The following is a 72089-nucleotide window of genomic DNA, read 5'->3' as shown; positions in this document are numbered from 1 at the left end:
GGCGGCTCGTTTCCGCAAAGTGGTGAAGCAACCGCAGACCGTGTCGGCGTAAGTTCTCTTTCTCTGTGTACTCTCTTTCTTTCTTTTCTTTGGTGGTTCTTGAACCTTTGTCTTCTTCTCCAATGATCAGGGCTCCACTGTCACTTGAGCGGGCGGCTGCCGGCTCCGTCGTTGAGTCGCCAAGGGGCTCTAGGAGCACCACCCGCCGCGTGGACCCCCGCGCCGTCCTCCAGGAGGCGACGGAAAGGAACGCGCGGGAGGCGCGGGAGGAGCGGGAGGCACGGGAGGCGGAGGCACGGAAGGCGGGCGCCGCCCAGGCGGCACGGGAGGAGGAGGCGGCGAAGGCACTCGCCGAGGCCGCAGCTAGGGCCCAGGCAGAGGCTGAGGCGGCGGCGGCGGCGGGGGAGGTGTTGATGGTCACCCCGCTGCGCGCCATGGCGCCTGGGGACATGGAGCCCTCGCCAGGGGGAGCCAGCGGCGACCAACCAGGGCTGGGGGGAAGCGGCGACGACGTCATCATCTTGGAGAAGGCGCCGGAGCCGACCCCGCCAACTGGGGCGACCCAAGGCGGCAGCCTGATGCGCCGCCTGCGTAGTCGGCGGAGGGCGAGCCGGCCGCGGGGGCTGAGGTGGCGGTCCGGGTACCGCCGAGCCGGCGCGCGGGGAAGGCCGCGTCGGAGCCACAGCCGGCCATGGGCTCCAGCTCGTCGGCCCGAGACGCGGAGGCGGCCAGCGCTACCTCAGGGTGGACGCCAGGCGGAGGGACAACCGTAGTGAACGTGGCTACACAAGACGTCCGGACCCGGCTCCAAAGCCAAGCCGCGGCACTGAGGCAGTTCACCGACGAGTTCCTCGCAACTCGGGCGGCCCGGCGTACGGCGAAGACTCGGCTGGACCCAGCGTACGGCAAAGACTCGGCGGAGGAGATCGACTCCAGCGACGAGGGTGAAGAGGAGGAGGAGGAAGGTGAGGACACCGAGCCGGCTGGTGGAGCAGCCGACCAGCCTCAGCCTGACCGCACCTCCAGCACCACGTCGCGCGCGAGTGCGTCGCCTGCCGTAGGTGGTGGCCAAGCCGAGACCCGCTAGGCGGCCACTCCTTCAGCCAGCCATTTTTTGCTTTTCACCGACCAATTTGGCCTCCATGTTGCGCCCTTAGTCCGCCATTTTTTGCTTTTCCTGTCTTGTTACTCTTTAGAACAATGTTTGGTTAAATTCTGCACAATTCCACCCACTGGGTGTATTCGAACTTATGTCTGTTGCCGCCTGTTGGGGGCTTTATGTATATATAACTTATGCATTTGGTCTTTCCTTGTACTTTTGCTTTTTGTCCTTCTGCTTTTTCCTTTGCCGCCCTCCCTTGGTTGCCGCCTCCCCAGTCAAACAGTTGCTCTGCAATCTGTAGCTGGGGGAGTGCCTGGCCGATTGGTGAGGGGTAAGTACTTTAGCTCTGCTGGACTAAAGCTAAGTTTTTTAGGAAGCCGGCCAGCCGGCTGCTCTGGTAGCCGGCAGGCATGTTTGGAGGCCGTCTCTTTGCTATATAGATTCGTTGTTCCTTAGCCGTTTTTCGTGTGGGCGTCCTTTCTGTCTTTCCTCTTGCTAGTCGAACAATCAGTTCTTTGAGCTGCGACTTTCAACAAGGGAGGACTCGGGAGCCGGCGCACTACTTTTCTGACTTTAGGAAAAACTTTCAATATAGCTCAAGGCGGCCAGTCCCCGAGGCGACTAGTCGAACCCGGTGCCGGAAAGAAATTCAAAATGTAATAATACATTCATGGATATGACACTCGTCATTCATAGATAAATAAAAGGCAGTCCCCGAGTACTGTTCGGGGGGCCTGTTGGTTTGTACTTAATACAAAAGGGGAGCGTGATACATACTGCTTTTCAGCTGTAAAATCTTCTTAGGAGGTTTGCGTTCCATTGTCGCTCCGACTCCTTGCCGGAGTCGTCTCTCTTGCGTGCTCTTGGTTTTTGCGCGTCGATCAAGTAGTAGGAGTCGTTGCCGAGTGCCTTGCTGACGACGAAGGGGCCTTCCCAAGGGGCCGAGAGCTTGTGCTGGCCGGCTGTTCGCTGGATCAGCCGGAGCACAAGGTCGCCCTCTTGGAAGGATCTTGGCTTGACCTTGCGGTTGTAGTAGCGGCGCAGCCCCTGCTGGTAGATGGCGGACCGGCTGAGGGCTAACAGCCGACCTTCTTCCAGTAGGTCCACGCCGTCTTCTCTTGCTTCTTTGGCTTCCTCCTCCGTGTACATGATGATCCGAGGCGAGTCGAACTCGATGTATGTTGGGATGACAGCCTCGGCACCGTACACGAGGAAGAATGGAGTGAAGCCGGTTGACTTGTTGGGTGTAGTGCGCAGACTCCAGAGGACAGCCGGCAGCTCTTCGAGCCAGCAGCCGGCTGATCGCTCCAGTGTCACAACCAGTCGGGGCTTGATGCCGGAGAGGATGAGTCCATTTGCTCGCTTGACCTGGCCGTTTGACTGCGGGTGGGCAACGGACGCTAAGTCTAGTCAGATGCCCTGCGTCGCGCAGAAACGTGCCAGTGCTCCTTTGGCGAAGTTCGTGCCGTTGTCGGTGATGATGCTGTGCGGCACGCCGTACCGAGTAGTGATATCGGTGATGAATGTTACGGCAGTCGGCCCGTTTAGCTTCTTAATCGGCTTAGCTTCGATCCACTTTGTGAACTTGTCCACTACGACCAGTAGATGTGTCAAGCCGCCGCGGGCTGTCTTGAAAGGGCCCACCATGTCCAGTCCCCAGACGGCAAAAGGCCAAGTAAGGGGAATGGTCTTGAGGGCAGAAGCCGGCAGGTGTTGCTTGGAACTAAAAACTTGGCATCCTCTGCAACTCTTGACTATTTCTTTAGCATCCTCCAAGGCAGTCGGCCAGAAGAAACCGTGGCGGAAAGCCTTGGCCACGAGGGATCTTGAGGCTGCGTGATGGCCGCATTCGCCTTGGTGGATGTCTTTGAGGATTGCCACTCCTTTTTCTGGCTCGACGCAACGCTGGAAGACTCCAGTGACGCTGCGCTTCACAAGCTCTCTGTTGATTATTGTGTATGCTGCGGCTCGTCGTTGCACTAGTCTTGCTGAGATCTCGTCAGCCGGCAGCTCTCTGCTGACTAGGAACTTGAGGATGGGCTGGGCCCATGAGGGAGCTGTGACTTCTTCTTCTGTTAATGTGGCCACCATGACTCGGGTGGGTGGGTTGGGTGTTGCATTGGAGTCGGCCACCGCTTCTTGTGTCATTGCAGTCCCTGGGCCGACTGCTGCAGTCCCCGGGCCGGGTTCTGAAGTCCCCGTGCCACCTGCGGGATTTCTCCAGTCGGATCCGGCTGTTTCTGGCGCAGGCGGTACGAAGATGGAATCTGACTCTGGAGACGGCTTGATGGACGGCTTGAGGAGGCGTTGGAGGGAAACGCCAGTCGGTATGGCTTGTCGGGTGGAGCCGATCCGTGCTAGGGCATCTGCTTGGTCGTTGTCGGCCCTTGGCACGTGAAGGAACTCGCACCCTTCGAAGTATCCGCTTATCTGCTGGACGAGGAAACGATAGCTCGCCATGTTCGCGTCCTTGGCGTCCCAGTCGCCAGATGATTGCTGGACCACCAAGTCTGAGTCGCCGTAGCACAGGATCCGGCGTATACCAAGCCCTTTGGCTAGCCGGAGCCCGTGTACGAGCGCCTCGTACTCGGCGACGTTGTTGGAGGCGGCGAAGTGGATCTGCAGCGTGTACTTGAGCTTGTCGCCTTTGGGAGAGGTGAGGACGATGCCGGCTCCCAAGCCGGTGCGCATCTTGGACCCGTCAAGGTGCATCCGCCAATGGGTAGAGTCGGGAGCCGGCGGTAAGTACTGGGTCTCGGCCCAGTCGACGAGGAAGTCGGCCAATGCTTGCGACTTGATGGCGGTGCGGGGTTGATAGAAGATTGTGTAGGGCGCCAAGGCAATGGCCCATTTGGCCACCCGGCCAGATGCATCTCGGCTGCCTATGATCTCGGCGAGCGGGGCAGTCTTTAGGCGGTCAGCCGTGATGGGGTGCTCTTGAAAGTAGGGCTTCAGTTTCTTGGCAGCGAAGTACACCCCATAGCACATATTTTGGTAGTGCGGGTAGTTTTGCTTTGAGCTGGATAGTACTTCGCTGAGATAGTAAACCGGCCTCTGGACTAGCTGGGCTCGGCCTTCCTCCGGGCGCTGGACCACAACAACAGTGCTGACGACTCGGCTAGTCGCGGAGATCTAGAGGAGCATGGGCTCCTTCTCAGTCGGCGCAGCCAGGACAGGCGGAGTGGTCAACATTTTCTTCAACACATGGAAGGCTTGGTCGGCTTGATCATTCCACTCGAAGTGAGTGGAGTTCTTCATGAGTCGGTACAAGGGGAGAGCCTTTTCTCCTAGTCGGCTGATAAAACGATTCAGGGAGGCTAAGCAGCCAGTGAACTTCTGCACATCTCGCAGTTTGTTGGGAATCTCCATCCTCTCGATGGCCTTGATCTTGATGGGGTTGCACTCAATGCCGCGTTCGGAGACCAGGAAGCCTAGGAGCTGGCCGGCTGGTACTCCGAACACACACTTCTCGGGGTTGAGCTTGATTTGGAATCGGCGCAAGTTGGCAAATGTTTCTTTCAGGTCTTCCAGCAAGGTACCGCGCTTCTCTGTCTTCACCACAATGTCGTCTACGTAGACGTGGGCATTTCTGCCGAGTTGTTTCAAGAGACATTTCTGCATGCAACGTTGAAAGGTGGCACCGGCATTTCTCAGGCCGAATGTCATTGTCAGGTAGCAGAAAGCTCCAAAGGGTGTGATGAAGGCAGTCTTTAGGCGGTCAGCCGGGTCCAACTTGATCTGATGATACCCTGAGTATGCATCCAAAACACTTAACAGCTCGCATCCGGCTGTGGAGTCTATCACTTGGTCAATTCGTGGCAGAGCAAACGGATCCTTTGGGCAGGCCTTGTTCAAACTCGTGTAGTCTATACACATACGCCGCTTGTTATTCTTCTCCAGAACCAGAACTGGGTTGGCAAGCCATTCTGGAAAGAACACTTCCATGATAAAGCCGGCTGCAAGGAGCCGGGCTATCTCTTCTCCCACAATTCTTCGCTTCTCTTCTGACAGTCGGCGGAGGGGTTGCTTGACCGGCTTCGTGTCAGCTCGGACATGTAACTTGTGCTCGGGGAAATCCTTCGGGACACCCGGCATGTCCTTTGGGGACCATGCAAAGATGTCTCGATTCTCACGGAGGAAGTCGACGAGCTCGCCTTCCTATTTACTGTCCAAGTTCACCCCAATGACAGCGAACCTCTCCGGGTGCTCCGGGTCCAGAGGTATCTTCTTCGTCTCTTTTGCAGGCTGGAAGGAGCCCTGCGCATCACAATCCTTGGGGTTGGGGGACAAGGCCGGCTGCTTGCCGGCCATGGCCACAACCCGTTCCAACATCTTCTTCTCTTCTGCCACCACGAGGGACTCGGCCAGCCGGCTACTGGCCATGGCGCACTCGATGGACTTCTTGTAGTCGCCGGCTACCGTGATGATCCCCTTCGAGCTCGGCATCTTCATCTTCAGGTAGGCGTAGTGGGGCACAGCCATGAACTTGGCCAGAGCAGGTCGGCCGAGCAGTGCATGATAGGGGCTCTCCAAATCCACTACCTCGAACCGTATTGCTTCCCGGCGAAAATGATCTTTGTCTCCGAAGAGAACATCCATTTTGATCTTGCCGATTGGAGAGCAAGACAGGCCGGGTACGATACCATGGAAGACGGTGCGGCTCGGCATGAGCTGCTTCGCTTTGATGTTCAGCTTCTCCATAGTATCGCGGTACAGTATGTTGATGCTGCTTCCGCCGTCTATCAGGACGCGGGAAAATCTGGCAGCTCGCCTCTCCATCGCGAGGGTGACGTCCAAGACCATTGCATAGGAGCCGGGCGAAGGCATCACCTCTGGGTGGTCGGCCTGGCTCCAGCTGATTGGCTTTTCTGACCAGTGCATGAACTCGGCGGTGCTAGAGGCGACTGTATTCACTTCTTGGTGCTGTCGGCGTCGGCTGCGCTTGTCGTCGGCTTGACTAGTGAAGACGACGTAGGCGGCGTGCTCTTCGGGGAATTCGTCTTGGATGGCGCCGACTGCCGGCCGAGCCGCCGGCTGCTGGGGGGCTGGAGGCGGCTGGCCGGGAGGCGGAGGCGGCAGCATTCCCTCGCCCTTGGTGATGCGGGTGAGCCAGTGGCATTTCCGGGTTGTGTGGTTGGACGGCTTCCCGCCGCTATGGAACTTGCAGGGGGCATCGAGTGCTTGTTCGTAGGAGAAAGACGGCTGCCAAGGCGGCCGGCCACCCTTCTTCTTGGGAGCGGGCCGATCTTCGGGCTGCTCGTCTTCAACTGTGGCCACCTGCCGACTGGAGGAAGTCGGCATGGGGCCCTTGCGCTTGTGGTCGTTCTGGTAGGGGCGCCGATTAGGGTCGCCAGCCGGTGTCTTGGGAGCCGGAGCAATTACTTTCCCCGAGGCGTCCACTCGGAGCTCGGTCTTCATTGAGGAGTCGGCGGTGGCGTATTTGTCGGCGGTGACCAGCAGCTCATCGAGGGTAGCCGGCTCGTCGCAGAGGAGTCGGTGCTTGAGGACGGTGCCCTCTCGGCACCCGGCGGTGAAGTACTCGATGGCCTGGACCTCATGCACTCCCTCGCAGGAGTTGCGGAGCTCGGCCCATCGCGTGAGGTAGTCGCGGGTCGACTCGTTGGGCCCTTGGACGCAGAGGGAGAGCTGGCGAGGCTTGGGAGGCCGCTTGTAGGTGCTGGTGAAGTTGCAGACGAAAACTTCGGTGAAGTCCAGCCAACTGTTGATGCTGTAGGGCTTGAGGCTGTTGAGCCATGTGCGCGCCGTGCCTTGCAGCATCAGGGGGACGTACTTCACGGCGACGCGCCGATTGCCGTTGGCTATGCTGACGGCCGTAGAGTAGTCGATGAGCCAATCTTCCGGCTTCACCGAGCCGTTGTACTTGGGCGTGTCTCTGGGGAGCGAGAACCCTTTGGGGAAGGGCTCGTCGCGGATGCGGGGGCCAAAGCATGGCGGGCCGACATCATCTTCTTCTTCTAACGCCAAGGATCGAGCAAGGCGGTCGATCCTGTGGCGGGCGTCACTCTCGCCGACTCCTTCTCGGCGGCCGAGTCGGTCGCCAAGAGTCGAGTGTGTGATAGGCGGCGGAGTGAGGCGTCTTTCTCTTCGAGGCGGGGGAGGAGGCAGGTTTCCTTGGTGCTCTACTGCTCGAGGGCGGCCCTCCGCGTCGCGCTCGATGGTGATGCGAGTCCGGCTGCGGCTGGCAGCCGGCTCCTTGTCTTTCTTCTGGCGCGCGCCGCTCGCAGTCGGCGAGCGGGACGTCGCGGCGTGCTCCCGGCGCGGAGGATGACTATCGGCACGGGCGCCGGCTTCGTGCCGTTCTGCAGCCGCGTCGATCAGCTGCTGGATCCGTCTCGTCATGTAGGGGAGCTCATCGGCTCCCAGCCCATTGAGCTCTTCTGCGGCCGCCTGAGCGGCTCGCAGATTCTCGAGCGGGGTGGCGTAAATGGGGCGATCTGCGCCCAGCATGCTGGCGACGGCTGCGCCGCGCTTCTGGACGAAGCCGGCTCGGCTCGGGCCGCTAGGTGGCGGCGTGCCGAAGGCGGCGCGGTCGACTTCGCGCTGGTGGGCCTGGTGAGGCGTCTCATCGAGGCTATCTTCTGGCCCTCCGCGATGAGGGCAAGGCGGCATGCCTCCAGGGTCTCGGCGTCGGCGTCGGCCGGGATGGGGACGGAGAGGTTGTGCATCGCCGCTTGCCGAGCGTCGCGGGCATTCTCGCCCGAGTTGGAGACGTGGCTGATGACCAGCACTTCGGTGACAGCGCTGCTGCCGCTGTCAGCTCGAGGGAGGGGGTCGTCGAAGACCACCACGTCGGAGGGGTAGGCGTCAAGCGATGCGGTGTCGGAGTCGATGAGCATCGGGTCGGTGGAGCCGACAGACTCCATGTCCGCAGCAGGCTCGCTGGAGACGTGAAGTTGGTCGAGGAGGCTGACGAGGCGGCTCTCGGGGTAGTCGGTGCCTGCGTCGGACGCAGGCTCATCGGAGATGCGACTCTCGCCGAGCAGATCGGTGAGGCGGCTCGCTGCGCAGGCGTCGTCAACGCCTTTCAGCGCGTCGAGGCAAACGCCATCGGGCGCAGCAGGCTGGCTGCGCTCGCGAGGGAGGAAGAGGGTTCTTGTCCAGAACAGGTCTCCGGACGACGGTGCACCTGGCCCCACGGTGGGCGCCAAATGTCGGGTGGTTGGTGCGACATATGCCAAGGGATAGCTTATCATTGTGGGAGCCAATAAAACGTCGCCGGTGCCTGGAAACGGGATGAGGCGAAGATATGCACGCCGGCGGATCTTACCTAGGTTCGGGGCTCTCCGAGGAGATAACACCCCTAGTCCTGCTCTGCAGGGTCTCCGCATGATCACTAGATCGATAAAAGGTAGCTACAATCGCTCCTGGAGCTGTTGAGATCAAGGGAGAAGAAGAACAAGGCTAGCTCTTGCTTCTCTCTATCTATGGTGTGTGTGCTATGCTTGGAGGGCAACTCTATGCTCAGAGGCCAACCAAGCTCAGAGGTGAACCCTTTGCATGGGTGCTCCGGGGGGTTTATATAGGCCTACCCCCCGGGGGTACAATGGTAATCCGGCTGGGCTCTGGTCCCAGCCGTCAGTGTCTACGCTCGCCGGTTCTCCGCCGGCTGGTGGGTCCCGCCGGCTGGTGGGTCCCGCCGGCTGCCGGCTACTTGGTCGACAGGCCGGCCCCACCGCCTAGGGTCTTGTCGGCGGCTGCTTACTGTTGCCTCGCCTGTGATGACGAGGGCTTTGTCGAGGTAAGCGTGTCTACAGTGGGCCGCCTCGGGGGCTATCACTGTAGCCTTATCTTGTCTTGTCCCCTTAATGGGGCTCCTACTTCGAGGAAGGGAGTAGCCGGCTTCTGGAGGCCGGCTATGCTCTTGGCCGACTGGGAAAGGCCGGGCCGCCTTCACGCCTCTCTCTGGCTGAAGGGGCCCACCGCCCGCGGGCCGTACGGGAGTCGGTCGTGGGTGATGTCGAGGCTAGCATGGCTACAGTGCAAAGCCGCACGGGAGACGTCCGTCCAGTACGGCCTCCTGTAGCCACACCCGCCTCGGGCTTCGGGGGTAGTGGGCCGCACTGTGGCCACACCCCGTCGTGTCGCCGTTATGTGGGAACAGCTTTGGTGGTTATGGTCTCGGCCGGCTCCTAGGAGTCGGCGTCCTTCTTGGCCGGCTTCTTGGTGTCGGCCTCCCCGTAGTTGTCCTGGGGAGGAGTTGGTGAGGCTGGGTCGCCTTCCGGGAGTCGGCTTCAGAGGTAGCCGGCCAGGGAAGGCGGCCCAATGCTCGGAGTACTTGGAGGCCCGAAGGCCTGATAATTTTTTCAGAAGAACCAGGGGCAGTCGGTTAGGCTACCCGTGGCCATTTACTCCGACAGGATCCAAAAGCAGAGGCACATTTGTGCCCTTGGCTCTAGCGGCCCTGACTTGCCTATCTCTGATGATTTCAGCAAGTTCTTCATCATCAGCTTCGTCTTCTTCAGACGGAACTTGGAAGGTGACCTGCTTCTTGTGAGGACTTGGGCGAGAACCTCGTCCAGCAGTGGTCTTTGTCTTCAGCAGAGATGGTCCTGTTGAAGAGTTTGGAGCAGCTGAGGAACTAGCTGAAGCTCCTGAGGCAATAGAGATGCCTGTAGTCCTTTGGACGTGGCAAGATGCACAGGTGCCGAGGATTTGGTCGGAGCAGCTGAGGACTTATGCGGAGGAGCTGAGGATTTTGGAGGAGTAGGAGCAGCATGAGGAATTGGCCGTGAGGGCTTTGAGGATTCTGGCCGTGAGGGCATTGCTGAGGAACTTGGCCTTAAGGGCATTGAAGGTGAAGCACTTGGCTTACGCGCAGGCTTCTTTGCCATGGATTTCTTCGGCTTGACAGAGGCCTGAGCGGCAGCAGCAGCAGCAGAGTCTTCATTGAATTTCCTCACTGCTTCTCTGGCTTGTCTAGCCAGCTTGGCCTGGCGCTTGGCCCATTCATCAGTATAATCCTCACCACGCTTGAAGCTAGTGAGATCAGCTTCTTGGCCAGGTGCCAATGGAGGTCTTGGGTATGGAGGATTGAGTGCGAATTTCTTCATGTACTTGGGAGTCACATACCTGTACTCCCTCCACTCTCTTGCCCATCTCCTCTCTATCTTCTGAATGCGCACCTTGCGCTGATTTTTATCTTCCTCAGGGGGTGTGCAGTACCCAGCATAGATGTCCTCAGGGATTTCAAATGCAGTGTTGACCTTAGGCCTCTTTCCTCCTTTCTGTGGCTTCTTTCCATCAGCCATTTTCTTCAGATGAGGAATTTGAACAATTGAATTCTCTGAAGAAGTATGCAACTTTTCTTCGAGGAATGCTGCAAATGAGTTAAGTTGATGAGAACCTAGAGATTCAGCAGCAGACATGAGTACATGTGAATAGAGTATAGTTGCGAGGAATTTGGAGAGGTCATATGCGTTCTCAGAAGGTTTTTCAAAAAGAACAAGTTTGAGGAATTTGACCAGATGAGTCTTGAAGAATTTCACTAAGCGTTCTTGTCTTAGGTTCCAGAGTTGTATAGATCGAAGATCCACACAATTGAGGAATCTTGAAGAAAAATGTTGCTTAGAGAAACGAATCAAGAACAGATGACGTGTGAGATGTTTAGTGTGTGAAGAATTTGAAGAACAAACACCTTTGAAGATTTTGCAGAAATCATTTGAATCAAAGAGGGCAGTAAAAGTAACTTTTAATTACCCTGCACAAAGAACACGACGAACTGAGATGTGGAGATGTGAACTTTGTCAGTGCAGATCTTCCACGCCCTAACTTGGCGGAGGAAGACAGCTACGGCGGCGGCGGAGTGAAGAAATCCATGGCCGGCGCGAGTACGGCGGCGAAGAGGTCGAGGCAGTGAAGCTCTTCCTCACCGGCGACGATGAAGTAGCGGCGGCGCTAGGGTTTGAGAAGCTCAAGCTGGAGAGAGGTCGAGCGGAGTAAAGGAAGTGAGGAAGGGGAGAGGGGGTATTTATAGCCACGGTGAAAAACTGTTCGCCCGAAGATTTTCGACGAACGTGCCCCTGACCCTTCTCATTCGCTTGACATGTGTCACCCACGTACTGAGAAGTGGAGATCGTGGGTGAATAGATAAGTATTTCGTGGGATGCGGAATGGTTTGAGCGGTAAGACCGAAAATTTGGATAAGATAAGTTAAAAGTTCCGTTCGCAAATTCTTCAGCTGACAAAGACACAATGAAGATTTTGAATGAGTTTCAAATAGAACGCAGATGAAGAATTTGTGAAAATATTGGGTTGAGTTTAGCATAGAGGGGGACGGGTCCGATCACATTCACTTAGTAGAAAAAGCAACTTGAAGAATTAGCCATAAGTGAATGCTGTAGAGGACATAAACTCATATATATATATATATATATATATATATATGTATAGCCAATGAAGGAAAATGACGGAGAAGGTGAAGACAATGCAAAGTTGAAGAACATGAACAACTGAGGAATTTCAAAAACTGAGGAAAAACTCAAATTGAAGATTTTCAACTTTTGTGGTGGCGTGACCCACCGTATAAGAATGATGATTTCAGACACCGCGTACTTGTCGTAGGGCTTTGAGAATCAAATTATTCATTAATTTCTACACACTTAGAGTGTTATTCTTCATTAATTGAAGAAAAACGTTTCTTCATGTGTTGCACATCTAAGTCATCAATTTTGCATAAGTGTTAGGATGAGTGTCCTTTTCAAAGAACATTCGAAGATTCTAGGATATTTAGCTCACACCGCAACTTGCTAAATCTCTTCTCATCCAAGGGCTTTGTGAAGATATCGGCTAGCTGTACTTCAGTCTTCACATGCTGAATAGAAATGTCGCCCTTCAACACATGATCGCGAAGAAAATGATGACGAATCTGAATGTGCTTTGTCTTCGAGTGCTGAACTGGGTTGTGAGCAATCTTGATGGCACTCTCATTGTCATAGGAGAGAGGCACATTCTTCACGTTGACGCCGTAGTCCTTGAGAGTTTGCTTCATCCACAACAATTGAGCACAGCAAGAACCAGCAGCAATGTACTCAGCTTCAGCAGTAGACAGTGATACGCAGTTCTGTTTCTTCGAGGACCAACAGACCAAAGATAGTCCGAGGAAATGACATGTACCAGATTGTAACGCCCACGATGCGGCTATATCTCCCACGTGTCGAGGCACGACTTAGAGGCATAACCGCATAGTAGTTTTGTCGCAAGAAGGGTCATCTTCACACAATCCCATGTAATGAACAAGAATGGGATAAAGAGTTGGCTTACAATCGCCACTTCACACAATACATAAATATCATCATACATCATCCAAAATACAATCATATAGACCGACTACGGTCAAAATCCAGATGAAAATAAGACAACCCCAAATGCTAGATCCCCGATCGTCCCAACTAGGCTCCACTACTGATCATCAGGAAAAGACACATAGTAACGACCACGTTCCTCGTCGAACTCCCACTTGAGATCGACGCCATCGTCTGCACTGGCATCGTCGGCACCTGCAACTGTTTTTGGTAGAATCTGTGAGTCACGGGGACTCAGCAATCTCACACCCGCGAGATCAAGACTATTTAAGCTTGTAGGACAAGGAGGAGTAGAGAGGTGGAGCTGCAGCGGCAAAAGCATATATGGTGGCTAACTTGCGCATATGAGAGCGAGAAGAGAAGCAAAGGAACGGACGTCATCTAGCAATGACCAAGAAGTGATCCTGAACACCTACTTACGTCAAACATAACACAGACCGTGTTCACTTCCCGGACTCCGCCGAGAAGAGACCATCATGGCTACACACGCAGTTGATGTATTTTAACTTGGGTCAAGTGACAAGTTATCTACAACCGGACATTAACAAATTCCCATCTGCCTCATAACCGCGGGCACGGCTTTCGAAAGATAATACCCTGCAGGGGTGTCCCAACTTAGCCCATCATAAGCTCTCACGGTCAACGAAGGATAAACCTTCTCCCGGAAAGACCCGATCAGTCTCGGAATCCCGGTTTACAAGACATCTCGACAATGGTAAAACAAGACCAGCAAAGCCACCCGAATGTGCCGACAAATCCCGATAGGAGCTGCACATATCACGTTCTCAGGGCACACCGGATGAGACATCCTACGAGTAAAACCAGACCTCGAGTTTCCAGGAGGGGGCCCCGCAGTCTGCTCAGTTCGGACCAACACTCGAAGGAGCACTGGCCCGGGGGGGTTAAAATAAGATGACCCTCGGGCTCGCGAAAACCCGGGGGAAAAGGCTTAGGTGGCAAATGGTAAAACCAAAGTTGGGCCTTGCTGGAGGAGTTTTATTCAAGGCGAACTGTCAAGGGGGTCCCATAAATCACCCGACCGTGTAAGGAATGCAAACTCAAGGAACATAATCCCGGTATAACAGTAACTAGGGCGGCAAGAATGGAACAAAACACCAGGCATAAGGCCGAGCCTTCCACCCTTTACCAAAATATATAGATGCATTAATTAAATAACAGATGTTGTGATATCCCAACATATCCATGTTCCGACATGGAACAACTTCAACTTCACCTGCAACTAGCAACGCTATAAGAGGGGCTGAGCAAAAGCGGTAACTTAGCCAAACAACGGTTTGCTAGGAGAGGATGGTTAGGGGTTGACATGGCTAAAATGGGAGACATGATATAGCAAGTGATAGGTAGCGGAGCATGGCAATAGAGCGAACAACTAGCATAACAAAGATAGAAGTGATTTCGAGGGGTGGTCATCTTGCCTGCAAGGTTCTCAGAGTTGTCGAAAGCTTGATCCTCGTAAGCGTACTCGACAGGTTCCTCATTCACGAACTCATCTCCCGGCTCTACCCAAGACAAGAACACAATCAACAACGAGAAATGCGCAAGCAACATGATGCAAAACATGTATGATATGCGAGATATGATATGCGATGCATATGCGTGCTCCGGAAGGAAAATGATGAACATGGCAGTAACTTGGCAAACCAAGCATGCCACTGGAAAAATGAGGTGATTTCGGTCGAAATCGATATAAAGATCACCGGAATCGGATGCACGGTTTGCAAATGGCAAGCAAAACAAGAATGACACTAATCTGCGATAAACAGCAAGATAGCACTTAAAATACAACAAGTAACAATGCTACAGCACCCCAACATAGCAACAAAGCACATAGCAGTAATCTACAGGAGATGCTTGACAAAAGATGAACACTGAGCTACGGCTAGTTCACAACATATCAAGCTCAAACAAGCATGGCAAAAGTGCAAAAGATTACAGGTTCACAGACTTAGTGAAAAACTGGACATGGCAGAAATCAGCATCAGGTAGCAATGTTTAGAGCACGAAATCAACAAGCTACAGGAACTTAACATAGCAAAACAAGGCATTTTATTGTTCTACTAAATGCACATGAGAAAAGTCCCTTACTTACCATAAGCCAAAAAGGAGCAGAAGATATGATGGCAAGCATGTAAACATAGCAAGTTTCGTTATCAGGTTTCAGACTTAGCAGAAAACAGAGCATGGCAGAAATATTAATATGTAAGCCTCTTTGTAAGCTTTATGCACTCACTACAGAGCAATGCATGACACACCAAGCATACCTACAGCAATATGGCATGTTTATGAAGCTATCCATGGCAAAAACAATTGCATAGCATGTATGGATGAACTACAATAAGCTTGGCAAAAATGCATATCATGTTAAGAATCTGCCAGAAATATTTTATAGCAAAAGTAGAGCAAGATTGAGTCCTGCTATGGTACTCTAAAATTGCAAACAATTGCAGGAATGGATCAATGACAACTATAGCTACAAAACATCCTTACTGAACATCTCCAAAATATGCATGGATCTCTCTGTAGAATCAAGTTTACATGGCAACAAAATTACAGCAGACAAGGACTTAGAGGAATCACCAAGTCCCTGGAATCAGAAATATTACGGGGCCTACTTTGCATGCTTGTGCTAGTCACCACAGAGATCACAAAAATACATGTACTACACCACTGGAAAGATGGCGTGGCATACTTCAAAACACATGTAGAGCTCATGCTCAAAAGATGCACAGAATAAATGATACAAAAATGACAAATCTCCAAGTTCTGTCAAGAACCAGAGAATAACAGCAACTAGCCCTCTTCCAACGAAGATTTGGGCATCAAGATTACCTCTAATGAACATGGTGCAATTGAACAAAATGAAGAGCATCACGAGGCGAACAATTTGACATATTACACGCGCGAATCGGAGCTACATGCACAAAGTTACGGCATCGGGAACAGAGCAAGATGCAAATGGAATTCTGGGACTTGGAAGAAATAACGGGGTGTTCGAGAGAAAGTCAACGGGGCACTGTACCAGATCCCGATCGGATCGAGCCCGAGCTCCTCGAGCTACCGACGGCGACGGCGAGGCAGGGGCCGGCGGGCCTGGCCGGAGGAGAAGAAGGGGCCGAGGAAGGGAGGCAGCGCCGGAGGAGGGGGTCGCCGGCGGGGGCGGCGAGCGCCGGAGGCGCGACGACGGCGATGGCCGAGCGGCGGCAGAGGGCGGCGGCCGCGCCGGCAGGCCAGCGGTCGCGGGAGGCGGCGGCGCGGGGCGATGGCCGGGCGCGCGGGCCGGCTGCGGGCCGGCGGGCCTCGGCGGCGGCGACGGAGGAGGCGCGCCACGCGGCGCTCTGCGGTTCGTCGGTTTCGGCGGCGGACGTGTCCGGCCGACGGCGGACGCGTCCGGCGGCGCGGAGGGGAAAAAATCTAGGGTTCGTCTGCGAATCCGTTTTGGGCTGGGAGACTCCAAATGAGGTGCGGTTTTCGCCCACACGATCGTGCTCGAACGACCTAGAGCATGGAAGAGAGTTTGGTGGGTTTTGGGCTGGTTTTGGAGGGGGTTTTTGCTGGACACCCAGATGGACTTTGCGGATGCCCGGTTAACCGTTGGAGTACCAAACGACCTCCGAATGGAACGAAACTTGACCGGTAGTCTTCGAGTGGTATATTAAGACCACTTGACAAGCCTCGGTCCATTCCAAGAAAGTTTGACACACGCACATGAAAGAAAACAAGAGGGGTGCACCGGAGGAGATAGGAGCGCCGGATTGGAAAACGGACAACGGGGAAAATGCTCGGATGCATGAGACGAACACGTATGCAAATGTAATGCGCATGATGACATGATATGAAAATGCATGACATGACAAAATACAAAACGAAAGACAAAACCCGACAACGGAGGGAAAAACATAACCCATAGCCGGAAATGGCAAGAGTCGGAGTTACAAATATGGCAAGTTACATGCGGGGTGTTACAACTCTCCACCACTACGAGAGGATCTCGTCCCGAGATCTAGGACTGAAAGAACTCCGGATATTCGGAACGGAGATGGTCCTCGTGTTCTCAGGTGGCTTCCCGGTCGGAATGGTGCGACCACTTCACTTTGAGGAATTTGATAGACTTGTTGCGAGTCTTGCGCTCAGTTTCTTCAAGAATAGCAACTGGGTTCTCATGATAAGACAAATCTTCTTGGAGGTCAATCTCTTCGAAGTCGATAGTGCGCTCAGGCGTCTTGAATTACTTGCGGAGCTGTGACACGTGGAACACATCGTGCACGTTCGCGAAGTTGGAAGGAAGCTCAAGTTGATAGGCGAGGTCGCCTCTTTTGCCAATGATCTTGAAAGGACCCACGTATCTAGGGGCAAGCTTCCCTTTGATACCGAAGCGACGAGTGCCTTTCATAGGAGAGACGCGGAGGTAGACATGGTCTCCGATCTCGAAAGCCAAATCACGATGCTTACTATCATAGTAGCTCTTCTGGCGCGATTGCGCGGCTTTGAGATTATCACGGATGAATTTACACATTTCTTCAGCTTCACTGATTAAGTCATTGCCAAGAAGTTGGCCTTCACCAGTCTCTGACCAATTGAGAGGAGTACGACACTTTCTGCCATAGAGAATCTCGAATGGGGCCTTGCCCGAACTCGCTTGGAAGCTGTTGTTGTAGGAGAATTCAGCATAAGGAAGACAATCTTCCCATTTCATGCCAAAGGAAATGACACAAGCCCTGAGCATATCTTCAAGAATTTGATTGACTCGCTCGACTTGGCCACTAGTTTGAGGATGGAAAGCTGTGCTGAAGCGAATGTTTGTGCCCATGGCCTTCTGGAAGGAGTCCCAGAACTTAGAGGTGAAGATGCTTCCACGATCAGAAGAAATCAATTGTGGAATGACGTGCAAGGAGACAATTCTGGAGGTGTAGAGCTCTGCCAGCTGAGCTGCTGTGATGGATTCTTTGATTGGAAGGAAATGAGCTACTTTAGAGAGCTTGTCGATGACAACAAAGATAGCATCATTTCCGCACTTGGACTTTGGAAATCCAGTCACGAAGTTCATTTCGATATGATCAAACTTCCATTCTGGAATAGCGAGAGGTTGGAGGAGACCAGCTGGTCGTTGGTGTTCTGCTTTCACTCTTCTGCAGACATCACATTCATTCACGAATTGAGCAATTTCTCGCTTCATTCGAGTCCACCAATACGACTGCTTGAGGTCATGATACATCTTCGTACTTCCAGGATGAATGGAAAGGAGAGAATAGTGCGCCTCGTTCATTATGACTTTCCTGAGATCACCTTTCGGAACCACAATCCGGTCCTCGAAGTACAAAGTGTCTCTGTCATCAATGCGATAGCACTTGTATTTGGAAAGACCCTTGTCGATACCACGTTTCACCTTCTTCACCATGGCATCAAGGAGTTGTCCCTCACGAATTTGATCTTCCAAAGTAGGAGATACTATGAGGTTGGCAAGAACGCCTTGAGGAACAACTTGGAGATTCAGCTTGCGGAAAGCTTCACAAAGATCCGGTTGGAAAGGCTTGAGAATTAAGCTGTTGCAATAAGCTTTCCTGCTTAAAGCATCTGCAATGACATTAGCCTTGCCTGGAGTATATTCGATACTCGTATTGTACTCTTGGATCATTTCGACCCATCGAGTCTGCCTGAGGTTGAGGTTGGGCTGAGTGAAGATATACTTGAGACTCTTGTGATCAGTGAAAATGTCCACTTGTCTTCCCAACAAGAGATGTCTCCACGTAATCAATGCATGGACAACTTCCGCCAACTCAAGATCGTGAGTGGGGTAGTTCTTCTCGTTGGGCTTCAACTGCCGAGAGGTATAGGCCACAACTTTCTTCTCTTGCATTAACACAGCACCAAGACCTTGGAGAGAAGCATCACAGAAAACTTCATACGGCTTGGATTCATCAGGAGGAGTCAAGATAGGAGCTGTGACTAGTTTCTGTTTGAGAGTGTTGAAAGCAACGTCACACTCAGGAGACCAGACATACTTCACATGCTTCTGTAGGAGGTTAGAAAGAGGCTTTGCAATCTTGGAGAAATTCTCAATGAATCTTCGGCAATAGCTTGCAAGACCCAGAAAACTGCAGAGCTGCTTGACATTTTGAGGAGGTTCCCAATCCATAAATGCGGACACCTTCTCGGGGTTAACAGCGATGCCTTTGGCAGAGATGATGTGACCAAGGAAAAGAACTTCATCGAGCCAAAACTCACATTTGGAGAACTTCGCATAGAATTGATACTCTCTGAGCTTGTCGAGCACCAATCACAAATGTTTGGCATGATCCTGCTTATTCTTGGAGAAGACCAAGATATCATCGAGATACACCAGAACGAATTCATTGGTATAAGGGTTGAAGATGAAATTCATCATCCGAGAGAACACCGGAGGAGCATTGACAAGGCCGAAAGACACGACAGTATATTCATAAGAACCAAAGCTTGTTCTGAATGCTGTCTTGGGAATATCTTCTTCACGAATGCGAATCTGATGATAACCCATATGAAGGTCAAGCTTCGAGAACACTTTAGCACCTTTGAGTTGCTCAAATAGCTCATTGATGTTGGGAAGTGGATACTTGTTCTTGATTGTCTTCTTGTTCAATGGACGGTAGTCGACACAAAGTCGGTCCGTGCCATCCTTCTTCTTGACAAAAAGAACACCACAACCCCATGGAGAAGAACTCGGTCTGATCAAACCCAGACGCTCTTGTTCATCGAGCTGCTTCTTCAATTCCTTCAGCTTGTTAGGTCCAAGCTTGTATGGACGCTTGCAAACAGGTACAGTACCAGGCTCTAGTTCGATAACGAACTCAACTGGCCGGTGCGGAGGCATACCCGGAAGCTCTTCTGGAAAGACATCTTGATACTCGCAAACGACTGGAATTTGAGAGATGGCATCCAATTCGCCCTTCTCATTGAGAGAGAAAAACCGAATGGTTTCGTCACGAGCGACAAAAATAATCACATCCTCAGACGAGTGTGTCAATTGAATTTCCCTGGCTGCACAATCAAGTTGAGCCTTGTGCTTAGAAAGCCAGTCCATCCCGAGAATAAGATCAATATCCGAGTCACCAAGAACAATTGGAGAAGACTGAAATCTATAGTCGCCCATCTTGATGGAGACATCGGGAGCAACCAAACTAGACGACAAAAGCTTACCCGGAGAAACAACTTGCATAACTTTGGATAAAATCTCTGTGTCAACATTGTGCTTCGATGCAAATGGGTATGACAAGAAAGAATGCGAAGCACCAGTATCAAAAGAACTTTTGCAGGAATATCATTAACTGAGAGATTACCCATTATCACATCAGTAGATTCCTCCGCTTGAGCTGCATTCATCATGTTCACCTTAGCAGACTTTGGATTATGCTTGACCACTGCATTGCTGGAAGATCTGACACGAGGAGGAGGAAGACGCCTCTGGTTGAAGCACTTGTTAGCATAGTGACCTTTCTGCTGACATTTGTTGCAAGTCACCTCTGAGAGTGGACGGTGATAAGGAGCATTGGACTTTGGAGCTTGATTCTGAGACTTGTTCTGATAGCCAGAGTTGGAGGAGTTTGAAGAACCATGGCCACCTTTGTTATTCTGCTGGTAAGGCTGACGAAACGGAGGAGGAGGAGGCAACCAGAACTTCTGTTGCTTAGCTGACACAAGTGAGGAAGAAGAAGACTGAACTGCGTCTCTGACTCTCTTCTTAGAAGCCTGACACTTGAGCTGAGCAGCCTCTTGATTCAGTGCCATATTGTAGAATTGATCAAAGTGAGTAGGCTCAACAAGAACGAGAGCTAACTGCATATCCTCTTTAAGGCCACCTCTGAAGTGATAGATCATACTCTTCTCATCAGGAACGTCTTGTTTAGCGAAGCGAGCAAGTTTCTGAAACTGAATGTTGTATTGATACACAGACATGTTTCCTTGCTTGAGATTGCGGAACTCCTCACGCTTGCTCTCAACAACACATTGTGGAATGTGGTGCGCTTTGAAGTCCCGACAGAAGTCAGTCCAAGTGATCACACGACCTCCTCTGGAATCTTTGTATTGTTGAAACCAATCAGCAGCTTGGTCCTTGAGCTGGAAAGAAGCGAACTTGACAAAGTCCTCAGGCCTGACATTGCTACATTCAAAATGCTTGTTGATGTCCACGAGCCAATCATCGGCATCCGTGGGCTCGGCACAGTAGCTGAAAGACTTGGGCTGATTTGCGAGGAACTGGTTGAGAGTGGCAAAGTGAAACTGATTGTTGCCTTGACCTTGATTGCCTTGATTGCCTTGCCCTTGAGTACGTTCTTGCAAGAGTTGCAGAATCATCTGAGCATTGGCATTGGTGGCTGCCATGATTGCTTGCCATGCCTCCGGAGGTGGAGGTGGTGGCTGAGGGTTCGCTTGACTCCCTTCATTGCGATCCGGATTCTGACGCGTTGGCGGAGCCATCCTGAAGAGGGTGACATCCGTTAGCATCTTGATAGATAAAAAGATAAGTAGAATCAACGGACAGAAATTGCAACATATAGTCTTCACAAAAAAACATTCGAACGAAGATGAACGAATGACTTCCGTAGTAAATCATCACACTTCCATAAGTTGAGAAGCCACTTGAAAAAGATATGGAATGATCATATGAATTCGAAGCAATTCGAATACCACAATACAAAATAAAACAAAGTATTGGCTTGCAAAATAAGCCGGAACAAACATATGATAGAGGTTTCGTCCGAAGTTTTCGTGGTGGGGTCCACACGGGCTCAATCGTACAGCACCATCATGTACAAGGCTGTGCACATGACATACGAAGCGTCCCCGTGTCGGCAAAGCCATGGACTCTTTAAGACACAACGAGACCACTGTAAAATCAACCGTATACAGGCGGACCACTAGACGTCGAACCCCAATCTCATATCATGCGTCTGTCGGAAAGATATCCTAAGGCTACTAGAATTCCCACTTATAAACTCCCGAAACTTTCTGGTTATGCAATCTGGTGTAGGGGATACAGGGGACACAAATATATATCACCCAAACTAACAATCCCTAGATCCAGCTGTATCCATCCGTCAACACATAACCAAGAAACCTTCGGAAATCGTTTACCTCAACCTTCGAAAAACATCCGTTATACAAGTTATGGCAATACTCCCGAACTCCCGCCCCAGTACTGGGTGGCGTCGAGGTGATCTCACCAACAACTGCATAAAAGAGATTTCAATGTCGGCGAAACTCAGGTATTCCAGAACTGCAACGATAAAATTGTGCGACAACACCTTGGAGCTCAACTCCCCGGGACACTGCCCCAACCCCTAAATGTCAGGAGGCACCAAGAACAATGTTCTCGTCACAAATCCATCGGAACGATTCCAAGATACCCGCGTGATCCTAAAATTTTTTTTAGTGAAATTTGAGGAGAGAGTAGTCAAAACTTCTACGTCAGGAGACCTCACCAGAGCGACGAAGGGACTGAGGAGTAAAAAGAATCCTACTCTCCGATATATATAATCCTAAGACTCAAAACATTTTTGTTCTAGACTCAACAACGCCAGCGAGTCGATCAAGCAGGGGGCTCCTAAGTCGGGGATGGCTCTGATTACCAACTTGTAACGCCCACGATGCGGCTATATCTCCCTCGTGTCGAGGCACGACTTAGAGGCATAACCGCATAGTAGTTTTGTCGCAAGAAGGGTCATCTTCACACAATCCCATGTAATGAACAAGAATGTGATAAAGAGTTGGCTTACAATCGCCACTTCACACAATACATAAATATCATCATACATCATCCAAAATACAATCATATAGACCGACTACGGTCAAAATCCAGATGAAAAAAAGACAACCCCAAATGCTAGATCCCCGATCGTCCCAACTGGGCTCCACTACTGATCATCAGGAAAAGACACATAGTAACGACCACGTTCCTCGTCGAACTCCCACTTGAGATCGACGCCATCGTCTGCACTGGCATCGTCGGCACCTGCAACTGTTTTTGGTAGAATCTATGAGTCACGGGGACTCAGCAATCTCACACCCGCGAGATCAAGACTATTTAAGCTTGTAGGACAAGGAGGAGTAGAGAGGTGGAGCTGCAGCGGCAAAAGCATATATGGTGGCTAACTTGCGCATATGAGAGCGAGAAGAGAAGCAAAGGAACGGGCGTCATCTAGCAATGACCAAGAAGTGATCCTGAACACCTACTTACGTCAAACATAACACAGACCGTGTTCACTTCCCGGACTCCGCCGAGAAGACCATCACGGCTACACACGCAGTTGATATATTTTAACTTGGGTCAAGTGACAAGTTATCTACAACCGGACATTATCAAATTCCCATCTGCCTCATAACCGCGGGCACGGCTTTCGAAAGATAATACCCTGTAGGGGTGTCCCAACTTAGCCCATCATCAGCTCTCACGGTCAACGAAGGATAAACCTTCTCCCGGAAAGACCCGATCAGTCTCGGAATCCCGGTTTACAAGACATCTCGACAATGGTAAAACAAGACCAGCAAAGCCACCCGAATGTGCCGACAAATCCCGATAGGAGCTGCACATATCTCGTTCTCAGGGCACACCGGATGAGACATCCTACGAGTAAAACCAGACCTCGAGTTTCCAGGAGGGGGCCCCGCAGTCTGCTCAGTTCGGACCAACACTCGAAGGAGCACTGGCCCGGGGGGGGGGTTAAAATAAGATGACCCTCGGGCTCGCGAAAACCCGGGGGAAAAGGCTTAGGTGGCAAATGGTAAAACCAAAGTTGGGCCTTGCTGGAGGAGTTTTATTCAAGGCGAACTGTCAAGGGGGTCCCATAAATCACCCGACCGTGTAAGGAACGCAAACTCAAGGAACATAATCCCGGTATAACAGTAACTAGGGCGGCAAGAGTGGAACAAAACACCAGCCATAAGGCCGAGCCTTCCACCCATTACCAAAATATATAGATGCATTAATTAAATAAGAGATATTGTGATATCCCAACATATCCATGTTCCGACATGGAACAACTTCAACTTCACCTGCAACTAGCAACGCTATAAGAGGGGCTGAGCAAAAGCGGTAACTTAGCCAAACAACGGTTTGCTAGGAGAGGATGGTTAGGGGCTGACATGGCTAAAATGGGAGACATGATATAGCAAGTGATAGGTAGCGGAGCATGGCAATAGATCGAACAACTAGCATAGCAAAGATAGAAGTGATTTCGAGGGGTGGTCATCTTGCCTGCAAGGTTCTCAGAGTTGTCGAAAGCTTGATCCTCGTAAGCGTACTCGACAGGTTCCTCGTTCACGAACTCGTCTCCCGGCTCTACCCAAGACAAGAACACAAACAAACGAAACCACAATCAACAACGAGAAATGCGCAAACAACATGATGCAAAACATGTATGATATGCGATGCATATGCGTGCTCCGGAAGGAAAATGATGAACATGGCAGTAAATTGGCAAACCAAGCATGCCACTGGAAAGATGAGGTGATTTCGGTCGAAATCGATATAAAGATCACCGGAATCGGATGCACGGTTTGCAAATGGCAAGCAAAACAAGAATGACACTAATCTGCGATAAACAGCAAGATAGCACTTAAAATACAACAAGTAACAATGCTACAGCACCCCAACATAGCAACAAAGCACATAGCAGTAATCTACAGGAGATGCTTGACAAAAGATGAACACTGAGCTACGGCTAGTTCACAACATATCAAGCTCAAACAAGCATGGCAAAAGTGCAAAAGATTACAGGTTCACAGACAGTGAAAAACTGGACATGGCAGAAATCAGCATCAGGTAGCAATGTTTAGAGCACGAAATCAACAAGCTACAGGAACTTAAAATAGCAAAACAAGGCATGTTAGTGTTCTACTAAATGCACATGAGAAAAGTCCCTTACTTACCATAAGCCAAAAAGGAGCAGAAGATATGATGGCAAGCATGTAAACATAGCAAGTTTCGTTATCAGGTTTCAGACTTAGCAGAAAACAGAGCATGGCAGAAATATTAATATGTAAGCCTCTTTGTAAGCTTTATGCACTCACTACAGAGCAATGCATGACACACCAAGCATACCTACAGCAATATGGCATGTTTATGAAGCTATCCATGGCAAAAACAATTGCATAGCATGTATGGATGAACTACAATAAGCTTGGCAAAAATGCATATCATGTTAAGAATCTGCCAGAAATATTTTATAGCAAAAGTAGAGCAAGATTGAGTCCTGCTATGGTACTCTAAAATTGCAAACAATTGCAGGAATGGATCAATGACAACTATAGCTACAAAACATCCTTACTGAACATCTCCAAAATATGCATGGATCTCTCTGTAGAATCAAGTTTACATGGCAACAAAATTACAGCAGACAAGGACTTAGAGGAATCACCAAGTCCCTGGAATCAGAAATATTACGGGGCCTACTTTGCATGCTTGTGCTAGTCACCACAGAGATCACAAAAATACATGTACTACACCACTGGAAAGATGGCGTGGCATACTTCAAAACACATGTAGAGCTCATGCTCAAAAGATGCACAGAATAAATGATACAAAAATGACAAATCTCCAAGTTCTGTCAAGAACCAGAGAATAACAGCAACTAGCCCTCTTCCAACGAAGATTTGGGCATCAAGATTACCTCTAATGAACATGGTGCAATTGAACAAAATGAAGAGCATCACGAGGCGAACAATTTGACATATTACACGCGCGAATCGGAGCTACATGCACAAAGTTACGGCATCGGGAACAGAGCAAGATGCAAATGGAATTCTGGGACTTGGAAGAAATAACGGGGTGTTCGAGAGAAAGTCAACGGGGCACTGTACCAGATCCCGATCGGATCGAGCCCGAGCTCCTCGAGCTACCGACGGCGACGGCGAGGCAGGGGCCGGCGGGCCTGGCCGGAGGAGAAGAAGGGGCCGAGGAAGGGAGGCAGCGCCGGAGGAGGGGGTCGCCGGCGGGGGCGGCGAGCGCCGGAGGCGCGACGACGGCGATGGCCGAGCGGCGGCAGAGGGCGGCGGCCGCGCCGGCAGGCCAGCGGTCGCGGGAGGCGGCGGCGCGGGGCGATGGCCGGGCGCGCGGGCCGGCTGCGGGCCGGCGGGCCTCGGCAGCGCCGACGGAGGAGGCGCGCCACGCGGCGCTCTGCGGTTCGTCGGTTTCGGCGGCGGACGTGTCCGGCCGACGGCGGACGCGTCCGGCCGACGGCGGACGCGTCCGGCGGCGCGGAGGGGAAAAAATCTAGGGTTCATCTGCGAATCCGTTTTGGGCTGGGAGACTCCAAATGAGGTGCGGTTTTCGCCCACACGATCGTGCTCGAACGACCTAGAGCATGGAAGAGAGTTTGGTGGGTTTTGGGCTGGTTTTGGAGGGGGGTTTTGCTGGACACCCAAATGGACTTTGCGAATGCCCGGTTAACCGTTGGAGTACCAAACGACCTCCGAATGGAACGAAACTTGACCGGTAGTCTTCGAGTGGTATATTAAGACCACTTGACAAGCCTCGGTCCATTCCGAGAAAGTTTGACACACGCACATGAAAGAAAACAAGAGGGGTGCACCGGAGGAGATAGGAGCGCCGGATTGGAAAACGGACAACGGGGAAAATGCTCGGATGCATGAGACGAACACGTATGCAAATGTAATGCGCATGATGACATGATATGAAAATGCATGACATGACAAAATACAAAACGAAAGACAAAACCCGACAACGGAGGGAAAAACATAACCCATAGCCGGAAATGGCAAGAGTCGGAGTTACAAATATGGCAAGTTACATGCGGGGTGTTACACAGATGTTGACTTGCGATCCACACGAGCACCAGCATAGTCAGAGTCAGAATATCCAATGAGATCAAAAGCCGAGCCCTTGGGGTACCATAATCCAAGTGTTGGTGTGTGAGCTAGATATCGAAGAATATGCTTCACAACCTTATGGTGTGATTCCTTCGGTGTAGCTTGAAATTGGGCACACATGCAAACACTAAGCATTATAGCTCGCCTAGATGCACATAAATACAATAAAGAACCAATCATGGAGCGGTATACCTTTTGATCGAAGTCAATACCATTTTCATCAGCGCACAGATGGCCATTTGTGGGCATCGAATTTTGACGCCTTTGCAATCTTGCATGCCGAATTTCCTCGGTACATCCTTGAGGCATTTCTCCTGAGATATGAATATGCCATTGCACTGTTGACGAATTTGAAGACCTAAGAAGAATTTCTATTCTCCCATCATAGACATTTGATATTCTTCACTCAACATATAGGCAAATTCATCACTATAATGTTGGTCAGTACAGCCAAAGATAGTATCATCAACATATATTTGGCACACAAACAATTCACCATCATAAGATTTAGTGAAAAGAGTAGGGTCGAGTGAACCGTGTTTGAAGCCTTTCTTCATGAGGAATTCCTTCAAAGTATCATACCATGCCCGAGGGGCCTGCTTGAGGCCATAGAGGGCCTTATTGAGTCTGAAGACTTTGTCAGGATGCTTTGGATCTTCAAAACCTGGGGGTTGGGCAACATATACTTCTTCCTCAAGCTTACCATTGAGGAATGCACTTTTCATATCCATTTGATATAAAAGTGATATCATGATGGTTAGCATAAGCAAGTAATATGCGAATAGCTTCATGTCTAGCAACAGGTGCAAAAGTTTCATCGAAATCAATTCCTTCAACATGTGTGTAGCCTTGAGCTACAAGCCGTGCCTTATTCCTCACCACAAGGCCATTTTCATCTTGCTTGTTGCGGTAGATCCACTTTGTGCCAATGATATTGTGCTTGCGAGGATCTGGACGTTTAACCAGTTCCCAGACGTTGTTGAGCTCGAATTGATTTAAGTCTTCTTGCATGGCCTGAATCCACTCAGGCTCCAGAAATGCTTCATCTACCTTAGTGGGCTCTGTGATAGAGACAAAAGCATAGTGCCCACAAAAGTTAGATAAATGTGAAGCTTTTGAGCGTGTGAGAGGACTCGGTGCTTCAATGTCATCGATGATCTTTTCAACTTGCACTTCTTTTGCAACACGAGGATGAGCTGGTTGTCGTCGAGGAATTTGATCAGCATTTTCTTCAGCAGCATTTTCTTCAGTGTTTTCTTCAGGTGCATTAGCTCGACGTTCTTCACGTTCTGGAATGAATTCTTCAGCAGATTGTTTGGTAGGAATGACATCCTCAGTAGCCTTGAACTTGATAGATTCCTCAGGTGCTGGTTCATCTATCACAGAGGGTAGGTGCTCTCTTTGCGAGCCATTAGTTTCATCGAACCGCACATCTATAGTTTCAACAACCTTGTGAAGAACGTTGTTGAAGACTCTGTAGGTGTGCGAGTCCATTCCGTAACCAAGCAACCTTCATGTGCTTTTGGTGCAAATTTAGCATTGTGATGAGGGTCTCTAATCCAACATTTAGCACCGAAGACTTTGAAATAACTGACATTGGGTTTCTTGTCAGTGAGGAGTTCATAGGCAGTCTTCTTGAAGAATTTGTGAAGATATACCCTGTTGATGATGTGGCATGCAGTATAAATTGCCTCAATCCAGAAGTGACGAGGCGTCTTGTACTCATCAAGCATAGTGCGAGCCATCTCAACAAGAGTTCTGTTCTTGCGCTCCACGACGCCATTCTGCTGAGGAGTGTAAGGAGCAGATAACTCATGAGTAATACCAAGTTCATCAAGACCAGAATTCTTGAACTCAGTTCCATTGTCACTTCTGATGTTCTTGATTTTCACACCGAAGTTGGTTGAAGCCCTCGAGGAAAACCGTTTGAAGACTTCCTGCACTTCATGTTTGTAAGTGACAATATGTACCCAAGTGTAACGAGAGTAATCATCAACAATAACAAAGCCATAGAGAGATGCATCATTTGTGACAGCTGAGTAATGGTTAGGACCAAAGAGGTCCATGTGAAGCAATTCGAATGGTCGAGCAGTGGTCATGATAGTCTTCGCTGGATGCTTAGCCTTGGTCATCTTTCCAGCTTCATAGGCTCCGCATAAGTGATCCTTGAGGAATTTGACATTCTGAATGCCAATGACATGCTTCTTCTTCGCAAGCGTGTGCAAATTCCTCATGCGTGCATGACCAAGTCGTCGATGCCATAGCCAGCCTTCTGAAGCTTTTGCAAGTAGGCACACGGCTGGTTACGGTCCTGTAGAGAAATCGACAATATACAAGTCTCCTCTCCTAAAGCCTTCGAAGACTTTGGAATTGTCAGCTTCCATAACCACAACACAACGATACTTGCCAAAGACAACAACCATATCAAGACCGCAAAGCATTGGGACAGACATGAGGTTGTATCCTAAGGACTCGACAAGCATGACTTTTTCCATGTGTCGATCCTTTGTGATCGCAACCTTACCTAGACCCAATTCCTGACTTTTGCCTTTGTCAGCGAAGATGATATGCTTCAGATGCGATGGTGATAAGGGAGCATCCATCAATAGATTCTTGTCACCAGTCATGTGATTTGCACATCCACTATCGAGGACCCACTCAGTGGCTTTGGGTTGATCATCCCGCAGATGAATTAGTGCAGCTTACAAACTTCATATACTTCATAAGTGAAGAATATGACATCACAATTCATCAGACCAATTTCATCAAGCAATGCAACAGTTAAAACAATATGAGGACATGAGAAATGGAAGTTCATTTCTTCATGATTAGCCTATGTCCTTTTAGGCAATCTCAGGTCTCCAGCAAATTCTTCAGACGTTTAAGCACGTCTGGAGACCTGACCCTGCAGAAGAGATTAGTCCTTTTTCTTCACCACCCACATCTGAAGGGGTGGCAAAGAGTTCATCACTCTGCGAGCTCCATATGATAAAGGTGGCATAGAAGCCAATCCATTTCGTTTCACATAAGAGGAGTTAGGGTAAGCATATGAATAAGCATAGAAATTCTTCGAGGACTTATGAACATACTGATTAGAAGAATAATGCTCATATTCATAGCCCTTAGCTCTTCCCTGCGAAACAGAGTTGTTAGCATGATGATGTTCATATGAGGACTTTGATCCTTTTGAGGAATATGATCCACGTGAGGAATTCGATTCGTATGAGGACATGGATCCATAAGAAGAATTTGGTCCATATGAAGAATTTGATCTGGGGTTCCTATTCTTCACATGTGGTGTCATGAGGACATTCACCTGAAGACTTTCAAGGCACCTTTTGGGAACCCAGATTTTCTTCATAGGAGAACCGTTCCTGTAGTTAGTGCCAACATATCTAGCAAATACTTCACCATTCTAATTTTTAAATAGTTTATAGTTGGAGTCAAATGACTCACCAGAAGAATGAGAAGATTCACATGTAAAGCCAGATAAATTAGATGGATCAACTGGAGGTCCCTTTGCAGCAACCCATGAGGTTTTGGGGTACTGCTCAGGCTTCCAATATGTACCATCAGCATTGAGTTTCCTCTCAAAAGCAATACCCTCTTTCCTAGGGTTCCTGTTGAGGATCTGCTTTTTAAGCACATCACAAAGGGTCTGATGCCCTTTGAGGCTTTTGTACATGCCTGTCATGTACAATTCCTTCAGCCCTGCATCGTCAGTGATACTAGCAATGTCCTCAGATGAGGAATTAGTGATAGCAGAGACAATTGAAGAATTTGTAGCATTACAAGCATTTGAACATTCAGGTGAAGAATTAGGAGATTCACGTTCAATTCATTTCAAACATGGAGGAACAAATTCTTCCTGAGCAGAGCTGATTTGTTGAGCAAGTAATGAATCGCGCTCCTTCTGAAGATCTTGATAACTCACTCTTAGCTTCTCAAGATCTTGCTTTCTTTGAAGAAATTCATAAGAAAGCTTCTCATGATCAGATAAGAGAGTGTTATGATGACCTCGAAGGTTGTCAAACCTAGTCTGAAGTCTCTGAAGATTTTCAGTCAAGGTTTTAGTGCGATCCATTTCTTCACCCAACATATCATCACTTTTGTCTAGCATGTTTTGAACCTTTTCAAAAGCCCTTTGTCGTTTCACAACAATCTTAGCAAGTTTAGAGTAGCTGGGCTTGAGGTTTTCATCAGATTCATTCTCACTAGATTCAGAGGAGGTATATTTGAGTACCTTGGCACCCTTTGCCATGAAGCAATAGGTGGGAGCATAGTCATCATTGCCTTCATCAGCCTTGTTGGTGAAGCCATTTTCTTCAGAGTTGAAGATAGACTTGCTGACGAATGCAGTAGCGAGAGCTAGACTCGCTACTCCAGACTCGGACTCCTCAGATGCCTCCTCTTCCTCATGTTCCTCAGATTCAGCTTCAGAGTCCATTTCCTTGCCAATGAATGCCCGAGCCTTCTTGGAGATGCTCTTCTTGTGAGATGAAGACTTTGAGGATTTTGATGATGAAGATTTTGAGGATTTCTTCTTTTTCCTTGCATCATCAGAACTGTAATCATTGTATTTCTTCTTCTTTGATTCCTTTTCCCACCGAGGACAATCTTGAATGTAGTGTCCAGGTTTCTTGCATTTGTGACAAAGCCTCTTCTTGTAGTCACTGGATGAGGAATCATTGCTCCTTGAGGATCTTCCAAAGCGACCACGTCTTGAGAACTTTTGAAATTTCTTCATGAGCAGTGCTAGTTCCTGGCTTAGTTCTGCAGGATCACCAAGGCTGCTGCCAGAGTATTCATCTTCAGACTCAGAAGCTGCCTTGGCCTTCAGTGCAGGTGATCTGCCATAGCTCGAACCATAGAGGTCTCTCTTTTTAGCAAGCTGGGACTCATGAGTATTTAGCCTTTCGAGGATATCAGCGGGATCAAGTGACTTGTAATCAGCACGTTCTTGTATCATCAATGCCAGAGTATCAAATGAGGAATCAAGCGATCTCAACAATTTCTTCCCCACCTCATGGTCGGTGATGTCAGTGGCACCAAGCGCTTGAAGCTCATTTGAGATGTCAGTGAGGCGATCGAAGGTTTGTTGAACATTTTCATTGGTGAGTCTTTTGAAGCGGTTGAAGAGATTGCGAAGAACATCAACTCGAGAGTCATGCTGAGTTGAGACTCCTTCATTCACTTTGGACAGCCTATCCCAGATAAGATTAGCAGTTTCCAAAGCACTCACTCTTCCATACTGTCCTTTGCTCAGATGGCCACATATGATATTCTTCGCTTGAGAATCGAGTTGCTTGAATCTCTTCACATCGGTAGCATTCAGTGAAGGTGAGACAGAGGGAACACCATTTTCCACAACATACCAGAGATCGTTATCAATTGCCTCAAGATGCATTCGCATATTATTCTTCCAGTAGGGGTAGTCCGTCCCATCGAAGGTAGGACACCCAGCAGAGACCTTGATCATAACTGCAGTCGACATTACTAAAACTCTAGGCGGTTAAACCAAAATCACACAGAACAAGGGAGTACCTTGCTCTGATAGCAATTGAAAGTGTGTTATATCGACTAGATGGGGGGGGGTGAACAGGCGATTTTTATGAATTCTTGACTGAGGAATTTGCCGGTGAGGAAATTCCTTAGCGAAGAACTACTTGCAGCGGAATAAGTACTCAAAAATAAGTATAACAGAATACAAGCATGGTTATCATGATGAAATGAAGACAAGCATAGAGTACAGAAAGCGTAATCACAGGATAACACAGGATGAAGACAAACAGATTGAAGAAATTGAACTGAGGAAATTGAGAAAGTCTTCAGTCAAAGTCTTCAAACACAGATATGACAAGCACACAACACAGTAATGAGGAAATGAAAGAGTTTAGGAAATAGAACCAGTAGGCTTGGTGAAGACAATGATTTGGTAGACCAGTTCCAACTGTTGTCTCAGTTGTACATCTGGTTGGAGCGGCTAGGTATTTAAACCTGAGGACACACAGTCCTCACCGTATTCTCCTTGAGCTAAGGTCACACAGACCTCACCCAATCACTCGTGGTAGGTATTCAGGTGACTTCTGAACCTTCACAAACTCGGTCACTCGGCGATCCACAATTCCTCTTGGATGCTCTAGACCATGACGCCTAGCCGTCTGGAAGAAGCACACAGTCTTCAAAGGTAACAAGCATCGGATCCACGCAGGATCAATCTCTTTAGTGATGCTCAATCACTTTGGGTTTGTAGGTGTTTGGGTTTGGGTTTTTCCTCACTCGATGATTTTCGCTCAAAGTCCTCGGAGGATGGGATGCTCTCAAATGACAAGTGTTAGTTTCTCTCGGAGCAGCCAACTAGCTAGTGGTTGTAGGGGGCGGCTATTTATAGCCTAGGGAGCAGCCCAACATGACAAGACATAAATGCCCTTCAATGATATGACCGTTAGGTGGATAAGATATTTTGGGACAGCTGGCGTGTAGCACAACAACGGTCGGAAATATGAGGCTCAAATTCCTCAGGGCTATCATGTTCCTCACTATGTAGGCAATCCGCACTGGCGAATTCCTAACTCCTCAGTCAGAACAAATTCCTCAGAGACCAGAAGAACTTCGTCTCTGTCACTGAAGAATATGACTGAACTGTATGAGATTTGCAATGGCTTCACTCGAAGGGATTGGTAGGTGTAGGATTTTGAGTTGAGCATCACATGGAAATTTTTCCTTAGTATTTCCTCGACCCCCTTTAATAGTACGGTGTTTCCTATGACTCAAGAAAGAGAAAATGAAACTACGAAAACAAAAGTCTTCACGCTTCATGTTCCTCAAATGAATACCAAGTCTTCAAGGTCACACCAATTTCTTCACTTTCAAAGTCTTCAAAAAGTCTTCAGAAATCCAAAGTCTTTAGTCGAAGAACTTCATTTTTAGGGGTCGACTTTCTCTGTGTATATCAAACTCCTCATAGACTTATAGACCTGTGTACACTCATAAACACATTAGTCCCTTAACCTATAAGTCTTCAATACACCAAAATCACTAAGGGGCACTAGATGCACTTACATTAACGGAAACCTCCGGGTTAAAGGTAACACGACGATGCTGCCTCGAGGGCTCTCCCTCAGGGGCAGGGGTAGGATGAAGCATCGGGGCTACAGGGGTAGTGAAAGTGAAACCCACTCGCCAGGAGTACTGAGAGGATTCACGGCCGAGACGTCCGTGCTACTCGGAGGAGTAACCGGTGAAATAGCAGAATTAGAACTGACTGGAATATAAGGGGTGAATCCCAGGGAAGATGGAGTAGTGGCTGATCTAGTAGTGACTAAAGTAGCGGCTAAAGCAGTACGGGCACGAGTCAGCTCTCGAGCCAGCTCGTGGATCATAAGATAGCTAGCAGTGACATAATGAGCAAGGTGGCTAGCAACACTATCAGACTCCGGATCAATGATAGGGAAACAGACACGACCATTGTCGTGCAGAGAAGGGTAGTAATAGAAACCTGGGTGGTTCTGCATTCGGACCTCGTTGTAGCGAAGCTCGACAAGGACCTCGAATGCAGCAAACTGGACAGCCTGAGAAGCGGCGGAGGCGTAACCGCTCCGAGAAGTATGAGTGTAAGAGCTGGATTCGGAACTAGTGCACAGAGTGACCACTGTGTGATACTCATACACTGAATCAGCTAGACGCTCCGGGTACACACGATAGACTGGGTCGTCTCCGAGAGGGTACAGCCGACGCCACACGTTGCGAAGGAGGTGCGGTGACGTGTACGGCATCAGCTGCAACTGGCACGGATATGGCACCGGAGCCGTCTACACTCACAACCATTAGCAGGTTAGCATAAAAATATAAACCAAATGCATGCAATGCAACAACCAGCTACAATTGCTACCGGCACTCAACTTAAACTCGTATCTATCGTCCAGTTAACACGTTGTAGTCTAGCGTGGCCTACAGTCAGCGCGGCTCTGATACCAAGCATTGTGGCACCCCGGCTCAGAGCGACCGGTTTACCATGCATTGTGTCGGGACCCCGATTCCAAGTCACACCGATCTAGCCTGTAACACCTCATATCACTTTGCGGCCTCACGCACGGTACTCCCACGGGTGTCGCCTTACCATGGCCTGGGACCGTTTGCGCCTTTTGGCTCACGTATATGACAATGTCGCTAGCATCCATATGACAGAGAACCCGGGCCGACATGGCTAGTCGTGAACCCAAAGCGGCACTAACGTATGGGGACAGGCATACATGAATCAACATCGAACGTGTCGGTCAACAGCGTGCGAATCCGGGCTGTAGCACTGGGCTAACAGGACTCCGGGAACCCGGGCTGTAGCAGGCTAGGCAGGACTCCGGATGTCACCGCGTGACATTTCCCCGAAGGGACAGACACAGGAATGATATGAAACACATGCCGGCCAGTCAAGTGTCCATGGCAGTAGTGCTGGGCTAGCAGGACTCCGGTGAACCGGGCTGTAGCGGACTACTATGGCTCAAGGAGGCACTAGACTACATTTCCCCATAAGAGAGGCTGCTAAGGATAGACAACTAGGTTGTCGGATCCCACACATACCAAGCATTTCAATCATACACACAATATGCTCGATATGTGCAAATACAACATGCCATCTCAACAAGACTCTACGACTCAGAGTATTTATTCATTAGGCTCCGAAGAGCCAGGTATTACAAACAAGGGTCTCATGACCCAGCATTCAGAGCATACAAGTCAACGCACATGCGGAAGCTAAACATGTCTGAGTACAGACATCTACAAAAGAAAAAGGCTGCGAAGCCTGACTATCTACCAGATCCTGCCGAGGGCACAAGATGGTAGCTGAGGTAATAAGCTAAACGTCGAAGTCCACACGGAACTACTAGCGAGACTGACGTCTCTCTGCAAAACATAAAATAAGCAAACGTGAGTACAAATGTACCCAGCAAGACTTACATCAGAACTATCTACATATGCATCGGTATAAAAAAAAGGGTGGTGGAGTTTAACTGCAGCAAGCCAGCTTTGACTCGGTGGCTATCCTGAACTACTACTGCAAGTAACTCTTTTGAGGTGGCGCACACGAGTCCACATAATCACCATATCAATACACCACTATGGATCCGCTCCCGTCTCCCTACGAGAACGCCATCCATAGCACTCACGCTTATCTTGCGCATTTTAGAGTATCCACTTTCACTTGTCTATGAACTGTTATAGGCAACCCAGAAGTCCTTTACCGCGGACACGGCTATTCGAATAGATCATATTAACCCTGCAGGGGTGTACTTCGTCACACACGCTCTCGCCACTTACCACCATGTACACGTCGTGTACCTCGGCAACCTTCAAGCGGAAGCCTGGCGAGGGAGTCGGCCACGACCTGACTAACCACACAAGTCTCTCGTCCAGGTTTATCGCCTATTCGGGTTCCATCCGCAAGGAGATCCGGCCGGGGTGTCGCTCACGGCCCCAAACGATGTGTGCAGGGTTCCCGAGCCCACCATCCGGGTGCCACTCGGTACACCAGGCCACGTGTGCCTAGTCTGTCCCAAGCCCACCTGTACCGGGTGCCACTTGGTAGACTACTAACACTACCTACAAACACCAGAAACTAGTTGCAACTCCTGGACAGAGATCGAGGCGGTTAATAAGCCGAGAGGGGTCGAGTTACCGGAACCCAATGTGTGGTAGTAACTGTTCATGGATCACAAACACAGAACTCAGTTCCTGAGGACGGTTTCAATGAGACAACCCACCATGTACTCCTACATGGCCTCTCACCGCTACCTTTACCAAATCGTGTTCACACACTTAGCTCTCACACAGTAGGACATGTTCACAACTTTCCAATTCATTCCCGATGAATCAGACCTGACACAACTCTAAGCAATAGCAGGCACGACAACAAGCATGAATGAGTAGGCACATCAGGGCTCAAACAACTCCTACTCATGCTAGTGGGTTTCATCTATTTACTGTGGCAATGACAGGTCATGCAGAGGATAAAGGGGTTCAGCTACCGCAGCAAGTAACAGATGAATCGTTGTTGTCCTAATGCAGTAAAAGAGAGCAGGAGCGAGAGAGTGGGATTGTATCGGAATGAGCAAGGGGGTTTTGCTTGCCTGGCACTTCTGAAGATAGCATTGAGTCTTCATTAGTGTCAGCGATCACAACGTCGGAACATCGTCTACTGAGGGGGGGACAAATACCGGCAAACAGAGAAGAAACACGATCAATGCAATGCACAATATGATGCATGATCATGACATGGCAATATGCTGTGGTTTGGGCTAATGTAACTAGCAGCAAGTTAAATGGAGTTGGCTTGAATCAAAGATTCAAATTCAAACTCCATATGTGATTTCTTAAGTGCCATTTAATTGAGTTGTCCTAAACAGTAGTCATAAGTTGTTCTAACATGCATGGAGATGGTACAAATGGATAGATTGGATTTTTCTGATCATTTTTCATATATAAATTATTTCATTTGGAGTTATGGTTGATTTTATATGATTTTTAGAGGTTTATACTATTTTCTGGAATTTCCTGATTAAAAATAAATCCAGAAAATGTAATACTGCGTCAGCATTGCATCACTGTGACGTCAGCAGGTCAACAGGGGCTGGTCCGGGTCAAACCTGACCAGTGGGACCCACTGGTCAGTGGCCCAGTGTCAGTTAGTGACACAGACAGGTGGGTCCGGTCAACGGCCACGTCAGCGAGGTCAACGCCGATGCGTGGGGCCACTGTGTTTAGATTAAACTTAAAATATTTTTGTTAGCTGTTTAGTTAGGCAGTGGGGCCCGCATGTCAGCGAGCCAGGGGGTTAGTTAGTGGGGCTGTTAGCGGTTAATGCCTTAGCCACGTCAGCGTCGCCGGATTAAGGGCCGGCGACCTTGCAGTGCGGCGGCGGCTCGCCGGGGTGGCGCTAGGGCAGCGGCTGGGCGCGCTGAGGGCACCACGAAGAAGCCCTCGCTCGCCCGGATCCAGGGGTGCACGCAGCTGGGCGCCAGGAGGCCGGGGTCGACGGCGGCGACCACTTGGGCGGCGGCCGGAGTTCGAGCGTGAGCGCGGGCGGTGTTGCGGTGCGAAAACGAGCACGAGGATGGAGGAGAAACGGGGGGGGGAGCTCACGGGGATGCGGCAGGGTAGGTCAGCAGCCTCGGGGACGCTCTGGACGACGCGAATCGACGGAGTCGATCTTCGGGCACCGGAGGTGAAGAGGACGATGCTCCGGTCGACTGGGGCCTCTTCTGGTCGCGTGCGTCGGTGTGTTGCTCCACGGGGTCGTGGTGGAGCTCGGGGACGTGGAGAGGGAGCGAGGGAGTGGCTGCGGCCGTGGTGGAGCTCGCAGGTGGCGGCGGCGCGGTTCGGTGAGGTGGGGAACAGCGAGGGGGAGAGAACCAGAGGAGGGGAGAGAGAGCAGCGAGTGAGGCAGAGGGACCAGGGGGGTTGCGTGGCGCCTCCAGGCGCTCGATCGAGGGCAGGGGAAGAAGCAGGAGGTGGAGCTCGGGCGCGCGCTCGTCGACACGCCTCTGCCTACTGGCAGAGGTTGAAGACGGTGGGGCTCCTAGTGGGCTGGCCCACAGTGCCAGGCCAGTGGTCTGGGCCGGCCACTTGGGCCGCCAGGTGGCTGCGCAGGTAACTTCTCTCTCTCTCTTTTATTTCTGTTTCTGTTTTTTTCTATTTTGTTATTTTGTTCTGGGCTTTATTAAAAATGCCAGGGCATTTCCAAAAATCATGAAACTAATCATGGCTACTGTTTAGAATACATCCAACAGTAACATTTTAGTTTATGATTATTTGAGCATTTAAAATATTTAATAGCATTTAAATGCCCAAATGCAAATACTATATGATTTACTTCAGAGCCCAAATATGTCATGGAAAAATGTGCAGCACCTCTGGTTATTGTTTCCAACATTTTCCAGAAATGATGAACATTTTTAAAAGCCATTTGGAAACACTGAGAATATTTTAGTTGAACCTAGTGAATTCCTTTAATGCTAGGGTTTAGGCAATCCCCATTTCAAATTCATTGGAAACTTAAACATGAAGCACACATGACTAGCTAGCCTAGTGCATAGCAAGGCTAGGGATGTGACAACTCACCCCCACTAAACAAAAATCTCGTCCCGAGATTCAAGCGTAGGGTAAGATGAAAGGGGAACGCAAACTAACATAATCTTCACGATCCAATTGTTCTTCTCGAAGATGTTAATTCATTGCATCATCTTGATCTTGACATCTTTTCTTTCGGGAGCTTCACCCAACTATGATGACGGAAGAAAGGGAAACTCTACAGGATTGATCTTCTCGAAGATCGAGCTATACAAGATCAACTCGCGGAATGAGATGTTGAAACATCTCGAGTTGAGACACAAAACACATCGAGAGGGATGGAAGAACAAACGATGAGGTTTGATTTGGTGGGCAACAATCCCACGCTTAGATAATATGGTGCATGGTTTCCAAAGCAGCGAGGAGTTAATTGCCATGACTCCATAACGGGGCACCTTAGGAAAAGGTGACTCGTAGAATTCTTCCCTTAAGTGGCAAAAAGAATTACTTTTGATTCAGAGATCATTGAAACTCTTCATACCAGCATAAGGCAATCACAAACGATCGTGTGAACGAATTCTAAAGAATGGCATAATCGGACTAGAATGGATGATGTGGACTACCTTGTTGATGACAACACCATGGATGATTTTGCTTATCATCGGGGATGGATGGGACCCATAGTAGGACCACTTTTGAAGATGATCCTAAGCAGTAATTACTGAGGTGCAAGCTGGGAACAAAATGCAAATGATGGGAATGATTCTAGTAACTGGGGAGAAACCCAACAGTAGAGAGTGATTCCACTATTTGGAAGGTTAAAACATAACCGTTGAAATGTGGGCCAATCCCAGTTAGTGCCGATGATGACACCTAATGCTTGCGCGTGCTCTCAAGAACTTGAGCATTTCCATATTCATCAAGGTTTTACCAACATCCGTGCCGAGGATCCTGGCAACACATCATACTACCATGATGAACGGTGATGGAGGATGCAGGTGCAGAAGAGGACAACACTTTCTCAGATTTTTCCTTAGCAATGCCAAAGAAGCAAATCTGGATGATCGACCGAGAGACATTTAGCACTCCGCTTCTAATGTTCTCCTTGATGCACTAGCATATCCCGTTCATAGATATGGTTTGATATCTAGAACATCAAGTAAAGGTCTGACTTCGGGAGCACAAGGGATCCATAAGGAACACTTCTAGAATAAGTCACACGAAATCCTCATGGAGAAGATGGTCAATAGCTCAATCAAGATACTACAATGATAGATCTTCCGGCTAGGTGTGTCGGCCAGAACATCAACCTTGTCGGAACCTACATCATAGATCCTGGAAAAGTTCCAACCATCATATCTGCCTGAGATTCAGATCTAGTTGGTAACAGGATATTCCAGACTCCTCGAGTCTAGAAGAAAATGGAGGTTTGCAACACAAATCGACGAGATGACGTTGCGAGATTCTCGGGAGATGAACTACGATGGTAAGCTCCAAAACATGAGCTGGTTCTGCTAAACACATGTGAAACACGCTGTCCCGGACAAGCATGACCACGTAGTAGTCTTGTGATAAAACACTACCGAGTTCAGGTGGGGAACCACCATCGAGGATATTGGAGTCTTGTGCATGATCTAGAATTAGCACAACAACTCCTTTTCCTTGAACAAATCAATCAGTGGCTTGGTGTGCTAGGAACACATATGGAATGGAGGTAATTAATCTACCAAACCATAGAATACATTCGCACATGCATAATTGACTTGGGATGGTACCAGAGGAAGCAAAACTAACTTTCTCAAATTCGCTGCGGCAACTTGCACCTAATGCACGTGAACTTGGAGAAAGTCACTTCTTACACCAAACATATATTTCATAAACGGGACATGAGGGTAATGCTTACAAAAGTTTCCAACACTAGCTTGATGTTCAACATGAATTAAGGAGGAGACAAGATGCTGTTGATGGGCTCAATAGCAACTCATCGGAATTCCCATATCACTGGACTTCCACCATCATGTGAACACGGTGATAGCATTGGTCAGACCAAAAGATGTAATGGTGTATGCTCGAGAGATCAACCACGAGCAAGACAACATTACGAACACCATTGGTTCTGATTTGATTTGATGATAGCCCATACTCAAATCAAGGTTTGGTTGAGATGATAGGTCCATTAACTGATCACGAGGATCAACCGGTGAAAATACCATCTTTCTTCAACACAGATACAAGATATCCCTTAGGGATGAGCTAGGTCGGGCAAGCTTTTATCTTCCAACTCTCCAAGTTGTTGTTAAGCTTAACCAACTAGCTCAGGGGTATCCAACACAGATTCTTGGAGAAGGGGTGGTTTACAAGAATACCAACATGATCACGAACTCAACATAGCGGTCAGGTGACGACCTGGTGATACTTCCGAGAAGATAATCGGAAAATCACATACCACCGATAAGTTGCTAAGCTCGAGAACAATCTTGCCTTTCAGGGCAAGACGGTATGATCAAGGAGCGAGGGATTGATACAATCCTAACTCGTTGACCGAAGAGTGCACCAGGAAAAATGGACTAGATAACACGATCAATCTCGGGATGATGATTGAACAACCAGCACGCTAAGAATGAGAGTATTGCCATTAACTACCAAGCAACGAGTTGCTCAGAGTATTGATTTCACGCATCACGATTCACTTGTCGGTATTCCAGTTGTGACAACACGGGACCGAGGAATGAATAATGATGGCGAGAAGTATCACTGCGTCAAGAATTCATAAGAGGTGGTGCAATTCTCATGACACTCTTGACATAAAGATGGTAACGCTCCAAGGTCGAGCAGAGCAAAAGCTGGATTGGCAGTTTGGTCTGCGGAATACAATTGCTTTGACCCAATCCTAGATATGGACGAGGTTCTGGAGTTTGTTTCTCCTAGTCATTCTGAAATAGAACGGCTTGACGGACCACAAGAATAATAAGCATCGAAAACACGGATGCACAATTACTCCTGACTATCAATTGATAGACAGAGGTCAGAATACAACTGAAGAGGGACAACCCAAAGGAACATATGTTTTTTTTTCTGAGTTGTGGATGCATGAATTAGTATGTCGAACAAATTCAACATATTTCTTCCGGATAACCCATGCGGAAAGGTAGGACTGGCAGATTCACAATTCAGAATGGAGGACTCATCAAGAGCACTCTTATTGTGATCTCTTGGTTCAAGAACTTCTGCCGTAAGCAGTTCATGGTATTTGGAAGAAGGATATACCACGGACCTCGAGGACTATCGCAAAGGTTACTAATGTCCTAAAGGTACGAGCAACACTATCAACACAAGGTAAGTAGGGTGGAGTGAATCTTGGGTTCAAGAACCCAGGAATAGAATACCTACTAACTAAATGGCATCACGGGATGCTTTCGAGAATAGTGGCCAGAATAATCACACCGGGAACACAAAACATGGCTAGATTACTAGGCGACTCCCTAAAACACCTAGGGTCATAATAATAGCTCCAACATATATACCGAGGCAATAGAGTACTTCAACGCACCGGTAGTGTGCTTAATCTGGCCCAAAGGGACGCAAAAACAGAGGGAAAGGATTTTGCAAATGCATCAGATTGTTTAGAAACCTGGGATGACTCGGACAACATTACGGCTGTAAATGCTCAAAAAGATTTGAGACATCCTGCAAAAATGGTGGCATAACCATTTAACATCACATTATCAGTGTTCGGAGATCAACTAAGAACACATGGAAGTAGTAGAAACTGAACTGAGGCTTCAGACCAACAATCCTACGAGTCTACGGATTAGTAACACGTGATCCTGATAGAAAGATGAGAAGCCTAGTCCTTAATCCCCGTAGAAGAGAAGAGGATGACTCAGATCAGAAGGCTAAAGGGTAAAGGAGTAAAAAGAGCCTTACGTTCCCTTCCACAATCAATTCCCTTATATAACTAAAGCATTTCTAGACTCAACTTCGACTAGTTTGGCTTCGTAAACCTACAGGCAGTCAGGCTCTGATACCAAAGCTGTCGGCACCCCGATTCCAAGTCACACCGATCTAGCCTGTAACACCTCATATCACTTTGCGGCCTCACGCACGGTACTCCCACGGGTGTCGCCTTACCATGGCCCGGGACCGTTTGCGCCTTTTGGCTCACGTATATGACAATGTCGCTAGCATCCATATGACAGAGAACCCGGGCCGACATGGCTAGTCGTGAACCCAAAGCGGCACTAACGTATGGGGACAGGCATACATGAATCAACATCGAACGTGTCGGTCAACAGCGTGCGAATCCGGGCTGTAGCACTGGGCTAACAGGACTCCGGGAACCCGGGCTGTAGCAGGCTAGGCAGGACTCCGGATGTCACCGCGTGACATTTCCCCGAAGGGACAGACACAGGAACGATATGAAACACATGCCGGCCAGTCAAGTGTCCAGGGCAGTAGTGCTGGGCTAGCAGGACTCCGGTGAACCGGGCTGTAGCGGACTACTATGGCTCAAGGAGGCACTAGACTACATTTCCCCATAAGAGAGGCTGCTAAGGATAGACAACTAGGTTGTCGGATCCCACACATACCAAGCATTTCAATCATACACACAATATGCTCGATATGTGCAAATACAACATGCCATCTCAACAAGACTCTACGACTCAGAGTATTTATTCATTAGGCTCCGAAGAGCCAGGTATTACAAACAAGGGTCTCATGACCCAACATTCAGAGCATACAAGTCAACGCGCATGCGGAAGCTAAACATGTCTGAGTACAGACATCTACAAAAGAAAAAGGCTGCGAAGCCTGACTATCTACCAGATCCTGCCGAGGGCACAAGATCGTAGCTGAGGTAACAAGCTAAACGTCGAAGTCCACACGGAACTACTAGCGAGACTGACGTCTCTCTGCAAAACATAAAATAAGCAAACGTGAGTACAAATGTACCCAGCAAGACTTACATCAGAACTATCTACATATGCATCGGTATCAAAAAAAAGGGGTGGTGGAGTTTAACTGCAGCAAGCCAGCTTTGACTCGGTGGCTATCCTGAACTACTACTGCAAGTAACTCTTTTGAGGTGGCGCACACGAGTCCACATAATCACCATATCAATACACCACTATGGATCCGCTCCCGTCTCCCTACGAGAACGCCATCCATAGCACTCACGCTTATCTTGCGCATTTTAGAGTATCCACTTTCACTTGTCTATGAACTGTTATAGGCAACCCAGAAGTCCTTTACCGCGGACACGGCTATTCGAATAGATCATATTAACCCTGCAGGGGTGTACTTCGTCACACACGCTCTCGCCACTTACCACCATGTACACGTCGTGTACCTCGGCAACCTTCAAGCGGAAGCCTGGCGAGGGAGTCGGCCACGACCTGACTAACCACACAAGTCTCTCGTCCAGGTTTATCGCCTATTCGGGTTCCATCCGCAAGGAGATCCGGCCGGGGTGTCGCTCACGGCCCCAAACGATGTGTGCAGGGTTCCCGAGCCCACCATCCGGGTGCCACTCGGTACACCAGGCCACGTGTGCCTAGTCTGTCCCAAGCCCACCTGTACCGGGTGCCACTTGGTAGACTACTAACACTACCTACAAACACCAGAAACTAGTTGCAACTCCTGGACAGAGATCGAGGCGGTTAATAAGCCGAGAGGGGTCGAGTTACCGGAACCCAATGTGTGGTAGTAACTGTTCATGGATCACAAACACAGAACTCAGTTCCTGAGGACGGTTTCAATGAGACAACCCACCATGTACTCCTACATGGCCTCTCACCGCTACCTTTACCAAATCGTGTTCACACACTTAGCTCTCACACAGTAGGACATGTTCACAACTTTCCAATTCATTCCCGATGAATCAGACCTGACACAACTCTAAGCAATAGCAGGCACGACAACAAGCATGAATGAGTAGGCACATCAGGGCTCAAACAACTCCTACTCATGCTAGTGGGTTTCATCTATTTACTGTGGCAATGACAGGTCATGCAGAGGATAAAGGGGTTCAGCTACCGCAGCAAGTAACAGATGAATCGTTGTTGTCCTAATGCAGTAAAAGAGAGCAGGAGCGAGAGAGTGGGATTGTATCGGAATGAGCAAGGGGGTTTTGCTTGCCTGGCACTTCTGAAGATAGCATTGAGTCTTCATTAGTGTCAGCGATCACAACGTCGGAACATCGTCTACTGAGGGGGGGACAAATACCGGCAAACAGAGAAGAAACACGATCAATGCAATGCACAATATGATGCATGATCATGACATGGCAATATGCTGTGGTTTGGGCTAATGTAACTAGCAGCAAGTTAAATGGAGTTGGCTTGAATCAAAGATTCAAATTCAAACTCCATATGTGATTTCTTAAGTGCCATTTAATTGAGTTGTCCTAAACAGTAGTCATAAGTTGTTCTAACATGCATGGAGATGGTACAAATGGATAGATTGGATTTTTCTGATCATTTTTCATATATAAATTATTTCATTTGGAGTTATGGTTGATTTTATATGATTTTTAGAGGTTTATACTATTTTCTGGAATTTCCTGATTAAAAATAAATCCAGAAAATGTAATACTGCGTCAGCATTGCGTCACTGTGACGTCAGCAGGTCAACAGGGGCTGGTCCGGGTCAAACCTGACCAGTGGGACCCACTGGTCAGTGGCCCAGTGTCAGTTAGTGACACAGACAGGTGGGTCCGGTCAACGGCCACGTCAGCGAGGTCAACGCCGATGCGTGGGGCCACTGTGTTTAGATTAAACTTAAAATATTTTTGTTAGCTGTTTAGTTAGGCAGTGGGGCCCGCATGTCAGCGAGCCAGGGGGTTAGTTAGTGGGGTTGTTAGCGGTTAATGCCTTAGCCACGTCAGCGTCGCCGGATTAAGGGCCGGCGACCTTGCAGTGCGGCGGCGGCTCGCCGGGGTGGCGCTAGGGCAGCGGCTGGGCGCGCTGAGGGCACCACGAAGAAGCCCTCGCTCGCCCGGATCCAGGGGTGCACGCAGCTGGGCGCCAGGAGGCCGGGGTCGACGGCGGCGACCACTTGGGCGGCGGCCGGAGTTCGGGCGTGAGCGCGGGCGGTGTTGCGGTGCGAAAACGAGCACGAGGATGGATGAGAAACGGGGGGGGAGCTCACGGGGATGCGGCAGGGTAGGTCAGCGGCCTCGGGGATGCTCTGGACGAGGCGAATCGACGGAGTCGATCTTCGGGCACCGGAGGTGAAGAGGACGATGCTCCGGTCGACTGGGGCCTCTTCTGGTCGCGTGCGTCAGTGTGTTGCTCCACGGGGTCGTGGTGGAGCTCGGGGACATGGAGAGGGAGCGAGGGAGTGGCTGCGGCCGTGGTGGAGCTCGCAGGTGGCGGCGGCGCGGTTCGGTGAGGTGGGGAACAGCGAGGGGGAGAGAACCAGAGGAGGGGAGAGAGAGCAGCGAGTGAGGGAGAGGGACCTGGGGGGTTGCGTGGCGCCTCCAGGCGCTCGATCGAGGGCAGGGGAAGAAGCAGGAGGTGGAAGCAGGAGGTGGAGTTCGGGCGCGCGCTCGTCGACACGCCTCTGCCTACTGGCAGAGGTTGTAGACGGTGGGGCTCCTAGTGGGCTGGCCCACAGTGCCAGGCCAGTGGTCTGGGCCGGCCACTTGGGCCGCCAGGTGGCTGCGCAGGTAACTTCTCTCTCTCTCTTTTATTTCTGTTTCTGTTTTTTTCTATTTTGTTATTTTGTTCTGGGCTTTATTAAAAATGCCAGGGCATTTCCAAAAATCATGAAACTAATCATGGCTACTGTTTAGAATACATCCAACAGTAACATTTTAGTTTATGATTATTTGAGCATTTAAAATATTTAATAGCATTTAAATGCCCAAATGCAAATACTATATGATTTACTTCAGAGCCCAAATATGTCATGGAAAAATGTGCAGCACCTCTGGTTATTGTTTCCAACATTTTCCAGAAATGATGAACATTTTTAAAAGCCATTTGGAAACACTGAGAATATTTTAGTTGAACCTAGTGAATTCCTTTAATGCTAGGGTTTAGGCAATCCCCATTTCAAATTCATTGGAAACTTAAACATGAAGCACACATGACTAGCTAGCCTAGTGCATAGCAAGGCTGGGGATGTGACACATTGCCAGCCCAGAGACCATGTCTTCTGGCAATACACAACATCTTGGTACAGAAAACAACCGCTTTATTGATGCTAGCGGATCAGAGTTTATATTACAACCGATGTCGAGGCCAAGCAGCACACCCGGTGCGGCTGAACAATATGTACATTATTTAGTGAACATAAAGGGGGCCTCGATCACAACAACTACGCGGCAGCGAAACAACATCGTAGCGGAAACTCCATAGCACAGGGACACCGATGTGGACACGATCTAGACTCGAGCAGCGCTCCTTTCGAACAAGACTTTCCTGAAATCTGGCATGACACGCCAGGTCAGTACATTGAATGTACTTGCAAGCTCACAACATGCATAATCATAATGGCAAACAATATCATGATAATTAACCAATTAATAATAATGCAACACTATATGTCCAACATGCTATGATCATGCTCGAACGTCCCTCGGGACGAACTTACCAACCGTGATCATTCTGGGATCACAAACAAACCACCATCGTGGTCTTGACAAGAGTAACTCGTGATCCTTACGGCGATCACAGCCACGACCAATATTTGGTCCTGAACATCTCGATGCCATTCCAGCCATCATCAACAGTGAAAAGTTCATAACTTAGTGTGCGGATTTTAGTTATCGTTGACTCATGGTGGGACCTACTATGAGGTGTTCGTGACCGTGCACTCGGCTATCGATAGATTATACACTCTGCAGAGGTAGCACACTGTACCCACACCACGGAACCCATGGCCTGGCACTCCCATTCGGGTGGACCAATAGCATTCCGACAAAACCCTTCCATTGCCATGACACTCTCCCAGCCACTCCGACCCAATCCCCAACAGGCTAGTCCTGGGTGGCCCCGTGTCTACCAAAGACACAACGACCACCGTCGTGGCCAAAACGATCCCACTCGGGGACCCGGTACCATAATCTCAACAACGGGAACACAAGGTTATGCCTGCTTACCGGGCCAGGGTAAGCATGCCATAACCTTCCCTAGTTGGAGGCACCGACCAGAGGCAATGTCAATGAACCGAATCAAGGCCTTCCCACAAAGGCAAATGTGGTTGCACTGGGAAAAACTTGATTCAGCGGCACCATGACCCAGTCAACGATATATTCAAGTTGAGTTATGTTCAGGTTCAACTTAAAATGAAAATGACCGATGTCATAGCATGCCATGAAATGCAGAACTACACATGCATCACTTATTAACGAAAATGACCGATGTCAACCATATTCACACTAAGCATAAACACCAACAACTTATTTTACTTTGCTGGTCAGGGTAACTCACATTTTAACCAAAATATTTTGCAGTGAGTTTTATTATTTTCTCATGCAAGAAAATAACTTCGATTACTTTCTTATATGCATAGCAAAAATTATACCACAAACAAATCCTATTTTCTTTACCAACCAAGTGAGGTTCAAATATTCTGTAAGTCAAGAAACATGGCTAAACAAGTACTTAACATAATATTTTCTAACAATTTTTTTCTATTTTATTTATGCAAGAACATAACTTTAAATAATTACTAACATGCATAACAAAATTATTTCTATCATCACCACAAATAGATCTTAGCTTTGCTTTACCAACTAAGTTAGTTTCCACATTCTGTAAATCAAGCATATTAACTAACAAACACTGAACATAATATGAATAACACAATAGTTATTTAAATGCATGGAGTAATCATTTCATTCAAGTAAGAAAATCATAAATATTGAAATGGCACCATGAAAATGTTGTTGTGCTTGCCTTAGTGCAGATGAGGTTCACAAGCCTTTTGGTGATCCTCAAGACAAGCCTCACCCTCTGAAAATAATTCTAAACACAACAAGAAAAATATCAAGAACACTTCTGAAATCGACCAGAAATTCTAAACAACTCATAAAAATCTCATCTTTGGTGAGCTGCTAGATTTCTTTGCAAAGAACAAGATGCAAAAAGAATCAATTCATTTGGACTTATGGTTGAGGAGTTATGGTTGTTTGAAGTGTTTTGTAAATTCAAATGAATTTGAATAAAAATAAACAGACTGGGGGTTGACGTCGAAGGCGTAAAGCCCAGGGGCGCCACCACTCGTACTGCTTCGCGCACGTACAGAGTGGCTGACTAGCGGGCCCCGCTAGTCGGGTGAGAAGGAGGGGGAGAAGGAAACAGAGGGAGTCGCAGCTCCGCCGGAGCTCTCGCCGGCGACGAGGGCTCCTTGGCCAAAACAAGAGGGAGGGATCGAGAGAGGGGGTTGAGGTGCACCTGTCCGTACCCATAGCGTAGCTAGGGGCGGTCGGACGGCGTCGGAATCTTCCTCGCAAGCGGAGGCAGAACACGGTGGTCACCGGAGATGAGGAAGACGGCGAGCAGAGGCTACTCCAGGGGCTCCGGAGGGACGGGATGGCTTCACCGGAGAGAGGCGGAGGCCTTGGAAGGATTGCCCTGGCCTGGGAGGGGCTGGAGCTACCATGGTGACCAGAGGGGATCGCCGGCAAGCTCGAGCTCGAGGATGGTGGCCCGCGGCCTGCCCGGCCGGGCTACGGCTTCCTACTCGCTTGTGGGATGTGTGGGGGTGCTGGATGGTGCTCGAGGAGGCTGGGGGCGGCTCCATTTATAGGCGAGCGGAGAGGGGGGTTCGGGCTCCGCCGGTGGACACCTGTCCACGGCGCCCGGCGATGAGCGACGTCAGTGAGAGGGGGAGAAGGCGACGCAACTCACCCGGCAACTGTGGGCGAGCGGGGACGAGCACATGAACGAGGGGAACGCGACGAGCACAGTGCGCACCGCACTGTTGGGTTGGCCGGACCGTGCCCATGCTCGCTGCGGCGAGCTCCGGCGTCGGCGAGCGCCAGGGAGGAGTAAATGGCGTTGAGACGATGATGGTGGCGAGGTTTGGCACGCTTAGGCAGGCGGGGAAGCGAGCACGCGAGCAACAGAAGCTCGGGCGCGTCGCAGAGCGCGTCGGCTGCATGCCAGCAAGCCTGGACGAACGCGGTCACCGCGTGAACTATGACTTCATGCCGACCTAAGCCCAAACTTCATGTCTGGCATGTTGTTCGTGGTAGTTTTCAATGTTACCACGCTTTGGTTTGGATCCAGGTGCAGTAGAGAAGTTTTTACGTGCCAAGTAAGTTTCTGGTCAGTAACTTTGAGCAGTTACTGTGGTCAAACGGCTGGGAGTTGGAGGCTTTGCTTTGGAGGTTAGCCATGAGTTACTAAGGTGAAGATGCACAAGAAAAACCAGGCACAATGGAGCAAGTAAAATGGTAGTTGCTGTAGAAACCACCATTTGTGTCCAGAACAGAAAATATTTTCTGTAGCAAAAATATTCCAAAAGTGATGAAATATTTTTGCTCAGGAAGGTGCCCTAGGGTTCAGAGAATATTTGTGAATTTTCTCAGATTTTTCTGGTCCATAAAAATTGGGGTTGCTTTGGAGCATATAGAGCTACCTAGGGTTTTTGGAAGAAAATGAATATTTTTCTTTTAAGAAAAATATTCCAAAGATTATTTTGGGGTGGATCAGAAGGGGAATGATGATTAGGGAGGGAAATGAAGCACTTGGGTGAAAGCCAAGGGGACCCAAGTGTTTAAGTCCATATGAAAAGATTCCAAAACCCAAATTTCAAAATGACTTCAAATGAAAATCAAGCAAATGAGAGAGGGAAAAAACCAGGCTGTCACAGCCTCGCTGTCGTCCACTGCCCTGGTGCTCTCAGCGCGGCTTGGTCAATGTGGTCAATGAACGACTTGCGTCGGAAGAGTACTATACGTGGAGAGGCTGACAGCTGGGTCCACGGCCGCAGCAAGGAACTGCCTCCTTATTACGTGCAAAATAATTATTCCTCCACCTGACTGCAAGGATCCAACGGACGGGCGACCGTATTTCGCGAAAAAAACGTTTCCCCCCTGACTGCTGGGACCCACCAGCTACATCTTCGCACGCAAGGAAGTGCGTCCATATTACTGGCAAAAAAATGATTCGCCCCCCTGATTGTTGGAACCCACCAGCTACATCTTCGCACGCAAGGAAGTGCCTTACAGTCGGGACCCACCAGGTCGAAGCGTACGCAGCGTTGTCATTCTGGTCGGGAACGTGTATGTACATACTTGTCGATGTAGAGGCGCGCATGTGTCGTAGTAGAGGCGCGCACGTAACATGTACACATACATACAGTGGCCAGGGTGCAAGAAAGAAAATACGGCCACGTACGTACATAGGGCGGGGTCTCGTACGCCTACTCGCGCATACGTATGGCCAGGGCTAGTGTACATTGCTGGGTCGGAACGGAGAAACTGCGTCGTCGTCGTGTTCATGGGGAGGCAATGGAATGCGTCATGTTCATCGGGAGGCAACGGAACGCGTGCTGTTCATTGGGAGCAACCAGCTTGGACGGAACAGCCGATGGAAACGAGGCCTGGCGTACCACAGAACGGAGGAAACGGCCTTGTGTTTGACCGGCCACGGTCAAAACGGGATCCTATTCATCGGGAGGGGTCTGGCTTACCGCAAAACGGAGGAAACAGACCTCCTACGGTCGAAACGGGGTCCTGTTGATTGGGAGGGGTGTGGCGTACCGCAAAACGGAGGAAACGGACTTGTGTTGGAGTGCTACGGTCGAAACGGGGGTCCTGTTCATCGGGAGGGGTGTGGCGTACCGCAAAACAGGACATCACGGGATGCTGTTCATCTCCACCGTCGACCTCCTCCAGCCTCCACGGGCTACTATTCATCCACCGTCGACCTCCTCCAGCCTCCACCTACGACTGTTCATCCACGAGCTCCTGTTCATCCAGCCTCCACCGCGCGCTCCTCCACCGGCTACTGTTCAACCAGCCCTCTCCACGGGGTCCTGTTCAACCACCCCTCTACGGGCTACTGTTCATCCAGCCCTCCACCGGCTACTGTTCAACCAGCCCTCCACGGGGTCCTATTCATGCAGCCCTCCACAGGTTCCTGTTCATCCACCGGCTCGATCGATCGGGGTACCGTTCATCTAGCGGCAACGGCTTCTACAACCACAGGTTCCTGTTCATCCAACCCCCCATCGGGAACATTTCATCAAACCCCCCAACAACGCTCACTGTTCATCCAGAGCCAGCATCGATCGGCTTCAGTTAGCAGCAGTAGCGAAGGAATCACTCGGGTTCAGTTAACAGCAAAGGATCGATCGCTCGGGTTCAGTAACTTGGCTAGTGCAATTGCTCGGGTTTAGTTAGAGCCCAACGCCTCGCTCGGGTTCAGTTAGAGCGCAATGCCTCGCGCACACACGCGTACGTACGAGAGAAACACACATCGCTCGGCCCCCGACCACCCACCGTAACCGGGAACTACCCGATATATTCCTCGCCCCCGCTTCTACCATGGTTTTTTCCGTCATGGACGTCCCAAAGAATGTCATGCAGCTGCGTCTCCAGCCCGCCCAGGACGAAAAGCCCATTTTCTATCATGATTTTTTGTCATAGAAGTAGGAGCCCACCACATCTATGATGATACCGGGTTTTGTCACAGTTATCGTCATAGAAGTGTCATAAGTATGACAGAAAAAAAATACGTTCGGCCCAAAATGTCATGATACGTCTCCAACGTATCTATAATTTATGAAGTATTCATGCTATTATACTATCCTTCTAGGATGTTTTATATGCATTTATATGATATTTTATATGATTTTCGGGACTAACCTATTAGCCTAGAGCCCGGTGCCAGTTTCTGTTTTCTCCTTGTTTTAGAGTATCGCGGAAAAGGAAAACTAAATGGAATCCAATTGACGTGCCACTTGACGGAGATCATTTTTGGACTAGAAGAAGCCCACGGAGTACCAGAAGCAGGCCAGAAGAGTCCCGGGCTGCCTACGAGGGTTGGGGGCGCCCACCCCCTAGGGTGCGCCCCCCTGCCTCGTGGACAGCCCGAAGACCCCCCTGACGTGAAATCAACGCAAAACTCTTCTATATATACCCAAACTTCCAAAAAGAAACCTAGATCGGAAGTTCCGCCGCCGCATGCCTCTGCAGCCACGAGAAGTCAATCTAGGCCCTCTCCGGCACCCTGCCGGAGGGGGCCATCATCACCGGTGGCCTTGGAGGAGTATCCCAGAGGGGCCATCATCACCATGAAGGCCAAGGACCAGAGGGTGGAGGCCATGGAGGAGGAAGCACAAGGGGGAGAACCTCTCCTCCTCTCTTCCGGTGGCGCCGGAGTGCCATCGGGAGGGGAATCATCGCCACGGTGATCGTCTTCATCAACATCACCATCATCATCACCATCCTCACCTCTTTTACGCAGTCCACTCTCCCGCATCCCGCTGTAATCCCTACTTGAACATGGTGCTTTATGCCACATATTATGATCCAATGATGTGTTGCCATCCTTTGATGTTTTGAGTAGATATCCTTTATCTTTGGGTTGGCTGATGATCTAGATTGGTATGAGTTGTATGTTTTATTTTGGTGCGGTCCTATTGTGCCCTCCGTGTCGCGCAAGCATGAGGGATTCCCGCTATAGGGTGTTGCAATACGTTCATGATTCGCTTATAGTGGGTTGGTGAGTGACTGAAACACAAACCCGAGTAAGAGGGATTGTTGCGTATGGGAATAAAGAGGACTTGATGCTTTAATGCTATGGTTGGGTTTTACTTTAATGATCTTTAATAGTTGCGGATGCTTGCTAGAGTTCCAATCGTAAGTGCATATGATCCAAGTAGAGAAAGTATGTTAGCTTAAGCCTCTCCCTCATATGAAATTGCAATGACGACTATCGGTCTTGTTAACAATTGCCTAGGACAATACCGCACACCGATCCACCATTATTCCACACTCGCTATTTATATTATTTATTAATATATTCTAACTTTATGATAACAACACCTACTTTTATATTTTAGCTCTCCAATATCATACAAAGTTATCCTCTTCATACCCACAACATAGTTTTATTTCTCGTTGCTAGTTGGAAGCAAACGTTCGGTGTACGTAGAGTCGTATCAGTGGCAGATAGGGCTTGAGAGAAAATTGATCTTACCTTTAGGTCCTTGTGGGTTCGACACTCCATACTTATTACTTCCACCTTTGGAAATTGCTACGATGATTCCTTGCACTTGGGGATTATCAAGCTCTTTTCTGGTGCCGTTGCCGGGGAGCAATAGCGTGGGGTTGATATTATCGTGTGTGCTTGTTTGCTTTCTTCACTAAGTAGATTTTGTTTTTCCTTTTTGTTTCTTTTTAGTTGTGGGTGAAACATACAATTTTTTTTAAAGAATGAAAATACAAAAAATATATTACTTGCCTCTCTTGCCTAAAAAGTTTTTCAAAAAGAGAAGTGATTGGAAAGTTATGCATTGAAGAAGTGAGGGTCGACCTTGAGCACTTGTGTTCATGCTCACGGAAACAATGTAGAAATTTTCATGGATGTTTCTCTGTAAATAATTATCCCCATGTATATAACCATTGTATTATAAAAATAATGTGCCAAGATTTGGTTTTAGGATGATTAGATTGCTTGTTTACTATGTGCAGAACAAAAACAGAAACTTTGGCTGTAGTGCATGAATTTATATTTTTTACTGGAAGGTCAAATGGGTCTGAAACTTTTTTCACATTACGTCTATACAAAATTTTCAAATTGTCAAATTTAGTTCATAATTTTAGGAGTTACAGAAGTTTACTAAACTTCCAGATTACTACAGACTGTCCTGTTTAAGACAGATTCTGTTTTTGATGCATTGCTTGCTTGTTTTGATGAAACTATCGATTTCTATCAGTGGATTAAGCCATGGAAAAGTTATATTACAGTAGCTATAATGCAAAAATGAAATATGAATTGGTTTGCAACAGTACTTATAGTAGTGATTTGCTTTGTTATACTAACGGATCTCACAAAGTTTTTGTTAAGTTTTTGTGGATGAAGTGTTCGAAGAACGAGGAGTTACCGATGTGAGAAGAATAAAGAGAGGCAAAAGTTCAAGCTTGGGGATTCCCAAGGCACCCCAAGTAAATATTTCAAAGGATACTCAAGCATCTAAGCTTGGGGATGCCCCGGTTGGCATCCCACCTTTCTTCTTCAACAATTATCGGTATACCTCGGTTTTTGTTTTGTTTACATGATTTGTGTCCTTTGTGTTTTTGTTTTTCCTTCAAGAACCATGCTAGCATGAGATATCCGTTCATTGATTTATAGAATACTTCATGTGCTTCACTTATATCTTTTAAGAATGATCTTATAGAATTGCTCTTTGTGCTTCACTTAAATCTTTTGAGTATGGTTTTATAGAATGCTTCGTGCGCTTCACTTATACATTTTGAGCTTGGTTAGTCTATATTAATTGTAGAATGATCCATGAACTTCACTTATATCCTTTGGAGTATGAATAATAATATCATTTAAAGTGGGTTTGGACGAGTGTCAACTTTAGGAATTAGTGATCCCACTATTTTGGAGGGTGTTGAATCTTAGTGTGATATTTATGAAAGTGGATTTGGAAGAGTGTCAACTTGAGCTAGTAATGATAACACTATTTCGAAAGAGGTTCCAATTGAGTATGAGAACAAAGTTGCTATCCATGATGCTACTGAAAATTATTATGAGGGAGGAATACATGCTTGTAGGATTTGCAATAATAGCAAGTTTCCTCTCTATGTGCTTAAAGTCTTGAAGTTATACTTGTTTTGCCTTCCTATGCTAGTTGATTCTTGTTCCTATAAGTTGTGTGCTCACAAAATCCCTATGCATAGGAAGTGGGTTAGATTTAAATGTGCTAGTCATATTCTTCAAGATGCTCTCGTTGTGTTTCAATTCTTGTCTATTATGTGAGCATCATTGAAATCATCATGCCTAGCTAAAAGGCATTAAAGAAAAGCGCTTGTTGGGAGACAACCCAATATTTTCCCTTACTGTTTTTGTGTGTTTACATGATTAAGCTACTGTAGTAATCATGTTTTATAGCTTTTGTTTCAATAAAGTGCCAAGTAAGACCTTTGGGAAGACTTGGGAGAAAGTCAATGTGATCTTGCTGTAAAAAACAGAAACTTTGTGCTCACGAGATTAGCTGTCATTTTTACAGAAGAGTGCTTTTTAGTTGATTCTTTTTGCAGAAGATTAATAGACAAATTCCTCACGTCCACCAGTTTATTTCATAATTTTTGGAGTAGCAGATGTATGGTTTATGTTCAGATCATTACAGACTGTCCTATTTCTGACAGATTCTGTTTTCATTGCATAGTTTGCTTGTTTTCTAATTTCTATGACTTATATTTCTCAATATAAATTGTAGAAATGATATGGTACAGTAGGAATTGTGTGAGAACAATTATGAACCTTGTCTTTGACAGAACCAAAGTGAATGGTTTGCTCTTTATCATACTAACCTATCTCACGAAGTTTGGTTAAGTTTTGTGTGATTGAAGTTTTCAAGTTTTGGGCGAGATATCGATATGAGGAGAATAAGGAGTGGAAAGAGCCTAATCTTGGGGATGCCCAAGGCACCCCAAGGCAATATTCAAGGAATACTCAAGTACCTAAGCTTGGGGATGCCCCGGAAGGCATCCCCTCTTTCGTCTTCAAAACTATCGGTATACCTTACTCGGAGCTATATTTTTATTCGTCACATGATATGTGTTTTGCTTGGAGCGTATTTTAAATTTTACTTGCTTTTTGAATAAAATCATTGGATCTGAATTATTGAATGAAAAAGAATCCTCCCATGGCTAGTTAATTATTTGACTACTCAGTGTTCTCCACTCATATCTTTTGGAGTAGTTTGTCATTTGCTCATGTGCTTCATGTATATCCTATGAGTAAATGGTTGAATAAATTGAATGTCATAAATCTTAATTTATATATGTTCCATATGCTTATAACATGGGGAGTAATGACTTCACAAATAATAAGTATAGGTAGTAAACTTATTGAAAGTTAGCAAACGTAGAATTGGTCACTTGAACAATTCATGAAAGAATATTGAAGGGAGAGGGATTTGACATATAAATATACTATCTTGGACATCTTTTGTAGTTGTGAGCACTCATTAAAATATGACATGCTAAAAGGTTGATGTTGGACAAGGAAGACAACGTGATGGGTTATGTTTTCTTATATCTGAAATAAAGTATATTGTCATGGATCGCCCAACACGTTGAGCTTGCCTTTCCCCCGCATGCTAGCCAAATTCCTTGCACTAAGTAGAGATACTACTTGTGCTTCCAAATATCCTTAAACCAAGTTTTGCCATGAGATTCCACCATACCTACCTATGGATTGAGTAAGATCCTTCAAGTAAGTTGTCATCGGTGCAAGCAATAAAAATTGCCCTCTAAATATGTATGATTGACTAGTGTGGAGGAAATAAGCTTTATACGATCTTGTGATGTGGAAGAAAAAAAAGCGACGGACTGCATAATAAGGTTCCATATCACAAGTGGCAATATAAAGTGATGTTCTTTCGCATTAAAATTTTGTGCATCCAACCCTGAAAGCGCATGGCAACCTCTGCTTCCCTCTGCGAAGGGCCTATCTTTTAATTTTATCTCTTACCCTTATGCAAGAGTCATGGTGATCTTCACCTTTCCTTTTTACATTGTATCCTTTGGCAAGCACCTTGTGTTGGAAAGATTCTGATATATATCCAATTGGATGTAAGGCATCATGAACTATTATTGTTGACATTACCCTTGAGGTAAAAGGTTGGGAGGCAAATCTATAAGCCCCTATCTTTCTCTATGTCTGATTAAAACTTTGAACCCATAAATATCGCGTGAGTGTTAGCAATTGTGAAAGACTAAATGATAGTTGAGTATGTGGAGTTTGCTAAATCAAAGCTTTGACATAGACTCTTCCTGAAAATAAGATGAATTGCAATTGTTTGATGACTGAGAATATTGTTTGTTAGTTTCCAAAAGAGTTTATGATCTATACTTTAAACATGTGATTTGGTTGTTACTTGATCATGAAAAGTTTTATGAGATGAGCTATTGTTATGACATATAATGATGCTAGAAAAGTGATTGGAATTATCATTTATCAAACTTATGCACTTGCTAGCATTCACACTTCATAAAATATTTCTTTTATCATTTACCTACTCGAGGATGAGCAGGAATTAAGCTTGGGGATGCTGATACGTCTCCAACGTATCTATAATTTATGAAGTATTCATGCTATTATACCATCCTTCTAGGATGTTTTATATGCATTTATATGATATTTTATATCATTTTTGGGACTAACCTATTAACCTAGAGCCTAGTGCCAGTTTATTTTCTCTCCTTGTTTCAGAGTATCGCAGGAAAGGAAAACTAAACGGAGTCCAATTGACGTGCCACTTGACGGAGATCATTTTTGGACCAGAAGAAGCCCACGGAGTACCAGAAGCAGGCCAGAAGAGTCCCAGGCTGCCCACGAGGGTGGGGGGCGCGCCGCCCTGCCTCGTGGACAGCCCGGAGACCCCCCTGACGTGAAATCAACGCAAAACTCTTCTATATATACCCAAAGATCCAGAAACAAACCTAGATCGGAAGTTCCGCCGCCGCATGCCTCTGTAGCCATGAGAAGTCAATCTAGGCCCTCTGCAGCACCCTGCCGGAGGGGGCCATCATCACCGGTGGCCTTGGAGGAGTATCCCAGAGGGGCCATCATCACCATGAAGGCCAAGGACCAGAGGGTGGAGGCCATGGAGGAGGAAGCACAAGGGGGAGAACCTCTCCTCCTCTCTTCCGGTGGTGCCGGAGTGCCATCGGGAGGGGAATCATCGCCACGGTGATCGTCTTCATCAACATCACCATCATCATCACCATCCTCACCTCTTTTACGCGGTCCACTCTCCCGCATCCCGCTGTAATCCCTAATAGAACATGGTGCTTTATGCCACATATTATGATCCAATGATGTGTTGCCATCCTATGATGTTTTGAGTAGATATCCTTTGTCTTTGGGTTGATTGATGATCTAGATTGGTACGAGTTGTATGTTTTGTTTTGGTGCTGTCCTATTGTGCCCTCCGTGTCACGCAAGCATGAGGGATTCCCGCTGTAGGGTGTTGCAATACGTTCATGATTCGCTTATAGTGGGTTGGTGAGTGACTGAAACACAAACCCGAGTAAGAGGGATTGTTGCGTATGGGAATAAAGAGGACTTGATGATTTAATGCTATGGTTGGGTTTTACCTTAATGATCTTTAGTAGTTGCGGATGCTTGCTAGAGTTCCAAATAAGTGCATATGATCCAAGTAGAGAAAGTATGTTAGCTTATGCCTCTCCCTCATATGAAATTGCAATGACGACTATCGGTCTTGTTAACAATTGCCTAGGACAATTTCGCACACCGATCCACCATTATTCCACACTCGCTATTTATTATATTTAGTAATATATTCTAACTTTATGATAACAGCACCTACTTTTATATTTTAGCTCTTCTATATCATACAAAGTTATCCTCTTCATACCCACAACATAGTTTTATTTCTCGTTGCTAGTTGGAAGCAAACGTTCGGTGTACGTAGAGTCGTATTAGTGGCAGATAGGGCTTGAGAGAATATTGATCTTACCTTTAGCTCCTTGTGGGTTCGACACTCCATACTTATCACTTCCACCTTTGGAAATTGCTACGATGATTCCTTGCACTTGGGGATTATCATGTCACGGATGTGTCTTTTTTGTAATGCGTGTATGTGCCGAGTGCTGGGTAGCTCGCTTCGCCCAGACGGAGCCCGTAGGCCATGGCAACCAGCTTCACTCTGCCGAGGCTGCGGCGGCTGCCACTGACCCCGCTGTCCACGAGCAGCAGGACTCCTCCATGCACCCTTCTGTGTAGCCTGACGGCTGCACTACTACGGCCTCCTCCTCCCTCGGCTGCTGCAGGCCGCCGAACACGCAGACTGCACTACTTAAGGCGCGTGAGCTTCTTCGCTATCGCACGGGCGACGCTGGCTACAACGCCTCGCTTGGCCGCATCACCGAGCTCGTCAACGCCACTGGGGAAGCCCCGGCACCCTGCCACTTGCTCCGTCCTCCGCCGTATCGTGCTGGGGACGTGGCGCACGGTGCACCTCCGCCTCCCCCTTGCCCAGCGACAATGCCGAAACCCGGCGGACGTGCGGCCGAGGGACCCGCTTCATGGAGCACCGCCGCTGGCCCGAGATGAAGCCAGCTACTAGATCATCCACCATGCGCCGCCTGACGCCCGCGTGCTCCTCGAGAAATAGTGCCAGCGCCAGGACCATATCATCGAAGAAGTTGCAGCGGTCGGGCGCCAGAATCGGGCCGCCCTCGCGTGCGGCGTCCCCTCAAGCAGTGTGGGCTGTCAGGCCTTCACCAGCGAGCTGCGTCGAGTGGTTTGACACGTCAAGGTCAAGCCGGAGCAGCCCCATGCTACGACGACATCCCCGTCCCCTCGGAGTTCCCCCAGCTCTACGCGCTGAGCATCGAGGTGGCGAACGGCGACCACAAGGTCATGGCGAATTGGTTCCCCATGGCCCCCAAGGACGGCGCTAGTTCCTGGCTCATGAACCTGCCCAAGGAGTCAATCTCTTCATGGAGCGAGGTCTACGAGCAGTTCATCGCCAACTTCAAGGGCACCCATGATCGCGCCCTCACCGTCAACGACCTGTGGCGCGTGAAGCAGCGCCCTGGTGAGAGCCTCCACAAGTACATTCAGCGCTTTAGTCAAGTGCGCCACAAGACCCCCCGCGCCTCTGATGAGGCCACCATCTTGGCATTCTCCAATGGCATCGCAGACATTAGGATGCATGATAAGCTCGCCATCAACGACGATCTGAGCTCGGCAGTAGAACTATTCAACATTGCTGACAGGTGCACCAAGGCCGAAGAGGGCCGCGTTTTCATACACAACGAACCCAACGCAATGCCCAACGACAGCAAGGCCAAGGGCAAGGAGGTCGCATGGGTCCTGCCGTGCTGGCAGCGGAGCCTGAGCAGAAGCGTGGTTGCGACCGCGATGAGCCCGAGAAGGACCATCACCCGTTCTGCGTCTACCACAACGTGCACACTCACAACACCGAAGACTGCCAATAGGTCAAGTCACTCCGCGATGAGTGCCTTGATCGTCGACCGAACCGCAACGATCGCGGCACCGGCCACAGAGGCGACGCGACAGCTGCCGGTGGGACTACCACAACGGCAACCCCCGCCGGGGCTGGCGTGACCAGCCTCACGAGGGTGGCTGGCGTGAACAACCTCGTGAGGGCGCCTGGCGCAATCAGCCTCACGAGGTGCGTCCTCAGGACAATGCTGCCATTCCACCGCTGCCAGTGTCGCCCAAGAGGAATGACACCAATCAGCATGGCGAGGGGGCTGGGGGCCACCAGGAGCCTCGCTCAATAGGCTGCATCCTCAGCGGAGCTCAGGCCCCGGCGTCCAACCACCTCTTCAAGCAATTCTCCCATGAGGTGAATGCCGCCCTCCCGAGGCTTAAGGCCGCGCGGCCCACCAAGTGGTCGGAGTACACCATCACCTTCGACTCCAAGTACCACCTCAGGTGCTCGGCAACTGCTGGTGTGCTCCCCATGCGGTGCACTCCCACCATCAGCAACGTCGCCGTCACCAAGACCCTCATGGACGGGGGTGATGGCCTCAACGTGATCTCCATTCCAACCTTCGAGACGCTCCAAGTGCCCTACGACCAGCTGATGTTGACCAGGCCCTTCTCCAGTGTGATGGATGGGTCTACCATTCCCCTGGGGCAAGTGTGTCTACATGTCACCTTCGGCACCCGCGACAACTACCACACTGAGCTCGTCGACTTCGATGTGGCTCACATTGGCCTCCCGTACAACACCATCCTGGGGTATCCGGCGCTCGCCAAGTTCATGGCGACGGCCCACCATGGCTACAATGTCTTCAAGATGCCTGGCTGCAGCGGCGTCATCACCATGGCCTGTGACAAGAAAGATGCGGTTTGCTCCCTCGAGCATGCCTACCGGGCCACCGCTACTGAGAACTATAACAGCGAGGGTGTCACCGTGCCTCCCAAGACCACCCTCGAGAAGAAGAAGCAGCTGCTCCCCAAGGACCACCCGAAGCGAAGAAGGTGCTGGCTGGTGGCGACATACAGGTCCCCGCCCCTGCTGCTTGAGCTTGCCCTCCTCCTGCATAGGAAGGCGTGCCCGATGCCTCCTTTCGACTGGGCTCGGGTCTTTCGCCTGGAAAGCATCCGACCTGACCGGCGTGTCGAGGGAGATGTTCGGGCACCACTTGGATGCATGCCTTGGTGCGCACCCCCTCAAGCAAGGAGCATGACGCCAGGCACCAGAGCAATAGGAATTCATCACTAAGGAGATTTGCAAGCTGCGGGAAGCTCGGGCCATCCGCGGTGAGCGTCGCCCCGCGTGCCCGACCAACCCAGTCGCCGCCCTTGTCGAGGGCAGCAAGGTGTGCATGTGCGTCGACGTCGCGAACCTCAACAGGGCCAGCTCCCGAGACCTCTTTTAGCCATCGCGCGTCGGCCTGAGCAGGGGCCTCGCCACCAACTACGTCTGCATGCCCTTCGGCCCAGAGAATGCCGGCGCCACCTTTAAAAGGTTAGCGCGCCTCGCGATGGCGCCTCGCGAGACTCTAGCCCCTCGCGAGTCCCTAAGGCCTCAGGAGCCCGCCGGCCCCTGAGAGGCGAACCTTTGCGGCACGCTTCAACAAGCAACCCGACGCTCCCACGGGCTGCATTATCCTCAAGCTAGCCAGGGCCCGTCCCTGCTGCCGCCTCACTTTTTGGTCATGAATTGGATTTGGTTATGCTTTAATGAACTTTTTTTACTTGGTTAACCCTGTGTGCGGTTCCTCGCCACCATTGAGATCACTGCGCCCTCGCAACTCTTCTCCTGACCATTCAATGACCGGTGGCTGGACATAGTGTCTGTGGTCGGGTCCATCCCTACAACGGTGATAAAGCCAAGCGATCGAGCTCTTGCTCGTGGGCCTGCTCCCATGCACGTCACCTCACAGAGTTCCTTGGTGTCTCACCCTATCATGGGACCATCACGAGCAAGCGAGTAAGGGCGTGCCCCGGGTTTTATAACTGCGAGTTTGGTGTTTCACCACCTCGGGCGCCATGCACCTAGTGGCTCTTCCCCTGATCATTCCATGGAAAGACTCGAGATGGCGTCTGTGCTCAGGTCCATTCCTGCAGCTTCACTAAATCCAAGTGATGGAGATCTGTCTGGCTGACCAGACCCATGCATGTCATCTCGTTCGGTCCTTGGTGTCCGACCTCTTCTTGCGATGGCCTCGGGATAGCCACCCAGTGTGCGCCGACCCCATGTCGCAGATTTTGTCGGTACGTAGCTACATTCAGAGCCAGGCACAAACCTCCTGGAGATCGAGGAAAGTTTCTGAGCCTAGCGCCTAAAACGTCCGACACCTCCGCAAGTTATGCCTGTGCACGCGTACGAACGAAATAGGGTTGTACACGCCCTGGAGACTCTCTCGATAGATCTCCCGCCCACGTCCTAGTGTAAGCCCCATGCTACGCGCTGGCAAAACGATCACCTGTGATCATGCCCATGCCCAAGTGGAAGCCCCATGCTCCGCGCTAACAGAGCGATCAACTGTGATCATGCCCACGCCCAAGTGGAAGCCCCATGCTCCGTGCTGGTGGGATAATCATGTGAGGACGCCCCACGGTCCGCTCCAAGTTCAGGCTAATCCGTGTCGGACACTGTGGCCGCTGAAACTCTCATGCGGCGCACGCTTGCAACTTCCCCTTGGACCTCACGCGAGCAGGGGCTGGACACGGTGCCTATGCTCGGGTCAGTCCCAGCAGCACTGAAAAACCCAGGTAGTCGGGCTCTGACTGGAAGGCCCGCCCCGCACTCATCACCCCACTAAGGCCCTTGGTGTCGGGTCTCCTCGCGTAACGCCCATGAGCAAGTTAGCGAGCGTGCATCGTCCTTTGAGATGGAATTTTTATGCACAGGTTCCCTCAGGGGCGGGCTGCACAGGAGACCCCGCGAGGTGCACACTGCAAGTAATGAACCCCCAGCGCTGCAAAAGTCCAAGTCTGAACTCCTCCTTGGGCGGCCTCGTCAATGCTAACGTTCTTCCTCGTGTGGGCCGCTTACGCATCAAAGGAGGCCCCTGAGCATCGCGCCTCATGGACATTCACTAACCCAGAGCCCCTCACCTCCTGGCCTTGTCTAGGCATCGTACCTGATATCCCAGCGACGTCTGAGGCCCGCATGGGGCTGGACCCTACCGACGTAGATCACAAAGGCAAACAAGGGGAAAAGCGAGCATAGAAAGGAAGCATCATGAGGTCACAAGCATTCATTACAAGCATCAATTGTTTAAACAAATAAAATCGTAGTTTCACGCCTCCGTGAGGCAAAATCAGTCAATTGCAAGATGGTAAAGGAGGGCTTTAAGAAGACGCCCTATCACTACCACTGCCGTCGTCCACCACAACCTCGTCGGAGTCCCCGCCACCGATGCAGGAGAACTTCCCAAGCAGTGCGTCCACATGTCCTCCCACGGCCTCCGCTAGGACGACGCGAAGTAATGTCTACTATGCAACTTTATGCTTGTAGACTCTTGTTGGGCTTCCAAGCGCAGAGTTTTGTAGGACAGTAGCAATTTTCCCTCAAGTAGATGACCTAAGGTTTATAGATCCGTGGGAGGTGTAGGATGAAAATGGTCTCTGTCAAACAACCCTGCAACCAAATAACAAAGAGTCTCTTGTGTCTCCAACACACCAAATACAATGGTAAAGTATAGGTGCACTAGTTCGGCGAAGAGATGGTGATACAAGTGTAGTAATTATAGTAGATATTGATTTTGGTAATAGGAACAATAAAAAATAGCAAGGTAGAAAGTAACAAAAGTGAGCACAAATGGTATTGCAATGCTTGAAAATAAGGCCTAGGGTTGATACTTTCGCTAGTGCAATCCCTCAACAATGCTAACATAATTAGATCATATGGCAATCCCTCAACGTGAGATAAAGAATCACTATAAAGTTCTTATCTAGCGGAGAGCATAAGACAAAATTGTTTCTAGGGTACGAAACCACCTCAAAGCTATTCTTTCCGATCATCAATCCATTGAGTTATTCCTATAAGTGTCACAAACAGCCCTAGATTTCATACTAAAATAACACGATAATACACATCAACCAACTCTAATGTCACCTAGATACTCCAATGTCACCACGTGTATCCGTGAGTTGATCATACGATATGCATCAAACAACTTCAGATTCATAATACTCAATCCAACACAAAGAACTTCAAAGAGTGCCCCAAAATTTCTACCGGAGAAACAAGGATGAAAACGTGCATCAACCCCTATGCATAGATTACCGCAATGTCACCTCGGGAATCCACGAGTTGATTGCCAAAACATACATCAAGTGTTCTCAAATCCATAAAAGTATTCAATCCGATAATAATGAAATCTCAAAGGTAAAACTCAATTCATCACAACAAGATAGAGAGGGGAAAACACCATATGATCCAACTATATTAACAAAGCTCGTGGTACATCAAGATCATGACAAATCAAGAACACGAGAGAGAGATTAAACACATAGCTACTGGGACAAACCCTCAGCCCCAAGGGTGGACTACTCCCTCCTCATCATGGTGGCCGTCGGGATGATGAATATGGCCTTCGGTGATGATTTCCCCCTCCGACAGGGTGCCGGAACAGGGTCTAGATTGGTATTTCGTGGCTACAGAGGCTTGCGGAGGCAGAACCTCTGATCTAGGGTTATATCTGGGGGTTTCTGAATATATAGGATTTTTCTGGCGTTGGTTTCATGTTGAGATGGGCCTCGAGGGGCCCACTACCCACCACCACACGTCGGAGGGGGATGGTGTGCCTAGGTGGGTAGTGGCCACCTCGTGGCTCTTCTGGCCCTCCCATTAAGCTTCTAGTGCCTCTTTTCTTCAAAAAAATCGTCAAAAAATTTCGCTGCATTTGGTGAACTTTGATTTCTGCACAAAAAACAACACCATGGTAGTTCTGCTGAAAACAACGCCAGTCCAGGTTAGTTTCATTTTAATCATATAAAATTGCACCCAAACCAAATAAAATTGTTGTAAACATGGCATGAATACTTCATAGATTATAGACACATTGGAGACGTATTAGCACCCCCAAGCTTAATTCCTGCTCGTCCTCGAGTAGGTGAATGATAAAAGAAATAATTTATGAAGTGTGAATGCTAGCATAGTGCATAAGTTTAATCAATGATAATTTCAATCACTTTTTCTAGCATCATAACAGCAACTCTTTCTCAGAAAACTCATCATGATAAAGTAGCAATAGAAAACGGAATTTTTGATGTGGAATGCTACCTATCATATTCATCATATACTCTTCTCTTTTGTAGCATAGACATTTGGACTTGAATGATCCAAAGCAATATTCTATACTTTGACATGAATACACCAATACTCAAGCATACAAACAAATAACCATGTCTTTCAAAGTATCAATGCTAAAGAAAGTTATCCCTAGCCCATTATGCTCAATCATTGATCCATTCATGAAACATACTCAAATATTAGCTACATCCAATGCAGAAGTATGACAATAGTGTTCCCTAGTTGGTGCTTAATAAGAGAAGATGGAGACTCAAAATTAAAATAAAAAATGCATAAAAGTAAATAGATAGGCCCTTTGCAGAGGGAAGCAGAGATTTGTAGAGGTGCCAGAGCTCAAAGCTTAAATTGAGAGATAAAATTATTTTGAGAGGCATGTTTTTCCTGTCAACGAAAATGATCAAGAATTCCCAATAACTTCCATGCTAGATAAATCATAGGTGGTTCCTAAATATAAAGCAAAGTTTATTTCCCTTCCACCATTCTTACACAATCCATGGCTAGCCGTATCCACAGGTGCCTTCCATACCAACACTTTCCAAGGAATTTATTATCATAGTATTTTTTTCATTTTGCTACTAGGCATCCCTATTACCTGCCACACTCTCGTGCAATGACAAGTGAATAAACACTCATCGTGCAAATAAAATACCTAGCATGGAAAATATTGGCCACCCCCTGCCACTTCCTGAGTGGTACGAGATTTATTTTCAATATTAGAGTTGGCACATACAATTTACTTGGAACGGCATGGAAATACTGCATATAGGTAGGTATGGTGGACTCATTTGGCACAACTTTTGTCGGTGCCACAAACATGAGTGTTTGCCGCCCTGACTTATGCACAAGCGCGTTGCAACTCATACATCAAGTGCCAAGTCTCATACACAACTAAACCAGAGAAGTCGCTCTTTGTGAGATCAAGGAGAGCATTAATAATACCAAGCATTGGAACAAGCTACAAACATCACAACAGAAGCAACAAACTCCAGCAGAAACGGCAAGTCAAGACCTGGCAAGCTCCGCGAGCACGGGCTTCCCGCCAAGCACCAGCGCTCCACCTTTCTGACCAGCTGGACGGAGATTAGTGAGGTGTTGAGCCCGCATGTGTTTAGGTGTATGTAACCGTGCATGTCAGCTTGCTGGGGGGTAAATCACATGTATTGACACCCGTCCTGATGGTGTGTCACGATAATAAGAGGTAGCTGGTTAAGCGGCACGACAGCCTTGCCGGGATTCAACCTCCACATGACACCTAGCAGCACATTTAATGCATTTTGTTTTAACTGGCAGATTTAGGTATGATAGCTCTGATGAGTCTAATCACCCCTGTAATGACCTTTTTGCCACTCTGGTGACCCCTTGAGCTATAAAAGGAGGTCCATGGCAACATTAGTAGGGGTTCGGATCTTTGCAACCCTCACGCATAGGTATTCATGTAGCTGCTCTCTCTCCTCACCACTTGCTAGGGAGAGCGCTCCGTGTATTTTGTGATCAAACACCACCCAATACACCAAAGGCAGGAGTAGGGTTTTATGCCTCCGGGTAGCCCGAAACTGGGTAAAATCATGTGCTCCTCGTTGTGTTTGCTCTTTGCGTGATTGCCACCCCTTGTTGAACCAACAAAGGGGATACACGGCCCCATAGATCGTCGGCTTCATGCCGACATCTTTGGCGCGCCAGGTAGGGGCTCTGCATTGGCGTGAATCAAGGCAGCGAGTAGCGCCTCAGCTACATCAAGTTATGCATCTTCTTCATCATCCATGGTGCCCAAGAAGGGCTCCCTGATGAAAAAATCGTCCTCATCCAAGCTCTCGCCCCATTCGTCTGCGGATGGCGCTGGCGGCGCCACTCTAGCGGGTGGTGCGGAAACCACGGGGGGTGCGGCCATCATAGGAGATGACATCGCAGTGCCCGCCACGGCGGGAGCGAACGATGGGAACACCGGAGTTGGTCGGCTCCTACGACCTTCTGGCGACAACCACAAGAATGGTGTGGGCGGTGCGGTCGTTCAGCTCCCGCTTCCCCGGCGCCACGGCGAGCGTAGCCACCGAAGCAACACCGTCCGGTCTGGCGCAAGCCGAGATCCTCCCGCTACACCAACCCCAGCAGTTGCAGGGGTGGCGACATCAAGACCCACCCCGCGCCCGTTGCGAGATGGACGCGACGTGACGCCGAGCGGTGCTGTCGTTCGTCCACAACAGCGTCTACATGGCAAGTCGCCGGTTGACCAAGCTCAAGATCTCCAGGCGCCACTCCCACCGTGTCAGCTCACTATCGCCCTCACGATTCAGCAACGGGACCGCAATGCTGCTCCTGCTGGTTCCGCTAGGAGTCGAGCAACGTCGCGTTCCTTATGCTCTAACATGCCTCAAACGGCGACACCGACAATAGCGCGGGCGCAGATGCTACTAGATTTCCCTGCAGTGGCTGACAAGATGGACGAGTGGAGGGCTACCATTCGGAGTTTGATCGAGTTTGCTGATGTGAATAGGTCCTAGTTGGCGGAGCCCTCGCAGCACCCGCCAACTGCGCCTGCGGCTCAAGGTGGGGGCCGCGGGGCAGGTGGTGTGCCTGCAGTCCAGTCCCCTCCCGAGCAACAACCACAACGGCAACACCGATCCTCACAGCAAAACCACGAAGACGCACATCCCGATGATGCATCCATGGCTTCCTCAGATCCGCAGACGCACTTGGATCAGAGGCAAGTGTTGTTGGAAAGGCGAGCGGAGGACACTCGCACCACTATCTAGCGGCACCGGGAGGCACACCGTCAATCAGACGAGCGCAATAGTCCAGTCGTTGATGAGACAGCGCCCATTGTTGGTGGGTACCTACCTTATGAGGTTGGGTGCCCCGCTTTCACACGTGAGCTGCGGCAAGTCTATTGGCTGTCCGTCCGCGCATTCAAGCCCAAAGTACAATAAAAGTACGACAACAGTCAAAACCGGACAGAGTTCTTAGGCGTTTACACCATTGTTGTACAAGCTGCTGGGGGAGAGATGAAAAGGTGCTGGCCAATTACTTCCCATTGGTGCTCAAGCCCAATGTGAGGTCCTAGTTGGTGAACTTGCCAGAAAACTCTATTTCTTCGTGGTCCGATCTTTGCAATGAATTTGTTGGTGCATCCACCGGGGGACAGAAAAGTCCAGGGGTGCCTAGCGACTTGCAAGCGATCCCACGAAAGGAAGGAGAGGATTTGCACAGATAAATCCAGAGGTTCAGTTGTGTGCACCGCAGTATATCGGATATCCACCCTGTAGCTATGATTGCCGCATTCCACACAAATGTGCGTAATCGCAAGATGAGAGAGAAGATGCATATTTGTTTACCAAAGACTGTCAACGAGCTATACACGTTGGCGGACAAGTGCACGCATGCAGAAGAAGGGAGGAGACTTCCCAGAGAAGAGCCGGTGTTGAAGATTCTGACGACGACGATGAGGCTGCCCCAAAGAAGGAAGGTCGAAGATGCCACATGAAGTGCAAGCGAAATTCAGTTATGGCTGAGGAGGGCTCCGGCAACTCCAGACCCGCCAAGAAGCCCAAGGTGGAGAATACCGGCAAGGAAGCGGCTACGTGAGCTGATTGCCAGGTTGCCACGACGGGGGAGAAAACTGGCAAGTCCGACGGGCCGTACAACAAGATTTGCCGTACCAAGGGCCATGACCACCAAGAGTGATGCCAATTCGAGCAGCTGGTTGAGAAACAGAAAGCAGAGTACGAGAAGCAGGACAAGGAGAAGGGTTAGGAAGGTATGTGTGGGTTCGGCAAGAAGGGCCATGGTGGTCGTGGTGGACGCCATGGCAACATCAGCCAGAAGAAAGAAAAGCCCGCCATGGGTAGAGAGAATAAAGAAGAAGATGAAGGAAGTGATGAGGAGGATGATGAAGAGTCCAGCGAGCATGAGTTACAGAAGGGAATAGAGGCCATTTGCATCGACGGACGTGCATCTTTGCACTCCTCCCATCATCAACTCAAATAGTGGGCGCGGGAAGTCAATGTGACAGAATTGGCAGCAAACGCAGAAAAGCCCCTCAAGTGGTCTCACGCGCCTATTATTTTCAATGCTGAGGATCACCCTGATCGTACAACTGTGGTCGGGTGTTTGCCATTGTTGGTGTCACCAATGATACGCAACCTCAAGGTCACGAAAATACTAGTTGACGGTGGGGCTGGCTTGAACTTGATCTCCCTCGAGGTGATCAAGAGGTTGCAGATCCCTGAGGAAGAGCTCCAGAAAATGGTGACGTTCCAAGGAATCAACTCGGGAAGGAGCCAACCTAGAGGGAATATCATGTTGCCTGTGAAGTTTGGCGGGGAACTAAATTACAGGACGGAGAAGGTTGTGTTCGATGTGGTGAAGATCCCCTTGCCATTCAATGGAGCTCTTAGCCGTCTGGCCTTGGCCAAATTCATGGCAGCATCACATTATGCCTACAACACGTTGAAGATGCTGGGGCCCATGGGCGTCATCTCCATCAACTGCGACAAGAAAGATGCAGTCATTTGCATGGACAAACTATACAGAGACATGATCGCAGCGGAAGCTGGCAAAACAACAGCTCCCGCCAAGGCAAAGAATAGCAAGAAGTCCGACAAGACATACAGTGAGCCTTCCGGGAAGCGCGCCTCTTCGGAGTGCCGCGCACCCATCGAGGACTCGCCAGAAAACTCTACCGGCGAAAGGTCCAAGGCCACCCCACTAGCGACAAAGAAGGTGCTGGCAAGGGAGGATGGCACTGACGATACCTTCACCATCAGTGCCACTCTAGATAGCAATAGGAAAGCGCGCTCATTTCCTTCCCGCGGGAGAATGTATATGTGTTTGCATGGCAACCATCTGACATCCCCAATGTTCCCACGGAGGTAACTGAGCACCACCTTGCTATCTGCCCTCATGCTCAGTCCGTCAAGTAGAAGGTCAGGAAGCATGCTTTGGAGCGGCAACAGTTTATTACAGAAGAAATTAAGAAACTCGAGGCAACTGGCCTGGTCAGGTGAGTCCTACACCCAACTTGGTTTGCGAATCCGCTTGTCGTTTGCAAGGCAAATGGGAAATGGAGGCTTTGTATTGACTACACTGACCTTAATAAAGCATGTCCAAAGGATCCTTTACCCGTGCCGCGCATCGACTAGATTGTAGACTCCACTGTCGGCGTGATTTGCTTTCATTTCTTGACGCTTACTCCGGGTATCACAAGATATTCATGTCCAAGGAAGATGAGGAAAAGACAACATTCATTACTCCATGTGGCACGTAATGCTTTGTACGGATGCCTTTCGGACTAAAGAGCGTGGGTTCAATGTTTGCAAGGGAAGTTCAGATTGGTTTTGAGCCACAATTGCACAGGAACATAGAGGCCTATATGGATGATATCATGGTCAAGACCAAGGACAAGTCCACTTTAATTCAAGATTTGGAGGAAACCTTTTCCAGCTTATGGAATATATATATGAAGCTTGACCCCGAGAAGTGTGTGTCCGGTTTTCCCTCAGGCAAGCTCCTTGGATTCTTTATATCTTAGCGAGGGATCGAAGCGAACCCCGACAAGATCAAGGCTATTGAACAAATCCAAGCACTCAAGACCATCAAGGATATGAGGCGTCTTGCTGGTTGCATCATGGCTTTAAGTAGGTTTATTTCAAAGTCTACTGAGTGCGCCCTACCTTTCTTCAAGATATTGAAAAAGGCGGGTCCAGAAATGGACTCCGGAAGCAGTGGTTGCGCTTCAAGACCTGAAAAAGTACTTGTCCTCTACGCCAATTCTAGTTGCGCCTAAACCACAAGAGTCGTTGCTACTATACTTGGCGGCAACGAATCAAGTGGTTAGCGCTGCATTGGTTGTGCAAAGGGAAGCCAGCGATGGAGAAGCAACCACGGCAAAACCTCCCCATGATAAAGTAATCACTTGCCCAGCAAGCTCAGGTGCCGGCAAAACAAAAGAGATGCAAAAAGAAATAGCTGAACAACAAAGCGTATCGAAGAATAAAGTTGTGCAACAGCCATTTTACTTTGTCAGCTCTCTGTTGCAAGGAGCTAGATTGAGGTATTCAGGCATGCAAAAGTTGCTCTTTGGCCTACTCATGGCTTCCAGGAAATTGCGCCACTATTTTCAAGCACATGAGATTACTGTGGTCACCCGCTTCCCGCTGCAGCACATTCTAAGGAATCTAGGGGCAACCGGCAGGATAGTAGAAATGGCATTAGAGTTGTCGAGCTTTGCGCTCAAGTTTGAGAGTACATCAACTATCCAAAGC

The sequence above is a fragment of the Aegilops tauschii genome, chromosome 4 (assembly GCF_002575655.3).
Source record: "Aegilops tauschii subsp. strangulata cultivar AL8/78 chromosome 4, Aet v6.0, whole genome shotgun sequence".
Lineage (NCBI taxonomy): Eukaryota > Viridiplantae > Streptophyta > Magnoliopsida > Poales > Poaceae > Aegilops > Aegilops tauschii.
This window is presented reverse-complemented; position numbering follows the sequence as displayed.